Raw genomic sequence first — 72,089 nt, 5'->3', positions numbered from 1 at the left:
CATAGACCAGTTCATAGGGTGTGAATTCTGTGGTGGTCTTCCACGTTGTGTTGTAGGCCAAAGTGGCCTCAACTAATTTGTTCGCCTAGTGTTTTCTGCTACTGCTCACTACCTTGGTCAGGATCCCTTGTAATGCTTTATTAGTGACCTCCACCTGCCCATTGGCTTGTGGATGGTAAGGAGTGGAAGTCTGGTGCTTGATTCTATGATGTGTGAGTAGTTCTTCAATCAAATTGGAAGTGAACTGACTTCCTTGATCTTTGACCAACTCTCTTGGATACCAGAACTTGTAGAATATGTTTTCTCTCAAAAAATCAGCTACTTTTTCCTCTATCATTGCTTTGATTGCTTTTGTCTCTACCCACATTTTCAGGTAATCAGTGCACATAATGATGTATTGTTTCTTCTTTGAAGGAGTGCTGATAAGACCCACAAAGTCCATGCCCCACTTCTCATATGGCTCAAAGGTCACTTGAGGTTGCATGGGCATCTAATCCTTTGGAGTAAGTTTCCCCATCCTCTGACATCAATCACACTGGCTAGTATATCTCCTCACATCTTGATGAAGAGTGGACCAGTAGTAGCCTGCTTGCAATACCTTGAATGCAGTTCTTTTTGCTGCAAAATGACCTCCACAAGGCCTATCATGATAGGTCAGGAGGATGTCAAAGACTTCCTCCTCCCTGACACATCTTCTTAAGATCTGATCTGGGCCAAGTTTGAAGAGATTTCCCCCAATCTAGGTGAAAGGGGTGCTTTTCCTTACGATCTTGCTCTTCTCTTTTGAGGACAGGTGTGGTGGGAACTATGCTGAAACCAAGTAGTTTGGTATATCAACAAACCATGGAAATAGTACTGAGATAACAAATAGATGTTCATCTGGCATTTGGTCATCCACCATTCCTTCTTCACTTGTAGACAAATTTACTCTAGACAAAAAGTCGGCAACAATATTTTCTTCACCAAGCTTATCAATAATGGTCAAATCAAACTGTTGTGGTAAAAGAAACCATCTAATAATGTGAGAATTTACATCTGGTTTTTCATTAAATATCTAATTGCAGCATGATTAGTGTGCATAAAGGTTTGATAGCCTGTGATATAATGTCTTAATTTGTTTAAGGAATGCACGACAGCTAGGAGTTCCTTCTCGGTCACTGTATAGTTTAACTCTGCCTTTGACAAGTTTTTGCTTATAAAGTATATGGCATAAGGTAAATTTTCAGCAATAGATGGGATTGACCCAGCAGATTCCAATCTTGAGGCCTTTAGTCATAAAATATTTGAACCTCAATTACCATCTCAACTTGCTTTCCTCATCCAAGTGAAAGCCCTCAACAAAACTGTTCATTGAACAATTATTGACAAGGGGGCATCTACCTGCATTATGTCAATGAGTTGCTAGAAAAATTTAGAATCACTACCCTTGTCAAGATCATCAACGACATTAAAAGCATTCGATGGATGAAAATACACCCCGTATGGGATTTTAAGTAACTTACAAGTAGAACTAGGTGGCAAGACAATAGAAATTAGCATCGAAGTTATCGATGGAAACCTCGATTACAATGTCTTATTAGGAAGGCCCTGGATTGATGCCATGGTTGTTTTTGTATCAACTTACTTTAGAAAGATTTCATTTCCTTTCCAAGGAGGAATTACAATCGTTGATCAACAAACCTTTCTCCCCAACAATTCACAAGTTACAGGAAGCATTCCAATGATCCATGGAAGCTCTCAATTGCTTCAAAATATCGGAGTAGGTCTCCTAAAAGACCCTTCCTTAATGGGGACTTTTTCCCTTCTGCCTCCAAGTAATCTGGCAGAAGTGGCCATAGTGGAAACCTGTCACATAATATCTTCTACATCAACAAATATGAAGAAGAACTCTGAACATTTTGATAGTGTGAATCATCGTGAGGTATTGCCTCCAAACCCTACCATACCTACATCATCTGATGATCAATTCAGTGATGTTGTACATTATGTACTGGGGGAAATGGAACCAGATCTTTCCTTCATGACCCCTTATGAGTTGTGATCAAAGGTCACCAGAGGATACTTGGTTGACGGGTGTCAACCTCATTAAAAAATGAAACCAAAGATTTGAGTAGAATTCCTTGTCTTGTGCCAAGCTCGTTAAAAAATGAAACAAGGCTGAGAAAAGTTCCAAGTCAAGTCTTTCACTTGATCTCGTAAAGGAACCTTCATTCCATCCACCTAATTACCACGAGTAGTCTGGTGAATGTAATGAAGCCTAGGGGGCATGCACCCTTGTCTATTTTGCGGACAAACCCAGCTGTAGAGATAAGTTTCCCTATAAGTTATGTGATCGGTCTGGGTGACCATTTACCTTTGTCTATTAGGCGGACAAAGTGTAGGAAGTATTTTGTCTAAGTTTTAACAGAAAATCATCCTGCTTAACCACAGTAAGTTTCCATATGGTTACTGAAGACCTTTTTTTTATGTTGGGGGCATGCAAACCTTTTTTATACAAGAAAAAACGACCAATTTCATTGTTTAGATTTTTAGTGTTTTTAGCTTTTTAGCTTTATATTTTGGTCGTTCCTAGCTTGCATAAAAAGGAAACAAGCAGGTTTACATGAAGTTCAAGCTCATTAAAAAATAAACCTAGCAATGAGCATATGTTCCCCCAGAGTTCAAGCTCATTAAAAAATGAACCCACCTTCGGTAAATAACCTTTGTGATCGCATTGCTATCAACGTTTGAGCCTTGGTCGTGTTCTTATCATCACCTCCACCTTTTTAGCCAATCATACGCCTCCACTTTATTATTTACCCCTTTTGAGGAATAGCTGCGATGAGTGATTATATTAGCCACCTTCTTTACACTATCATGATTGAAAAAGTTGCAAACCTTGCCTGGAACCAATTGCTATCCAAAAACATCACTCGTTCCTCAAAAAACGAGTCTCCTTTAAGCTCTTTTCATCTGACTCATAAAATATCAAAATATTTCCGAGCAATTGGCCTCTCCAGCTCATTAAAGTGACTGGAAGTACCATCCCACCTCTAAATTTTAATCTTTTTGGACCTGAGGGATTATTACACAAACAGATCGAGTGCTTGTCTTGTTCGGCTCATTAAAACTATTGAAAATTCATCCATTTTGTATTATTTTATACTTTTTCAGACTTAAGGGATTACATTACGAAAAAGGACTACTGGAGTTGCCTTTCCTTCCCTTGTTAGACTCTCTAAAATTGAAAAGGACCGAGTTATCTTTGTCGTTAAACTCGTTAAAACAATAGTGACAAACTTGTCCATGCAGACAAGAGTGAGTTTCACTGTCGCTAGGCTCATTAAAACATAGCGACAGGTTTGCCTGAAGGGCAAATTATAGAACAAGCATATGTTATCCTCCTCAAGCTTGAAAGAAATAAAGAGGTACTGGTCAGCAATTACTGGGGAAAAAGGGAAGAAAACTTGAATAGCCTCATTGGTAGTAGGTCGCTCTTGAACATGACACTTTCAATCCGTCACCATGATTGAGTCGGGTTGGGTTATTCCGTTCACTAGTCATATCACCATTGGTTCACCGTACCATCCACTTTGGGGTTAATGCTACCAATCCATTTCAGTGTCGATGGTATGTTCAAGAGAAGTCGCTCAGAGAATTCACCAACCTAGCTAACGCCTCATCCACTACAATACCTTCACTCTCTATTTTTCATGACCACCACCCTGAACCTTATATCATCAGATTGTTTTCACCTCCACAAATCATTTGCCCCGTTCCATGTCATAGATGTGGGATTCATTAAGGCCCTCCTAAAATGGGTCACTTCTTGTTGGCATTAGCTCATTGTCCAAGAAGTTGACTTAGGAAAAGCCCTTTTAGTACTTTGAAGCTTGCATGCCTCAATGGCAAGTTTCTCACTTCCGGCGATAGGTTTATATCAATGGCCTTCGACTGAAAGATTTTACATGGTGTTCGACATCAACACATGTATTCACACCACATGAATTGTATTGTAGTACCTTGAGGGTCATTATCATTATCAGTGATTCCTCTCATGCCTGTTAATAGCTTACATCATTAGCTGGTAATTAGGCGATGTCTTTCCCTGTTCAACATCAAAACATATTTTCACATGGATCGACTTGTACTTTGGGCGAAGATTGAACGAGTTTGAAGGCCCCGGATCTAGTTTCATCCATCCGAGCTATGATATATTCAGGAAAATAAAGACATCAAATGTACATCACAACTGCATAGATAATCATCCAAACTAAAGGATGATGTCTCTACCCGAATCATCAGTCTGCGGCACAGGCGGTTGTCTGTCTTATGTACATAAATATGAATTTATAAAGCTGAGCATGGGAATGCATGCCTCAGATAGATCATGAAAATATTGTGAAGATAACGTATTGTATTGTATCTTATTACAGGTCACCTTCCAGTTTAAGAAACCTCAGATCCTCATTATAAAGCATTTCACCCTACATCAAAAGATTTACGACCTCATGCTTTAGGGGGAAACTATTATAGACATATTTAGGCACTACAACCCCAATCACATATGTCCATAAACCAAGGGCCTCTAAACCCCTAAAAGTGTTGTTTCATACCCGAAAGGAACAAGGTCAGCTGATTACGTCATCTCCCAGAAATTCTCCATGAAAAACTACTCATAATTGGTCAAAACAGGACCATACAGACTGCTCCATGCATACGATGTGATGCATCTCACCTATTACACATGGGGGCTGCGATGAGCAAGAGTAGAAAAATTACAGAAGCAGTTTGCTAGGTGGAAACCCAGAGAATCTTCCAGAAACTGCTCATATGACACTTGCCTCTTTGAATTCGACCAGGGATGAGTAAGAGATCTAAAATCTCCAAGTGGAACCAAGAACTGTCAATGAAATGACACTAATCAAAATCCCAGAAGCTGACTCAATCTTCTTTAAACATCTATATATGGATCCCTCATCCTAGAGATCCAGGAGGCTAGAATTTTGTGATTTGCAAGGAAGTGTTGTTGGTTTCTCTTTGAAGACATTGTTGGGTGATATTTCTTTGTATGAGTTGAAGAGGGCTTTCATGTTGGGAGGATGATGCTGGATCAGACAGCCTAGTTGTAATCCTCTCTTCTACTACTTCTATCAATAAAGCTATTTGATTTTTCCTCCATATTCTTATATATCTCTGAATATTGTATTTGTATATGCATTTATATGGTTAATTTACATCTGATCCTACATTATTTATGGTTATCGATCTCTATTCTTTGATGTTATTTTGCTACCTTGACTCTACAGGTGTTCTTTGAAGCAGGACAAGTGAGAAAGGAGTGGCAAAAGCGCTATCAAGGGAGAGAGGAAATGAGCAAGGGGACTAGCGAAAGACTGAGGCTGGTACTCTTTGTTTCTCTCTCATCTGTATCTCATAAAGGAAAACAGAAGTGACTTTAGTTTGTTTGTTTCGAAGATAGCAACCCGTCTTATTGGGACTAGCAGCTTTGAATGGACACTAGTTTTCCTGATAACATCTCAGGAGCTACAAAACCCCCAGGAGCTAAACAACCACACTAGGTGCCTAGACCCTGAGTTAGATTGCTTTTTCATTGAGTTAGGGTGTTATTCATAGGAATAACAATGCATCCATGTGACTATAAGCCTCTAGTCACATGCGTAATCATGCAAGCCAATGACTATAGTTGCAATTTCCTAGTTATGTGCCTACAACTGCGAAATTTGTGCCACCTTTTTAGTGCTAGACTACAGATCACTTCCCAGAACTTGATGAAAATTTCCAAAACAATAAATTACACAAAGAAAAATCCTCTAACAAAAAACTTGATCAAGGACTGATCTAATCGAGCCCAACCATGACAGACATTTCATCAAACATATGGTGAACATAGAATCTACAGGCTATGAATGCATATCTGAACATAAGGGTCTGAAACTTATCTGAGTCTCACCAAGAAGATATAATTCCCTCTTGTCTAATTCCCTCTCATAATAGATGTAATAATTTGTTTTAGTCCATGCATTCATTAACCATTCATGTATCCATCAAACATGTTAAGATCCATAGACATATACATCATATAACTAGTGTATAACCAATAAATAACCAACATAGAAACTAGAAAATAACCAACATATAAACCATGGAAACTGAGCCATAATATCACCATCATAATCAATGCATATGCTCAAATATCATAATAGAAAATACCTCTTATTAAAATATGAGAATTCCAACCAATTCAGGGACTTCCACATACCACTCAACCATATATTGAGATGAACCAAATATTTCTTTCAACGAATCACCCTCATGCCATATTCCAAGCATGAATATGGTATCTCATGGAATAACCAAAATAAAACCAAACCAAGGCTTCTAAAGGCTAACCCACCTTAACCCTCAAGCAATGATAACGCCTCATGGTCGGGCATCACTAGATTGGTCTCTACCCAAGTTGTCCAGGGCTCCATAGTGTTTGTTCCAACCTGACTCTAATACTAGTAACTCAACCCATAATTGTCGCAGGGATCCATAGCATTTGTCCAACCAAGGATCTAGGAATAATAGCTCAACCCACAAAGTACTCCAAATCATTTATCCAACCAAGGCTTCTAGGACTAGTAACTCAACCCAAGTTGTTCCAAGGATTCCAGAGCATTTGTCCAACCAAGACTCTGGGAATTACTAGATCAACCCATAGCCATAAGGAACATAAGCACCAATAAAAAAAAAATCAAGTGGGAAACCAACAACATCATGGTTATCTAGGAAATGGAAAAGCTAGGTGAAACCATTTTCAATCCAAGGAATCTCCATGCCAATGAAAGAACATAAACAAGAAACCACATGCATGGCAAAGATAGCAAGGAAATAATACATGCAATGTGATACCTGCAAAGTTATCCTGTTGTAATTGTTGATTCAACTATTCCCTTGTGTTTTCCTGCTTTCCTTTGCATTCTTTTCCAATCCATGTAAATGCTAGAGTGCTCCAAGCATGCTCTAAAAATACTCTAAGGGTGAAAGAGTATGAGAGAGACAAAATGAGAGTGTGCTCAATTCAAAACTGTTAAAAGCCTCACACATTGACCAAAATCCCTCACAGTCCTTTTTATCATTGAGGCCTTTGTTTTTTTCATTTTCCTCTATTTTTCCTTTAATTTTCCTCACATGCAATTCTTTGACCTTTGATCTTCCTTTTCTTCTATTTTCCATTATTTTATTAAATAAATGCCAATCAATGCTTCTTTTCCTTCGCCAAATTCCATATCCATTAATTAATCACAATGAACACACACTAAGATGGTTTTCCCATCATTTAGCTTAGAATACGTGTCCCATGACCTTTGTCCTATATTTTTTTACATGGAAATTCAACCAAGTTTGTTATACAAGTGATCCAAGTGGCTCCAGAAACACACACAGGACAAAGAGGGCTTATGAAATCTCAAAAATCAAAGTGACCAGAATGCTTTTGAGCTAGGACCAGAGTGTAAATCGCATCATCTTGATCGCAACAACATGAAAGGTTCATCAATCTGATCTCATATGAGGGAGAATGAGCCAATTAATGTTTCGGTCAAAGTTGCGTTGTGGGCCAGGTTTAAGTATCATACAATTTGACCGACCCCGAAGCATGAAACCTAGCTACCGAAAGCGGGTGAATTTATTGGATCATTAATTTGTCTAATATCCCCATATTAGACAAATTTTAAAAATATGGTTTATAAATAAAAATAAATAAAAAATTATAATTGAGGTGGCAGGGCACCACCCCTGCCACACCCAAAGCACATTAGAAAAAAATAAGCATTAAAAGGCCGACAGGCCATGACCCCCGCTAGCCCACCCACTCCATAACCAAAAAAATCAATTTTAATTTTGGCTCGGTGGCCATTACCCCATCGAGCCCTCCAACCACCCTGGCACATATAGTATATCGTTAACATTAAAGGGATGTGGGTAGGCCACCTCCAATTGACCTGGCCCACACCCCACCACACTTAACAATATTCCATCGCATTTAAGGGAGGTTAGCGGGTATTGGTCCCATGCCAACCACGTGGGCTGGGCTGCCACCATGTGGCGGCCCCATGTCACCACCCCATAATGGTACCATGTCAACCATTTAACACGCCATACAACGCCACCAAAAAAAATATCTATAGGGACTTATGAGGTGGGCAGCCCAATGTCGACCCGACCCTCCAACAAAAAAAATATATATGTATTATTTCAATTTTTAAACAAACAGTGTATTAAAATGGAGGGGTCAGGGTTTGACCACTCGACCTCCTCCTTACTACCTAGATTTTATGCTAATCTGCCAAACAACTTTTGTTTTCAAGTCCGCCCACAAAATTTATATAAACTTGTCCCTTTGTCAGTGCACCCAAGTAGCATGGAGGAACTAGGAGTAGGCACAGAAATCGAGGCATAGTTTTTTTTTAATTAATTTATTGCAGGTGGAACCATGAACCTGAGAAAAACACAGGCGGAGCCATGATTGAGCGAAATTCTCCAGTGGGTGAAAGTTTTGGAGTGCCCAAATTAGAAAAAATTTATGTCGATCTTACACCTCTCTGTGACACGAACCTGATTGCGCAGTCAATTTCCTCATCTGAGCAGCAGATTTGCAGAGGACCTAGAGGAGGGAATCTTTGAGGAATCTAGGGGGAATCTAAAAGATTCCTTGAGCCCCAAATTTCCATTTTCTTAGAATTCAACAAAAATTTGATAGTCGATTTTGTACTAATTGGTGAGCACCAGTATTGCAGCAATAATGCTGCAACTCCTGGGCTGCCTACTTTACTCTTATCAACCCAGTAGTTTGTAACAAACTTGGAAGCGTCGGTGCTATATGCACAAGTACTAGTTCTTACTGCGATTTGTCACTTGGTCAGTTGGCGCAAGATCACTAGGAGCTCAAGCCAACTTCTATGGATCCCAGAAGAAGATATATATGTAATGAAAGGAAAGAAATATACTCTACACATGCTATTCTAATTGCCGAAAGGAGAAAGATTGAAATGTAAAACAAACCTAGTAAATCCTAATTAACCAACTAATTCTACTTTTACAGAAAGCACTATGAAAACCATGAAAGGAATGCCATTATCGACTCAAGGAATTAAACAGCATCTAGCTAAGCTATTTCTGGAAGTAAATAAAAAGAAAGCATATTTTTGGATTTTTATGTATTTTTGTGTGAATTTGTCATGCATGTAAATTTTTTTGTGTGAGAGTGGCAGCGAATAGGTGGTGTTGAAGGGAGGTTTTGGGACTTGAGAGGATGTAGGATGGTGTGGATGGGTTCTAGGAGGTCTCAGGTGGCCTTCTAGAGGCTTTTCCCACACTCAACCTTCAAAAGGAAGCCTACATGAAAATCTACAGGAGTACACAGGAAATCTACAAGAGGAAAACAGGGAATCTACAGGAGGCCTACAAGAGGAGGCCAAGAGAAGTTTTCACTATTTTGAGGGTGTGAGGGTGGAAGAGGTGGATGAAGGTTAGAATGAGGTGTTAGGGTGCCTAGGGTCTACCAAGAATCACCAGGAGAGAGGAAGATGATTGGGTTTGCTCAAGGAGAGAGGAAGAAGTTCTATGGAAAATGCAAGAAACTAAGGCAGAATTGAGGTAAGGTTTGGGCGCCCTATAGGGCATGGATCAGATGGAGGATGTGATGGCTGATAGGCTAGCCTACTTCCAAAAGAGATCTTCTATAAAGGAATTGACAGTCAACCAATAAGATCAAACAAGAAATGAAATGAGTGCATCTAGAAAAATAGAGTTTTGCATCAAAATAGTGTAAACTATTATCTATGAAAGGAAATGCTAAGAAATGATGCAATCAAGGAAGGCATGAAAGAGGACTATTGAAAATCAAGCAGTGAGCATGACGAAGAATATTTGAAACAAAGCAGAACTGGACTACTATCCTCCCAAATCTGCAAACACTAGAAATCCTTTGAATGAGGAAAATTTATGTTTTTGGGGCAACAAGAGGGTCTTTGCCTCAAATCATGGTCCCAAAGGGAGGAAGAGAGGCCAAGAAACTATTGCTAGCCTTTTGAATCTTTTTTGATCACTGTTTAACCTGCTACAGAAAGCAAAAATGGAAGCAAACTGTTGAATAATCAAAAGCAACCTATTCTTAACCATAAAAGAAATACATCTAACAACAACCTAATCTAAAAATTGAAATAAAACATACAAATACAAGTAAAGAGGAGCTTGGCTGGTTGGATTGGGCCCTAACCCAAGAGATTTAGCCCTCTAATTTAACTCAGTGCTAGCTAAAAAAGGATTCCATGTTTATTATCAAAACAGTAGCAAGATTACATGAAATTGTCACAAAATAATAAGCTCGAAGTTTGAGCAAAGTTTACATAAGCAAAAATACAACAAAAATCCAACCCTAGTGAGGCCCTAGGCCTCTCTACTTACACAAATGAAGCTACCAACAACTTCCTTAAAATCAGGGAGTCTTGGCTCCCAAAAGTCGAGATAACCATTAGTCATCCTCCACTTGCTCAGCTGCCTTCTAGTGCATGATTCAGCTGCTTGTACTCCGAGCTGAACGAAGAGCAATTCGAAGTGAGGAGTAATAAATGAGTGGGATTCCCTCTTATAAGTCCTCTCCTTTGTCCACTGGATCCTTGAATTTGACCTCAAAATTCATCAATAATATCCATTAAACACATGTTAGACCACAGGGCATCATAACTAACTCAACTCACTCTACAAGCATAAATATAATTAGAAAATCATACAATAAGCTAAGAGAATGGTTGATTTGACTAGGTTAGGACGTAAAATGAGCCCATATAATTACCCATTTATGAGGCTCATCATCACCCCCACCTATTGAAGGTGTTGCTCATCCATGAGCAACTTAGTTAATCTCCTCATCTTTTATGGCCCTAGTGGCCTCCCTAGCATCCCAGGATTCTGATGTGGTCTACTCTTCTTTTTCATAGAATCATGCCTTCTTGTCTATCTCTTCCCACTGCTCCTCCTCTTCTTCTTCTCTTCTACCTTCCAACATGCCTAACAGTAGTGGGGGACTCAGTTTGAGGCCAATCCAATTGACCTTCAGCCTCTGCATGGAGCACTTTTCTATTGGCACTCTTTTTAATGCCTCCTTTAGCCTCATGGGGGAATGATATTCCCTGATCTGCAAACTGTGTGGTAAGATGTTCCATCCACTCATGCATGCATGCACACAGTCATCCCCAAGTAGCCTTTGCATATCCTGAAAGTGTGCAATGGCTTGTGCTTGATTATCTAGATATCTAGGGGCAATATGAGGGGCATTGGCAAGTAGGTTGTGTGTGCTGATGAGTGCCATGGGATCTGATGGCTCAACTCTTATCATTAATGGCTCATTCTGCTCTTTTATCATCAATCTTTTTATTTCTGCTACCCTCAACTCTTCATGGTTCATCCATGAGGCCATGGCCATTAGTTGCAGGTCCCCTAGCTTGGCATTGGTGTCCCACACATTCATGTCTATGAGGGCCCTGTTATGTAGGTAGAATTATGCCATCTTTTCCTTATCCTCTGATGTGCTTTGGTCACACAAATCCATAAACTACCTGTAATCTTGGATAGGCATTGTGCCTCTTTGTGCCAAAGTCTTTGTCTGGAATTGTAACCATTGGCCCTTGAGATAGAGGCCATAGGATTTTTTTTGGTGTTCTACATTGCAATGCCTCCATGGATAAGCTGGCCATGCATGCTAGCTGAGTCTCTTTCTCTTGCAGCTTCCTCCTTAACATTTCATTTTTAGTTTCAAGGTGGCTTCTTGTAATTGCTTCACTTTTTCTCAGAGCACTCAACTCTCTACCCATTTCTTTGAGTTTTTTTCCATATGGCCAACATCCTCAACTCCTTTGGATTTGGCTATTTGCATCCACCTATGTGTTCTTATTCTTTCCTTCTCTAATTCAAAGAATAGTGGAATTGCAAATTTTTGTCGGATTATCCTTCCTCCCTCAAGTAGATTGTAATAGGAGGTAAGACTAGGCTGGGGATTAGGTTCTTGTAGCTCTGTTGCTTCCTCCTTTACCTATGGCTGTCCTTCCATCCTTTCCTTAAGCTTTTGGGTCTCTTGTAGTTTTGACAGTGTCTCCTATAGAACTGTCCGAGCCTCCTATAGGATTGTTTTTGGGTCCCGTAGTAATACCGGTTCCTTCCATGTGGAAGATCTAGGAGTCCCCCTTTCATATGTGATAGGTGCCTTGGAAGGGGATTCTTTCCCCTTGGCAAAGGGTGAATCTTCAATTGTAATTGGCATTTTTGAAGCGTGCTGAGGTTTGCCTATTTTGATTCTTGTGCTCTTCCTATTCCTGAAATACATGGAGGCCTGTATTTTCCTCTTTCGCTTTGGCTTGATTGGTGTATTGAGGGTAGTGAGGGAAGTTGCTGCCTCCCTTTCTAGAGTCTCAGGGGACCTTTCTCCTTTTCCAGCCTTTACTGCCTCTTTTTCTCCACCTTTTGTCTCTTTCTTTGTCTATTTTTTCTATGTTTCTTCCTGCTCTGTTTCTTCAGCTCTCTCCTCCTCTATTTCAATTTCTTCTTCCTTCCTTTATTTTTCTACTAAGTCACCAGTGGCTTCACTTTTTTCCCCTTCTTGTTCTTCCTCCTCACTGGCAGTAGGACTGACATCATAGGTTAAGGCCTTTATATCATCCTCAACTGTCATGTTTCAGAAAACTTCCCATGCTATAGGGAGTGTAAATGTATGGAGGGCTTCCTCCACTAGGATTTTGATTAACCCATGGTGAGCTAGCTGCTCTGAATTTCCCACTTGAACCTTAGTGCTGGAGTCAATGAGGGACTATAGGAGGAAGTATGGGATACTGAGCTTTTGAGGTGCTGGAGTGTCCATGTCATACCTTAATTCATGGAGGATTCTAAAGTGATAACCATATAAAATGATGTACCTCCCCTCACAGGAAATGTATTTGATTATTTGATAGGTAACCTCATCCCAAGGATATGGTATGCTAGTCCTTCTAATTCCATTTTTATTCTCTACAGGGGTTTCATTGTTTTCGAAAAAGTTTTTCTTAGCAGCCTGGCCAATTGGTTTCTCATCCTTACTCCAAGGTAGCCCAAGAGGAAGGGTAGTGACCCTACTGATAAATTCAGGGGTTATCTCCATGGAAAGACCTCTAAAGGTGACAGTGGGATGAGTTCTTGTGTGGGGTGCCATAGAGAGAGAAAACTCTTGGGAAATTTCCTTATCAAACCCTTGGAATTTCTCAAAGAAATTCATCCAATTTGCCCTTGTGAAGATGTCCACCACTTGTGGATGTGCATGGAGCCTAGTGGAGCTGGTGGGCTCCTTTCTCATAAACCCTCCTATAATTTTGTTTATACTCTTTTGGGAAACCAAATGTGGAGATGGAGACACAATTTTTGAGAAAAACAGAGAAACAGAAGAGATTGTGTTTTTTTTAAATAAGCAGAATTTTTTTATGTATTTTCTCCTCTCCTAAAGACTTTATTTCCTCCTCAAATTGTAATCACTTCTTGCATATATTGATATTCAATAGGGGGCATGCTTAAATGTACCTCCTTAGACCAAAAATCATGCTAAAAATCATGTTTTCTCCCTTTAAAACAACTCACTACCCCTCCTGTAGAAGCCTGTTGTCCCTCCTGTAGAATTCCTGTAGGTGCTCTTGTAGAACCTGTAGGTGCTCCTGTAGAAAACACTGAGAGTAGGAATATGGGAGAGATCAATGGAGGACGATTGTTACGAGGCTGTGGGGGCACAAGGAGACTGTTGTAGCTGAGTTACGAGGAGAGAATGATGGAAAAGGTGGTGAGAATGCTCGGGGAGGAGTACTGATTACACTTTATGGATATTCCCGGTGATTGAGAGTGAGCTGGCAAGGTATACATTGGCCATATTCAGACCGTTGGTCCCCACCTACCTTGTCATCATTCCCCCTCCTCATAATCATCCCTCATTATTTCATCGGAGTTCACACTTCCTCCACCACCTGTCCTTGACATCTTTGTTGAGTTGATTGTGCGCACATGTGGGTGACATCTCGGATGAGTGGAGTCAACTAGATGAAGGTGGCCAAGTTAATTGGCCACCTTTTCTTCGCTCAACCTCAACCATCTCATTGCTTTTGCATGACTTCTAATTACACAAATTAAAACAGAGGAACGATTTAGTTACTTACCTGTGATCCGAATGTATTGATTATGAGGTGTTGTGGTTCTCTCTTTGTTGCAATCCTTTATTTCTTTTGATGCATGATGTCTGCTTGCTGATGTGTGGTTGTGTCTTCTGTAGGTTCTTCTTCTGCTTGGTCTGAGCTTTGGGTGCCTTCTCAACCTTCATGTGTGCATTCTCCTGCTGCTGGTGCTGGGTTTTGATGAGATCCGCTGCTACAGGAATTCCTACAGGAGCTCCTGTAGCTACTTCTCCCCTTTAAAATTCAACTTCTTCCTATGCTTGGAGCTTAAGGATGATGCCATAGGTATAGATAAATATGGATAGGTAGTAGGTAGGCTTCAGCTGAGGTGGATGGTGTTGCTTCCTTTCTTATTTTTGTTTTTTTTCTTTTACTGAAAAACTGTTTTTTTTTTTGCGTTTTTCTTGGACAAGAAGAAAAATGATGCTTGGGGTGTGATGCAGGCTTGAAAATGATGGCAAGGAGGTTTGAATACTATAGGAGGGTTTGTAGGCTCTTCATGAAGCTTCCCTATCCTAAAACTGCCTTTTATATCCATTTCTGGCTCTCTGTAATTCCTACAAGAGCCTCCTGTAGAAAACACAGTTTTTGAAAAAGAAGCACAGTGGGGTGAAAGAAATGCCAAATATGATGGAGAAAAGTGTGGAGAAGGTAGGATAGGTGCTGGTGTGGATGTCAGGGTTCCCTTGGCACCTCCTTTTGCTTCTTGTAGTCCTCCTGTAAACCTACAATAAAAATGAAAAATCATTTTTATTTTTTTTTTCTTTTTTTTTTAAACAACTAGGGCGCCTCAGGGATGTTTTCACCCTAATTGCCTGCCTTAGGTGCCTCCAAGGGAGTTTTTCACCCAGGGATATTATCCTTGTTTCTCTTTATTTTTGACATCAATGGGCCTCCTCAGAAAAGGTTTTCAACCCAATGATGAGACGCAAGAGCCTCATGGAGGTTTTCACTTGAGTCATTATTTTTTTGTTTCTCTTTTTCATTTTGTTTAGTGAGTGGGTGAAGTGGAGGCTAAGACATGCTCCACTACCATCACTATCTTATTCAAATCTTCAATGAACTCTCGCTTGGAGAGGGGTTTCTTGTAGACTTTCAATCGATGTCCATTGACAAGAATGGGGATGGCTTCATCATCAATGATTTTGATCTGAACTGAACCATTGTTATTGCATTTCTCCACAGTGTAGGGTCCCAGCCATCTTATCCTTAGCTTGCCTTTGAAATATTTGTATCTTGAATCATAGAGTAGTGCCCAATCTCCCTCTTGGAATTGCTTCTCCTTGATATTTTTTTCATGCCATATCTTTCTATGAAGCTGAACTACCTATGTATGGAGAAGGGCCTGCAATCTGTGTTCATCCAATCCATTGAGCTGAAGTAATCTTTCCTTCTGTGCATGGCTGAGGTCTAGGTCCAACTGAGCTGCCTTCCTTAGGGTATTGAATTCAAATTCTATTGACAGCAAAGCCTTCTTCCCATAGAGCAGTTCATAGGGTGTGAATTCTATGGTGGTCTTCCACGTTGTGTTGTAGGCCAAAGTGGCCTCAACTAATTTGTTCACCTAGTGTTTTCTGCTACTGCTCACTACCTTGGTCAGGATCCCTTGCAATGCTTTATTAGTGACCTCCACCTGCCCATTGGCTTGTGGATGGTAAGGAGTGGAAGTCTGATGCTTGATTCTATGATGTGTGAGTAGTTCTTCCATCAAATTGGAAGTGAACTGACTTCCTTGATCTGTGACCAACTCTCTTGGATACCAGAACTTGTAGAATATGTTTTCTCTCAAAAAATCAGCTACTTTTTCCTCTATCATTGCTTTGATTGCTTTTGTCTCTACCCACATTTTCAGGTAATCAGTGCACACAATGATGTATTGTTTCTTCTTTGAAGGAGTGCTGATAAGACCCACAAAGTCCATGCCCCACTTCTCATATGGCTCAAAGGTCACTTGAGGTTGCATGGGCATCTAATCCTTCAGAGTAGGTTTCCCCATCCTCTGACATCAATCGCACTGGCTAGTATATCTCCTCACATCTTGATGAAGAGTGGACCGGTAGTAGCCTGCTTGCAATATCTTGAATACAGTTCTTTTTGCTGCAAAATGACCTCCACAAGGCCCATCATGATAGGTCAGGAGGATGTCAAAGACTTCCTCCTCCCTGACACATCTTCTTAAGATTTGATCCGGGCCAAGTTTGAAGAGATTTCCCCCAATCTAGGTGAAAGGGGTGCTTTTCCTTACGATCTTGCTCTTCTCTTTTGAAGACAGGTGTGGTGGGAACTATGCTGAAACCAAGTAGTTTGCTATATCAGCAAACCATGGAAATAGTACTGAGATAACAAATAGATGTTCATCTGGCATTTGGTCATCCGCCATTCCTTCTTCACTTGTAGACAAATTTACTCTAGACAAAAAGTCAGCAACAATATTTTCTTCACCAAGCTTATCAATAATGGTCAAATCAAACTGTTGTGGTAAAAGAAACCATCTAATAATGTGAGAATTTACATCTGTTTTTTCATTAAATATCTAATTGCAGCATGATTAGTGTGCACAAAGGTTTGATAGCCTGTGATATAATGTCTGAATTTGTTTAAGGAATGCACGACAGCTAGGAGTTCCTTCTCAGTCACTGTATAGTTTAACTCTGCCTTTGACAAGTTTTTGCTTATAAAGTATATGGCATAAGGTAAATTTTCATCAATTTGTCCTAAGGCTACTCCTATTGCTTTGTTCGAGGCATCTGTGTGAATGTGGAAAGGTAGGGCCCAATTTGGGCCTCTGAGAATTGGGGCAGTCACTAACTTGCTCTTCAAGGTATCTAGGGCTTCTTGACAGTTTTCTGACCATATGAACTCAACATCTTTGCCTAAGAGGCCAAACAAAGGAGAGGCTAGCTTGCTGAAATCTTTAATGAATATCCTGTAATACCCAGCTAAGCCTAGGAAAATTCTGACATCTTTCACCTTATGAGGAGGTAGGACCCTTTGGATGATGGCAATTTTGTTGGGGTCCACCTACAGTCCTTGCTGAGATATTGCATGACCTAACACTGCCCCTTCAGTCATCAAAAATTCAAATTTTTCCAGACTGAGGGGTAGGTTCATCTCAATACACTTATCTAGAACTTTTCCTAGGTTAGATAAAGCTTCTTAAAAGTCGGAACAATAAGGAGTAAAGTCATCCATGTATCTCTACTACATCATGAACTAATGCAAAAAATATACTCAATACCGCTCTTTGGAAAGTGGCTGGAGCATTGCACAAACTAAAAGGAAGGACCCGGTATGAAAAAGTATCCAAAGGACAAATGAAAGTGGTCTTATCTTGGTCTTCTAGGCTGATTTGAAATTGATTGTACCCACTAAACCCATCTCGGAAGGAGAAAAACTTTTTCCCTACCAAATCGTCTAACACTTGATCTACGAAAGGTAAAGGAAAATGGTCCTTTTTAGTGGCTTTGTTCAATTCTCGATTGTCGACACAGATTCTCCACGGACCATTTTTCTTTGGCACTAGCACCAAATGAGAGACCCATTCACAGTCAAAGATGGGATAGATGAATCCTGCATCAAGTAATTTCTGCAGTTCTTCCGTAACAATATCTTTAAGTGTTGGATTCATCCTCATTTGAGGTTGCATGACTAGCTTGCAATCCTCCTTGATGTATATATGATGAGTACATACTGAAGGGTGCACTCCCTTCATCTCCTTATAACTCCAGGCGAAGGCATATAGGTATTTTCTCAGTAGGCTACACAGTTCCTTCTCCTGGGAAGTGGACAGGGATGGATTGATTTTCAAGGTTCTTTCTAGGCCGAACTCTATATTCTTAACATGGAGAGAAGTGGAGTTGGCCACACAGAGATCAGTTGAGGGGTTGTTTTGGGTTTCTCTTACTATGTCCTCTAATGGTGATACACTGGGAGGTGGATTCTGAATCAAATTTTCAATCACATCATCCTCATGTTGTTGTTTCCACCATGGCAATATCCAATGCACAAAGCGGTGTAGAATAGACTTCATACTAACCCTCCTCCTCCAACCAGAGAGGTAGATCATGTTCTAGCAAGGTTTGGGCAGGAGGATATAGGATTAACTGCGTGGACATGTGCTCGTTCTTTATGGTCATGTTCCTGGCTCGACAGCTGATATAGGCATCGGCGGTAGCCAACCAGGGTTTTCCCAAAATGAGAGGATACCCAGTGAACTTTTCTTTTGGTTGGAGAACTAAGAAATTGATAGGGTACTCCCAAGAATCAATGGATACCATCACATCTTCCACAATCCCTTCAAGGGTCATGGTGGAGCGGTCTACTAGCTATAGCATGGTCATGGTCTTCCTCAAGGAGCCCTGGAGGTTAAGTTTGAGCATTGTGTCCTTTGTCATCACATTAATGGAAGCTCCCAGATCAATATAGGTATGTGGGATCATGGTTCCATTGATGTGGATATCAACTACTGGGCTTCTAGGGTCCAGATATTTTGGACAAATTACCTGCCCTAACATCAAGTCAGACAATTATCCTATGACATTGATGGTTGGGGCATCTCTCTTGCACCTTCCTGGATGTCTAAATCACTTCTCTTTGACCAACCTATTATAGATAGACACATCTTTTATGGCTTGGAGAAGTGGCATCTTCACACATAAATGTTTCAATTCTCCCAGGAGTTCAGTATCTTCTGGGGTAGGCTGGACTGTCACGGATAGTCTCTTAGGAAAGGGTGGGATTGCTTTAGGTTCACTTTCCTCTTTATCTTCCTCAACCTCCCTGGGTGGAGGCTAGCTATCTGGGAGAACTTTGCCAGATCAAAAGTTAATTTCCTGAATCTCCATAACATAAGTTGGGCATGATGGTTCCCCACTATACACTTGTTGAGCCTGTCTGTTGTTCAAGTTCGGATTTGGCTGGGTAGGAATTTGGGGTTGCTTTGGTGGATCAAGAGGTTATGATTGTGGTTAGGCAGGTGGTGGAGGAAAAAGAGGGGGAAGAGAGTTGTGTTGGGACCTCCACCCCTGATGAGATGCATTCGAATGAGGTTGTGGCTAAGCATAGGATTGAAATGAATGGGTGGATAGTTGGGCATGATATTGAGATGTGAAGGACCAAGGAGGAGGTGTGGACCAGGAAGGATGAGTAGGGGGACCCCATGAAGGTATGGATGTGACTTGGTTGGGGTTGTAGTATGCCTGAGATGTCCCTTGCATCCCCCTACTGGTATGGTCTAGGTCCATGTGACCTCCTTTGGTTTATGTAATAGAGATGTTCAGTGACTCCCTCAACCCCTTGATATACAGCTTTAAGTCTGGGCAAGGAAGGGCATTTATCTGTAGAATGATTTTCTTCACAAACTAAACAAACTTCTATAGAGTTCAATGGGCATTCATTCCTAGGATGCCTCCTGGTGCATCTAGGGAAAAAAATGGCCAAAGCCCTTTCTGCTTCCTCTTGTTTCCTTTTGATATGTAAGGTATCCATTTGCATGGCAAGAGTATGCAGCATCTCACTCTTCAAATCTTCCAGAATATTTCCAATTTCTCCTTTGATGGATGAGTTAGAGGAAGAGGTATTGGCTATGGGTTGACTCCCCCTACCTTTCTTTCTTGCTTCTCTAGAATGGTTTCTAAAAATAGTATTTATGTCCTCATAGGATAGTCAATAGATGTCTCCCCTGGCTAGTAGATGGAGGGTGTCTAAAAGATCTTCCTAAATTCCCCTGAGCAGGACCAGCTTCAGAGACTCAAAGTCAAGTGTACACCCAACCCTTTTGTAACTGAGCTGGAACCTCCCTTCATAGTCTTCCAGGGACTCATCACTTCTTATGATCATTCGGAAAATTTCTTCTTTAGTATCTTCTGACCTACGATAGTCTCGATACTTTTTGTTAAAGGCTTGCTACATCTGAGCCCAAGTTGTGATGGTATTGCCAGGTAATCCCATAAACCAGCGCAGTGCTACATCATTGAGAGTGGAAGGGAATAGTTTCATCTTTTTCTCATCTTCTGCATAGTCATAGGTTCGATAGATGATAGCAAACTCAAACAAAAAGGTGTCAGGATCTTCTATAGTCAAACCATGGAAATGAGGTAGGGCGGAAGGGCTTATATTCTTCATTTTGGTGTCCCCATTTCTCTCCCGAACGGGAAAGGTACCCTCTATTCCCTCTCAATTCCCCCTAGCATTTCCGTTTTTGAACATTGGCTCCAAAGGAATGTTTTCTTCTTCTTCTTGCCCTATAGGTTTCTCAAATATGTCTTGCTATTCACCTAAGGGTTCTTCTTGATCGCAGTTGCCTAAGAAGAGAGAAGGCTAGCTGTGTGAAGATGTGGGGGTGTTGGGAAAATTTTTTCCTTAGTTATCTCCATTCCTATGAGGCATGAACGGAAAAAAAATTTGGTTGGTTTTTGTTTCTATTTCCCCACACTGACAGTACCTGCAGAAACTAAAATTGTGCTTTGAACAACACAAATTGCAACTAACTAAAATAAACTTGCTGAAATGAAATTTGGAAAATTGAAGAGGAAAACAAGGAAATGCAGAACTGAAGGAAAAGGAATGACTAGTCTACTCTTGCTAAAATGAAATTTGCAGAATTGAAAAGGAAAGAAATAACTAAAATAAACTTGCTAAAATGAAATTTGCAGAATTGAAGAGGAAAGAAAGGAAATTCAGAACTGAAGGAAAAGAAAGGACTAGTCTACTTTTGCTAAAATAAACTATTAGCAAAATGTTGTAATAGAAAATAGAAGAAAGCAGTAATCATAGAATACTATGATGCTTCCCTGGCAATGACACCAAAAAGTGGTGAGCACCAGTATTGCAGCAGTAATGCTGCAACTCCTGGGCTACCTACTTTACTCTTATCAACCCAATAGTTCATAACAAACTTGGAAGTGTCGGTGTTGTATGTACAAGTACTAGTTCTTACTATAGGTTGTCACTTGGCCAGCCAACGCAAGATCACTAGGATCTGAAGCCAACTTCTATGGATCCAAGAAGAAGCTCTATATGTGATGAAAGGAAAGAAAGATTACTCTATAGATGCTATTCTAATTGCAGAAAGAAGAAAGACTGAAATGTAAAGCAAACCTAGTAAACCCTAATTAATAAACTAATTCTACTTTTACATAAAGCACTATGAAAACAATGAAAGGAATGCCATTACCTACTCAAGGAATTAAAGAACATCTAGCTAAGCTATTTCTAGAAGTAAATAAGCAAAAAACATATTTTTGGATTTTTATGTATTTTTGTGTGAATTTGTCATGCATGTAATTTATTCTGTGTGATTGTGGCAGTGAATAGGTGGCATTAAATGGAGGTTTTGGGACTTGAGAGGATGTAGGATGGTTTGGATGGGTCTTAGGAGGTCTCAAGTGGTCTTCTGGAGGCTTTTCCCACACTCGAACTTCAAAAGGAATCCTACAAGAAAAACTACAAAGGAAACACGAAATCTACAGGAGGAAAACAAGGAATCTACAAGAGGCCTACAGGAGGAGGCTGAGAGAATTTTTCACTATTTTGAGGGTATGAGAGTGGGTGGAAAAGGTGGATGAAGGTTGGAATGAGGTGTTAGGGCACCTAGGGTCTACCAAGAATCACCGGGAGAGAGGAAGATGATTGGGTTTTCTTAAGGAGAGAGGAAGAAGTTCTATGGAAAATGTAGGAAACTAAGGCAGAATTGAGGTGAGGTTTGGGTGACCTGTAGGGAATGGATCAGATGGAGGATGTGATGGCTGATAAGCTGGCCTACTGCCAAAAGAGATTTTTTGCAAATTAACTGACAGTCAACCAATAAGATCAAACAAGCAATGAATTGAGTGCATCTAGAAAAATTGAGTTTTGCATCAAAATAGTCTAAACTATGATCTATGAAAGGGAATGCTTAGAAATATTGCAAGCAAGGAAAGCATGAAAGAATACTATTGCAAATCAGGAAGTAAGCATGATGAAGAATATCTGAAACAAAGCAAAACTGGATTATTTTCTTACCAAAAGCTGCAAACAATAGAAATCCTATGAAAGAGGAAAATCTATGTTTTTGGAGCAGCAAGAGGGTCTTTGCCTCAAATCATGGTCCCAAAGGGAGGAAGAGAGGCCAAGTCACTATTGCTAAACTTTTGAATCTTTTTTTATCATTTTTTAACCTGGTACAGAAAGCACAAGTGGAAGCAAACTAGGGAATCATAAAAAGCAACCTATTCTTAACCATAAAAGAAACACATCTAACAACAACATAATCTACAAACTGAAATAAAACATACAAATACAAATAAATAGGGGCTTGGCTACTTGGATTGGGCCCTAACCCAAGAGCTTCAGCCCTCTGAGGTAACTCAATGCTAGCTCAAAAAGGATTCCATCTTTATTATCAAAATAGTAGCAAGATTACATGAAATTGTCACAAAATAATAAGCTCAAAGTTTGAGCAGAGTTTACATAAGAAAAAATACAAAAAAAATCCAACCCTAGTGAGGCCCTAGGCCTTTCTACTTATAAAAATGAAGCTACCAACAACTTCCTTAAAATTAGGGATGCTTGGCTCCCAAAACTCGAGATAATCATCAATCATCCTCCACTTGCTCGGCTGCCTTCTAGTGTGTGATTTGGCTACTTGTACTCCAAGCTAAATGAAGGGAAATTTGAACTGAGGAGTAATAAGTGAGGGGGATTCCAACCTACAAGTCCTCTACTTTGTACACTTTGAGTTATTGCTGCCATTTGTCCACTGGATCCTTGACTTTGACCTCGAAATTCATCAATAATCTGCATTAAACACATGTTAGACCACATGACATCATAACTAACTCAACTCACTCTATAAGCATAAACATAATGAGAAAATCATACAATAAGCTAAGAAAATGGTTGATTTGACTAGGTTAGGAGGTAAAATGATCCATATAATTACCCATTTATGGGGCTCATCACTATTCGACGCCACAAATCTCATGTTGTATTCATATTTTCCATTTGCTCATTTCATTTTTCGGCCACGTTTCAAAGTGGAGTGTATGTGTCAGCATTCATGTGTAGGCAACCATTCCATGAGATTCAACACCACAAGATTGATGGTACGACCAACTTCAGCATTTTGACATCCTTTTCTTCAGATGGCCCTTAGATGCGAGGTATATGCAGTGTGTTCATGTACTTCCTTTTGCTATCCACTGTGCTACACAGATCCTTGTTTGATGTTTGATGTGGGATCATGTTTCTTTATGGTTTCATGATTCCTGCTTGAAGCGACGCAAAGTCATATGTGGAATGTACTTGTTTTCATGATTTGTCATATTTTGTTTGAGATCCCTTTGTCATTATGTTGATGGGATAGTTGTTGAAATGTGGCAACAAGAATATTCCAATTTAATTTGTCCTTGAATTAAATTGTGAATTAAAATCGAATTTAGTCTTACCAGCGACTTGGAAATAGATTAATTTATTTTGAATTAATTAGTAGGAGAAATTCAAGTTAAAAGTCTTTCTGAAGTCATGCAAGAGTTATCCCTTAAATTAGGGAGATTATCCCTTAATTAAGGAGATAAAAATGATTTATATTTGAGTTGTAATTAGTTAGCTCAGTTTACTGAGTTAAGTCCAATTAAATTAGTTCCAAACCATTTGAGGAACTAATTATGAGTTATCAATCAGTTGATGCATGCATGCATTCAACAAGTGTACTCCAAATAGCCAAAGATTCCCTCATCAGTAACTCATGCATGTCTATTCTGAGAAATACCTAGTTGAGATTAAAGTCAAGGACAATGTACTATCAGTTGCATGTTTTCTCCTATAAAGAAAACTCATGCATGTAGAAGGACAAAGTTTCCTTGAGGATTGCGTATTTCTAACAATATGTGAGATCAGTGTTACACTTGGTTGGAGGAGATCATCCACTTGGTAACAGGAGAATCATCTTAGAGGAACAACACAAATAAATAGGAGCTTGGAGGGTAGAGAGGAAGGCTTGTGAGAAGCCACGATTGCTTGTTAGCATCTGTGAGGATTGTACTGAGAGATGAATAGTTGTAAGAGCTAAGGCTTTGTATAATCTCTATGTATTTCCACCTTGTATGATAATATAGATAGTGGGGTTTTTAGTTGAGGATTTCCCGAAAGTATTCTCATGTGTATTGTGCGTTGATTCTTCTTCTTCTTGTTATATTGTTCAACTCGATCTTTAATATTCTGCAAATTGATAGTATAAGTAGGTTATAGTATTATACTTTGATTTATATTGCATTATTGGGTTAACCTACAACATATTTTCTACATGGTCTCAGAGGTAGATTTGTAGAGGAGAAATTTCTACATGGTATCGTAGCCTAGTTTATCGAAGCTATGAACAATATACTAAGAAGAGAATTTGAAGTTTGAAGTTCAAGGTTGCAGGTGCAAATTGAATTCATATCATACTTCAAGGTTTGCCAATGGCGTTCTATGGCTTGAGACTCGAGTATGCCTTGGAAGGTAGCTCGAATTACATAGCATGGAAAGATGGAATGGAGGCTATATTAGAAGACAATGGCTTGAAGTATTTCATTGATCAAGAAATCCCAAAGCCACCTTCAACTAATGCATAAGAGTTGGCTGAGTGGAAGAAGTGTGTGGCGAGGGTGAGACAGATCATCCTTGAGGGAGTTCGAGACCATATTGTCTTGAATCTCCATGGGAAGGATACTCCATTTTCAATGTAGAAGACATTGAAGGACCTCTACCAAAATAGTAGTGACCAGAGGAAACTAGCGCTCAAGGATAAGCTTCGAAGAATCAAGATGGAGATTGGCGATATTATTTCCACATATCTGAACAAGCTCACCACCTGTAAAGATGAGCTTAGCAGTGTGGGAATAACTACTGTCGATGATGATGTGGTGAGCCTCACTCTCCTTGGCCTTCCAAATAGTTAGAATGGTTACCAGGACTTTGCGAATGGAAGGGAGAAACTATCAGATTGGGAACGACTGTGGTCGGATCTGATGCAAGAGGAGATCAGGAGGAGCACATGAGATGGTTCTTCATCCAAGGATAAGGATGAAGAAAATATGGCCTTAAGATGTAAGGCAAGGAAAGGGAAGGGGAAGGCTTCCCATTCCAAATTGAATTCTTCTCATGGAGGGAAGAAGGGTGACAAGTCTAAAGTGAGATGCTTTAATTTTCACAAGATGGGACATTATGCAACTAATTTCCCATCGAAGAACTCCAAGAATGGATCCTCGGAAGGATCGAAAGGTGAGGCATTGGTCTCTTAATTCGAAATGGACTTTACCCTCATCGCATGCATGGTGTCATTGATGATGGGTTGTGATTGGTATCTTGACAGTGGAGCCTCATTCCACATGACCAGAAATAAAAGTTTATTCAGTACCTTGGAGGAGAAAGGCCTCAAGATGCGCATAGAGATGGGCAACGAAGAAAAGTATAGTGTTTCAGGAGTGGGCACAGTTGCTTTTCAGAGGGAGCATGGAGCTCCTATCACCTTGACAATGTGAAATATGTGCCTGGACTGAAGAAGAACTTGGTATCGGTTACGATGTTGGAGGACAAAGGCTACGATGTTGTCTTTGGTAAAGGAAAGGCATTCCTAAGACACATAGCCATGGGTCAAACCAAGAGGACAGGGATTCGGGTGAAGAATCTCTATAAACTAGAGGTAGATGATTGTGCAACATTGAGTACGAAAGCAGAATTGGTGCAAAGGCAAGACATTGGTGAGTTGTGGCACAAGTGGTTGGGCCATTTGCATCATGGGGCTTTGAAGATAATGCAATAGATATCTACATGACTTCCCAAAGGTAAACTTGAGCAATTTGACACATGCAAAGGTTGTACCTTGGGAAAGTACACCAAGTCTTCCTTTCATGATTGAGACAGTCGAGCAAAAACTATCTTAGAGTGAGTTCATACTAATGTGTGTGGACCATTTTCAACGACATCCGCAATGAAGCATAGGTATTTTGTGATTTTCATTGATGACTATTCTTGTAAATGCTACATTTGTTTCATGCAGAAGAAGGACCAAACTTTCACAAAGTTTTGTGAGTTCAAAGCTTTGGTTGAGAAAGAGTCAGGGAATAAGATCAAGGCCTTGAGAAGTGAAAACAATGGAGAATATGTCTCTCAAGAGTTTAAGGACTTCTGTGCAATGGAAGTAATTAAATGAGATTTGACGACACCTCATAACCCACAGCAGAATGGGGTGGCTGAGAGGAAGAACATAACTATTGTAGGGGCAGCACGGGAAATGTTGCATGACCAAGGCCTACCATTTCACTTGTGGGCTGAGACATGCAACACAATGATCTATTTCAAAATAGAAGTCTGCATCTTATGCTTGGGATGGAGACACCATAGAAAGCTTTCTCCAGTAAGAGACCAGATGTGGGTCACTTCAGGATCTTTGGCTTATCGACATATTTCCATGTGACAAAGGATGCACGGAAGAAGCTTGAGCTGACATCAGAGTTGGGGATACTTGTGGGGTACACTGATACACCTCACAACTATTAGGTGTACTTGCCTACCAGTCAGAGGACAGTGGTTCCCAGAGATCTCAAGTTTGATGAGAAGAAGGCCATGTGAGTTTCCCTTGAGAGGGAGCTCCAACTACATGCTATGGAGGAATTGTTGGTTCCTAAGGAGGAGGAGCCTCAAACTGATGTAGAGTAGCCACATATAGATGTTCTAGGAGTCGAGACATCCACTCAAGCAAAGTCTTCTAGAGATGGATGGAAGCACACAAGAGAAGCTGATAGATTGTTGCAGGATGTGAGAGAGAATGTGGGAGCACCACTTTCTCTGTGCAGATAGAGGAGGTCACCTGAGAGGTACACTAGATACATGGCCTTTGCTGGGGAATTTGTTGAGACCGAGCCATATTCCTTTGAGGAAGCAATGCAGCAATCAATTTAGGTTGATGCTATGGTGGAAGAGTATGACTCTATAGTTCGTAACACTGTTTGGGACGTGGTTCTGAGACTGGAGAACAAGTCAGTTGTGAGTTCCCGTTGGGTTTACAAGGTAAAGCAAGCCACTGATGATGGGAGGATCATGTTGCTGCAATATATTTCGAGCTGAAATTTTGACAAAGGCATTGTCAAAGTGTAAATTCGAGTTCCATAGAGATAGTATCAGGGTGGTAGATAATCCCTTTCTTGTTGAGAGGGAGTGTTGAAATGTTGAAACAAGAATATTCCAATTTAATTTGTCCTTAAATTAAATAGTGAATTAAAATCAAATTTAGTCTTACTAGCTACTTGGAAATAATTGATTATTTCATTTTGAATTAATTAGTTGGAGAAATTCAAGTTAGAAGTCTTTCCGAAGTCATGCAAGAGTTATCCCTTAAATTAAGGAGATTATCCCTTATTTAAGGAGATAATATTGAGTTATATTTGATTTGTAATTAGTTAACTCAGTTTATTGAGTTAAGTCTAGTTAAATTAGTTCCAAACTATTTGAGGAACTAATTGTTAGTTATCAATCAGTTGATGCAAGCATGTACTCAACAAGTATACTCCAAATAACGGAAGATTCCCTCATTAGTAACTCATGCATGTCTATTATGAGAAACACCCATTTGAGATTAAAGTCAAGGATAGTGTACTATCAGTTTCATGTTTTCTCCTATAAAGAAAACTCATGCATGCAGAAAGACAGAGGTTCCTTGAGGATTGCGCAGTTCTGACAGTGTGTGAGAGAAGTGTTACACTCGATTGGACGAGATCATCCACTTGGTAATAGGAGAATCATCCCATAGGAACACCGCAAGGAAATATGAGCTTGGAGGGCAGAGAGGAAGGCTTGTGAGAAGCCAAGATTTCCTGTGAACATCTATGAGGATTGTACTGAGAGCTGGCTAGGCGTGAGAGCTAAGGCTTTGTATAATCTCTATGTATTTCCACCTTGTATGATAATATAGATAGTGGGGTTTCTAGCTAAGGATTTCTCCAAAGTATTCTCATGTGTATTGTGCATTGATTCTTCTTCTTCTCGTTATATTGTTCAACTCGATCTTTAATATTCTACAAATTGATAGTAGAAGTAGGTTATACTATTCTGCTTTGATTTATATTTCATTATCGAATTAACCTACAACAGATTTTCTACATGATCTCAAAGGTATATTTGTAGAGGAGAAATTTCTACAATACTCATGTGTCGTCATGTATGTTTGCGTCGAAATCCCTTTTATGCCATGTTGGCGGGATGTTCATTATCATCATGCATGAGTTTGTGTCATATTGATAGGAGTCCTTTTGATTGAGAGTTCTTGTAGTGGAACATCTCTTGGAACCACTCTTGCGTGAGGGAATTTTCCTTGTATGACATGGAAAAGAGTATTTGTAGGAGGCATCATCTAACCACGTCATATGCCACGCTTACATATTCATGAATAAGTCACGTGTATTATGTTTTCCACAAGACAAGTACGAAAAATCACAATAACTGGTTAGAACACTCATATGATGATCATACTATAAATCATGGGAATTAAATATAGAAGCCCTCCCATATTTTTTTGGTGCTTAGATGATTACTATTATTATAAAAATTATGATCTCATGATAGAGCAGGAGAAGAGAATCAATTATCAAACTAAAGATGCATCGATGTTTCCCTGCAACTCTTATAAAATACAATCCTAAATGTGGAAGATATGTAGAAGACTAGCTAAATAGTTTTTGAGCTTTTAATTAACAAAAATTGAAGAGAAACAAAATGTGGAGAAGAGGACTTGCTCTTCTTAGTTTTACAAATCACTTAAATAAGATTACATTGGAAACATGAATCATAAATTGCTTGAGTCAAACTTAACTTAACTTAACTTAACTGAAACTAAACTAGGACACCTGGAGGGACAATTTTGACACCTAACAAGTGGTTGGGATTAGATTTTGCAACACTCCCCCTTAATTACAACCACATAAAAATCCAATTAAGATACCCATTGGTTTATGTCTTAGCTAAGCTTACAATGTAAAAATTGACTTCAACTTTTCTTCTTCTCTTTTTTGATTTCTCCATTCACTGGTGCAGGTCTTCCATTTTTCTAGGTTGTATAAGAATATCTTGGACTTCTTCAAAAAATGATTTGTATGTGGGCTGGAGCCACATATTATTTTTTGTAGTGTTATTTTCATCATCAATTTTTCGCAACATAAGATTATAATAAAATAATATTTCTTCAGGACTTCAATATATGAAAATTTCATTTATTTGATCATCATTGATGTTGTCTTCAACATTAATTTCTACATATTTTATGCAGACCTCATCTAAACATGGTGTTGCAAGCCATGTTTCAAGTAAATTTATCTCTTCTTCAAAGTCATTTTCTGTACTTGCACTCTTGAAATCAACATTAGAATTAAATATATTCGGGGAACCACATTGTTTTTGTTCCTTCTGCTTTGCAATGAGAGATTTTTCATGTTGCACTTATTTCTTAACTACTACTTCTGCATCTGTCTCTCTTTTCTCTTTTTGAGCTTCCTTCTTTGCATTTTTCTCTATCTATGTGTCTATCTTTTTTACTTTTGTACTAACCCGTGTTGTTGCAAATAGGTTGTCTTCCATTGTCTCACCAAATATCATCATGTCAATATGATGTTTTTGTTGCATCACCTGCAACCATTCATCATTAGCCAACAATTCTTCATCAAAAGTTACATCAGAAATATTAATTGATGTATTCACCATAGCATTGACTGCTACAATGGCAGTTTCATTGTCCTCAGCAAGCTCTGTCGCTAGGTTCACCAAACTTTCATTAGAAATCTCTGTTGTTGGAATCATCATATTGTCATCAACAAGCTCTGTTGCTGGAATCACCAAATTTTCGTCCACTTGTGGTTGTGCACAGTGGGGTTCGTGAGCATCTACGTGCTCCTTCTCTCTTGCTTTTGTGACTTCTTCACATACATCATCCAAGTGTGGCTAAGCATAGTGGGATTCAACAATCCTTTCATCTCGATGTAGATCTATTGATGTAGATCCACCTTCATCTTCAACTTCAGTGCTCCCCCTTGCACCAAAACATCTCTCAAGAGTATCCCAAGCCTCCTTGGTTATTTTGGCTTCTGAAATCAGGGGAAGAATGTTGTCATCGACAGATTATTTTATGCATTTCAATGCAAAGGCATCATTTTTCCTCTTCACTTCCAAATCTAAAAATATCTCAAACATATTGTGTTTTCGCTTTGACCTTCTTAGCCTCTTGGTTTTTCCCATTTGATCATTGACAGAATGCGACTCAACAAAGAAATCAAACTTCAAACATAGCGATAGACTTCTCTGGTACACAACTTCTGAAACAATGGATCTACAAATTTCTTACAAATGCAATACTTTCTCAAGAACTTTCACATTTTTTTTTTTAAATCCTTTTACAACCCATTTGTATGTCTATTTGTACCTTTTGAAAAAAAAATAAACCATAAACAAATCCCTTTAAAAAAATATGCACAATAAGAAGTCCTCTGCTCCACATTTTGTTCTTTTCAATTTTTGTCATGGTATCATAGCTCTGATACCATAACAAAAATTGAAGAGAAACAAAACGTGGAGAAGAGGACTTGCTCTTCTCAGTATTACAAATCACTTAAATAAGATTACATTGGAAACATAAGTCATAAATTACTAGAGTCAAACTCGACTTAACTAAAACTAAACTAAGACACTTGGAGAGATAGTTTTGACACCTAACAAGTGGTTGGGATTAGATTCTCTAACACTAATCGTATCAAAAATAATAAATTAGAGTCAAAACATAGGGAAAAAAAATTTAGAGTTAAATCACCATGCCGCACAATCAAATCACATGAAAAAACATGATACGGAGCTATATAAATGAAGAACGACTTACATAAAACAAGCGTGTGGAAATATTCTTTGGAGAGAAATTTGGCAGGAGGAAGTCCAGCTGAATTCAATAAAAATTAGTGTAAGAAATAGTTTATTAGAGAGAAATTTGGCAGAAAGAAGAACAGATAGATACAAGAAAAATCTTTGGTGCAAGTTGAGGGAAACAGCGAACTTGTACTCATCCTGAAAAGATCGCTACCCGCGACTTATTCGGTTTCGTTTTCACCGAATATTTTTTCTTGCAATGAATCTTTTGCAACTAACCAAGGGAATGGCTGTTTTTGGATGCTTTAATCATGTATCACATGGCGAATCTAGATTAACCAACGTCGTTTAGTAGCCGTTACCATGATAACTTGCCCCGAGAAACGTGGGAATGTCGGTTTTGATGCTTTCATGCATGAGAAAAACTTCTATCACATCGCGAAACTACATTAACTAACGTCGTTCCCATGAAAACTTGGGCGGAGAAACTTTCAATGTCATCTATATATTTGAAATCCGAAACAATAAACATGTGCAGCGTATAATGTTTCCGATCCAAAGACGAGAAACCTAAAGACCATTAGATGTCATTTATTTTGGAGTGAGCGCTGTTATTAGCGCACACCAGACGTCCATAGCATTTTATATTTAATACTCTGTAGTGGGGATTTATTATTGTGCAAATGTACCCCAGTTTGAAATTTGATATTCTATGCATTTACCTTTTTAATGTATCAAAAATAAAAAACGTAGATTTGACATTATAGTACTTAGTACATTAATTTTTTTACTTTGTTGTAAAAACCATTTCTGTAAGCATTTCGTAGTAGATTAGAGATAAACATTAGTTTAAGGGATGGACATTCTTTTAAAAAAATACCATTTTCAGAGTCTTGAATTTATTATTATAGGGTAAGAAATGTATGAAGTTTTCAACATTCTATATTATATAAATTACTTGGCTGATCTTCGTAGTATAAGAAAGACTATTGGAACAAAAATATTTTTATTTTCAAATTTGGAAGAAAAGTTGATTTTTTAAAGTAAAAAAAATAAACTTTAAATGTAGAAAAAATAATATATTTTTCAATGTTTAAAAAAACTTAGTTGTCTTTTTTTTCAAAAATATTACATTTTTAAAATTTAAGAAAATGTAATATTTATTTTTCAATTTAGATGTGTGACTTTGGGGAATTATAAATAATCAAGCACTAATTTATAAAATTCCAAATTATCGTGACTTTCTATAACTATTTCAGTATGCTTACCTTTTCTAAGGATGGCTATTTTCAATAGTCTGTTATAAATAAATGTTTATCATAATTTTTAACAAATATGTAAAAAACTTAAAATGACGGATATGGAAAAGAAATGTATTTTTTTTTAAATAATTATAAACTAGCAATTGTCCCAAAAGGTATAAAGAGAGGCTGATAAGATTATTAAATTAGGATTGTTGAATTTCTCTAGAAGAGATGTTGGTCCAAGTGAATTATTAGGCAGTATAAGAGGACCCCGAGTTTAAATATGGGCTACTAAAACGCTCTTATAAACTCGCACTCTTTTGAAATTGATTACCCATAAATTAACCACAACACTCAAAATAAACAGATCTAAACAACGAAGATACGGGCGTGGAACCGCCAAAATCATGGAATGTAATAATTATAAGAATTTACATCTCTTTTTAGCGTAAAATTACCGTAAGTTAAAAAAATGGATAAAGTCAACACGTTCACAACCTCTGGCTTTGTAGCATGAAGAGCATTTCAACAAATTTTAAGAATTAAATCAAGTGAGACTGAATAATCTGAACAATGCCATGAAATGGAATGGAAGAAACCGAAGACTCCGCCGAAATCCACTGACAATGAACGGGACTGCAATGCAATGTAATGAATAACAAGAATCGAGTGGGGAGCACTGCACTTCCCTACTGTTTTGTTTTGTTTTGTTCCCTCCTTTTCACCACTCATACAACAATGAAATTAAATTAGAAAAAATCAAGCTCTAATAATAATAGTTTGCATGCATGCAGCCCAGCCCATAAACGGAAACAATACCGAGTAATAATAGAAAGCTTCCCATGCTTAGAAATCAGTCATCCTTGTAATGTGTAACAACAAAATACGCCGCTTGCCACGTCCACATGTATCGCTGTGTTCCACCTGCAACCATCAGGCACAATCAACGGTCATGGCCACAATCACAATTTTCAGCCTGGTCAGTGCTATTCAATGAGCAGGTAAATCGAAGGAGATCTGATGGCTCACCCCATTTCTTGTTTTTCTGTAGGAGGAGATCGTTCAACAACTTGACATTTTCGAACTCGCCATTGTAAGTAGAACCCAAAATGGCTGCCACACAAATAGTGTTCTCGTCAACCATCTCAACAGCTTTGATGGGATTCATCACATAGTAGCCCTTTTTCAGTATAACTTCTTTTAGCTCTACTTCAAAATATCGACCAAATTTCTCCCATCAAACCTGCAACACAAATTTCTCCATTCTTAATCAGATTCCCTGCACAAAATCAAAATAAAAAAAAATAAAAAAAAAACGAGAAAAAACTAAATCAAGAAACTAGTAAATCAAGAAATCAAGAAGCCAAGCCTGTGTGAACTTCAGAGGAACCATCTCCAAAATAAAAACCAAGAAAGCACTAAATCAAGAAATTAAGAAGCCAGGTTAGATTACATTCTGTGAACTAAAGGGGAAGTTGGAACCTCACCAAAATAAAAATGAAGAAACCAAGAAAGCACTAAATCAAGAAACCAGCAATGCAAGAAATCAAAAAGCCAAGCTGGATTACATTCTTTGAACTTCGGGGGAACCATCTCCTTGATGGCCACTGCGTCCAGGACATGTCCACAAGCCGGATCTTCTTCGACGCTAGGGTTGTGAAGAATTACATCGACTAAATCAGAGGGAGCCCTAAATGCCCAAGCATAGGCATCCCAACCGTTGATACTGTAAACTGTCTGGATGGATATGTTTCCTGAGAATGGAGGAACGGAAACATTCAACCTCTCAGACTGTCCGCAGGTCCGCGCAGCACTAAATGTAAGGGAGTAATATGATCCCTGCCTGAGCTTGATCCCCTGGCTGATGGATGCCTCATTTCCCAGCCTCACAGCATGAGCCCCTTCGGGGACGGCCACTAACATATCACGCTGCTGGTGTCCAGAAGTTATGTATTCAACGAATCCTTTGCTGCGCCACTTTGGTATTGAGTCTCGTCCTAGGACGACTGTGCCTTTCATGTCTTTCGGGTTGGGAGAAAACTCAAAGTCTCCATGCATTCGAAACCTGAGAACACACACATTCAAACCAGACTAGACAGATGGCAAAGATCCTGAATGCACCCATTATTTGCTAGTGGAATTAAAACGATCCTTGGAAAAAGCAAAGTAGTAGAATGGGGGTGAAGGAAGGAAGGAAGATGTACCGAGGCAAGGATTCCTGAACATATCTTGAAGCAAAAGTTGAATGAACCAATCCATCTGTATTAGCCGCAGCACTGCTCAGAGCCATTTTTGGCTGAAATCTGAATATCTAAGGACGGATCTCCAAAAGGCTCTTATTACACAGCAGCTACCGCCAGTATGTCATCGAATTTGCCATTGTAAGTAGAACCCAAAATGGTTGCCACATAAATAGTGTTCTCGTCAACCATCTCAACAGCTTTGACAGGATCCATCACATAGTAGCCCTCTTTTAGTTTAACTTCTTTCAGCTCTACTTCGAAATATCGAGCAAATTTCTCCATTCTTAATCAGATTCCCTACACAAAATCAAAATTAAAAAAAAAACGAGAAAACACTAAATCAAGAAACCAGCAAATCAAGAAGCCAAGCCTGTGTGAACTTCGGAGGAACCATCTCCAAAATAAAAACCAAGAAAGCACTAAATCAAGAAACTAGCAAAGCAAGAAATCAAGAAGCCAAGCTAGATTACATTCTGTGAACTTAGGGGGAAGTTGGAACCATCACCAAAATAAAAATCAAGAAACCAAGAAAGCAGTAAATCAAGAAATCAAGAAGCCAAGCTAGATTACATTCTGTGAAATTCAGGGGAACCATCTCCCTGATGGCCACTGCATCTAGGACAGGTCCACAAGCCAGATCTTCTTCGACGCCAGGGTTGTGAAGAATGACATCGACTAAATCAGAGGGAGCCCTAAATTCCCAAGCATAGGCATCCCAACCATTAATACCGTAAACCTGGATGGATATGTTTCCCGAGAATGGAGGAACGGAAACATTCAATCTCTCAGACTATCCGCAGGTCTGCGCAGCACTAAATGTAAGGGAGTAATATGAGCCCTGCCTAAGCTTGATCCCCTGGCTGATGGACGCCTCTTTTCCCAACCTCACAGCATGCGCCCCTTCGGGTACGACCACTAACATATCATGCTGCTGGTGTCCAGAAGTTATGTATTCAACGAATCCTTTGCTGCGCCACTTTGGTATCGAGTCTCGTCCTAGGACGACTGTGCCTTTCATGTCTTTCGGGTTGGGAGAAAACTCAAAGTCTCCATGCATTCGAAATTTGAGAACACATTCAAACCAGACTAGACAAATGGAAAAGATCCTGAATGCACCCATTATTTATTAGTGGAATTAAAAAGATCCTTGGAAAAAGCAAAGCAGTAGAATGGGGGTGAAGGAAGGAAGGAAGAAAGACGTACCGAGGCAACGATCCCTGAACATATCTTAAAGAAAAATTTCAATTAACTGATCATCCGCATTAGCCGCAGCACTGCTCAGAGCCATTTTTGGCTGAAATCTGAATATCTAAGGGCGAATCTTCAAAAGGCTCTTATTACACAGCGCTACAGCCAGTATGTTGTCGATTGCAGGAAAACTGCGGAGCAGAATCGAATGTGGGAGTATGGTGTTTAAAGGATGCTTTGACAGAGGGCGAGCTTGTTCATGGTGCTACAGTTGCCTCTGTTCATAACATGTTCCTATAGTTCCATAATAGGAAATGATAGTGCTTCATAGCGGAAAGGCATGGGATTGATGATGTTTCCACAGGAAAAAGGGTGGGCTTTCTTGATTTTTTTGCATAGAATCCTTTCTCGTGAGCTTTTTTGCTTTCTTGACTTTCCATGCTTTCTTGATTTTCTGTTGTTTCTTTTTTTGGTTCAGATCAACGGTTGAAAGTGTTTCACTTGATCGAACGGAGCAGGGTAAAAGTGTTGAAGAAAAAGTTGATGCATAGGAAGGCCTATCGACCTAAAAATAAATAATTACTATTAAATTTTCATTGTTAAAATAAATTTCAAAAATTAGTATGCAAATTTATATCTCATCAGATAATAAAAGTGTAATGTAATTAATACAAGAAATGGTTTTTTTTTTTCATTTTTAATTAGATATTTGTTTTTGTCAATTTTACCTAATATATATGGGAGAGATTTTTAAAAACGTAGAATTTAAGTTACTCTTTTTATAGAATTCTAGTTGAGCGACTTTTTAGATTAATGAATTCATTTATTTTTTTTAATATTTTAAATATAAAAAGTCACAATTTACTGGAAATTGTATGGCCATACTTGGGAAAAAAGTATTTTATCTATTAATAGAATTCACCAACAATAAAAATATTTTTCTTACTTAATAAAGAAGAGGTGAGATAATATGTAAGTTCTAATCACATCAATTAGTTTTTTAATTTAATTTAAATTTGGTTAAATTTTAAATGTGAACCATTATTAGAGGAGTGGTTATGCATTGACCCTTTTGCACATTATTTAAAAAAATAAACAAAGTGTGCTCACTGGGCGCTGTGATCGGGTGTATTTTTAAGTCACTCGATGATGTAAACGTTATTGGTTAAAAGCTCTGTGGGCAAAAATCAAATCATGTTAAAGACTTGTGTGATCCATACAATCAACAGAATGTGAACAATTAAAATTTTCATAATGATATTTTATAAAGTTTTAAGTAAAATTAGTTCATTTCACATATAATTATTATGATTTATAAAATAGTGTTATTCAATTGCATTAGTGTTTCAATACATTTTTCTAGAGAATATTTTTTCACAATGAATATTTGACTTGTACTCACTTAAGTAGCCAGTCTTATTATGATCAAATTGTAATTTATTATTATAATTATTTGTTATACCTATTCCATTACTTATAAGATTTTATCAATGTCTTTGACCATGGATTGGATCTAATAAAATATTCTTTCAAAAGAGTTTGGATATTTTTTTATGTCTACGTTTTTCTATTTCAATATTAGCGCTTAAGGGTTGAGATATGAAGATGTAAGACTCGAAAGAGTTAGATAGTGAAAGAGAGTATAAAATCTGCAGAGACTGTCAAAATTGTTGGTTGAAGGTCCAGATATATAAGGAAAAGCTTGGATCTAATTGCTTAGACATCAATCATTTTTATTTTTTTTCTACTGAAATACCATTTTCTAGGCAAGGATCAAAATTATTCTTTGGTTTCCGATGAGGATATGTTGAAGGTGTAAGAACGGATCATGGAAAGTTTCTTAAAAAACATAAGGCCTTTTTCTTCTCATACAAATGATGGCTTCACTTCTCAACATGTTCCTTCATTTCTTTCATAGTTCTCTCTTTAGAAACTTCGCATAAAAGTTGGATATATAACCATTCAAATTATTATGTGGCAGATGCACCCTTCTCGCAGGAAAAAACAAGATTTTGTGGTGCTTTGTTAGGGTTTGAAGTTCTGCCATAAAGCCAACAATCAACGGAAAATGGAGAAAACCAAAGTATTTAAACAATTGTGTGTAATCAGATCTAATAAGTGAGAACCAAACCTATCAACGTCTTCACAATCTTCATGAATCGATTTGACTTAACCAGATCTATACATTGTTGAGATATGGGTTTTAAGTAAAATTAGTTTATATCAAATATATCAATTATGATGGTTGGAAATATATTGTTCTTAACATATTAGTATATAAATATTTTTTTTTAAGTAATGTCGTTTTCCAATATAAAATAATGTTTCAATATTTTTTTTTTTTTTAAATATTGTTTTTCAATATATGTGTGAATTGTACCTAGTTAAATATTATTATTATCAAGTTGTAATTAAGTTAACCGTCATTATCATCAAGTTGTAATTAATTGTTATAGTTATTTGTTACACTTATTCCATTACTATAAATATGAGATTCTATCATATTTTGGACAATGAATTAGATCTAATAAAATATTCTTTAAAAAAATTTAAATATTTTTTTTTTATCTTTATTTTTTTATTATAATATGAAAACTTAAAACCTGACTTGAAATATGAAAATGTAAAACTAAAAGAATTGAAAAGTGAAGAAAATACAAAATCGACACAATATATCAATTATGTGTAATCAGATTTGATAAGTGACTGAGAACCAACCTATGAGATTCTTCAGACTCTTCTTGAATTGATTTTCCTTCACCATATTTATACGTCCAACACTTAGGGTGGTTAGATTTCAATTCGTGTTTAGAAGTAGACGTAGCAATCCGTGGGAGTTTTAGATTTTTAAATACAAAAGCATTGGGGACAATTGATCGAGAAACTCAAGGTAGGGTAAAGATGAAGTTGTTCGTGCCCTTTGTGGGAATGGACCACCATATTCAATGGTGCAGTTTTGTAAATTTTGATGCTCCAATTTATCTTCGGAAAACTTTGTATTAAACTAAAGCTTGACACTTGTTAAAGCTCGACACTTGTTCAAGTTTGTGAAGAAGTACTTAGAGAAAATATTTTTGGTGAATATATTCGTCACCAATATTATTTGGAAAATGGTTTTCTTAAAATATTAAAAAAATATATATTTAAAATTAAATTATATTCTTCAACTATTTAGATTAGGAAAGGGCTATTTGTTGTGCAAATAGGATTAAAGAAAGTTTATAGTGATGGGTGTTCGTTGTTTATGAAAATATTTTAAAGAAGATATGTTGTTGATGGTTTTAATTAGTCTATTTGTGAGATAAATAGTTGTGGAGATATGAACTAAATGGAATTGGCACTCTACAAGATCTTGATTTCAAAGATGGGAAAAAGGGAAAAAAATAAAAAAATAAATTTCAATTATGAAATCGAACTATTGCAAAACAAAATTTGATGATACTTTGCAAGAAATAGGTAGATTATAGAAGCAAAATGATTCCATAATGGGAAAAGGTGCATAACAGAGATTATGACATAATAAAATCTTTCATGAATTTGTTCATCGCATTACACAACACATCAACACATTTGAAGAAAGGTTGGTCTTGTAGTGCCCCACTCTAATTCACTGGATTTTATAATATCTTAACCTTTATTGATCCATATTTATACAATAACGAAATGAAATACATATTTGAACATAAAACAGTTAAAATTCAACTTCAGCTCATGATAACAAAAGGTTGAAAGCTATTTACATGCAAAACAGAAATACCTCATTTGGAGCACAGATTTCAAGGCAAGCAAGGACCACTAGTGTGATGCCCCAATAGTGAAGGAAATGCAAGAACCGCCTACAAATTTCATCTTCATACCGCATTTGGAGTGCAAGAAGAAATTCAAAAAGCCCCCTGAGCAAGTGATCAAAAATAGAGATGAGTTCACTTATGGGTGTTACACACCAACACACCTGATGATGCCAAAATCAATATCTTTATACTAGCTTTACCGACACATCAAGTTTGATGCCAGAATCAATATCTTTATACTATAGAGCTTTACTCACACATTAAGTTTCTCCCTGGAAAAGATTGTGAGGAGCAAAATGAAGCCAAAATGGATATTTTTCTAGAGTTGGATGACTTTCAAGATGAGCACCTTCATATGACACTTTGTGTGCTACATATTAAAACAACTCTAAATTGAGGAAAAGATCTTTCTAGATGAATCATAGATTTCTAAACCTCTTCTTACCTGGTTTTATATGCACTTAGGTTTCTCAATGCATGGCTAAGAAGCTTCTATGAAAAACTCTTTTAGCTTTTTTTTTGGGTTCATATTTACAACATTCTAGCAATTTTGTTGAGTAAAACAACTCTAAATTGAGGAAAAGATCTTTCTAGATGATTCATAGATTTCTAAACCTCTTCTTACTTGGTTTTATATGCACTTAGGTTTCTCAATGCATGGCTAAGAAGCTCATGGCTAAGAAGCTTCTATGGAAAACTTTTTTAGCCTTTTTTTGGTTCATATTTACAACATTGTAATTTTGTTCAGTAAAATTATAGGCTAGAAACAATTTTTATTTACACGTTGTTGTGTCACTTACTATCCAAGTGTTATTTACTTTTAGACTAAAACTCCTCTATTTAGTCAATAATCTGATTTCCTCGTGACAAATCCTAGCAACAAAAAGTATGGCGTAAATATAAATGGTAAATATAAATGGTTAATTATATTAATATAAGGTAAGTGAATTCTAAAAATGTATAAATGGTAAATATAAATGGTTAATTATATTAATATAAGGTAAGTGAATTCTAAAAAAACATTTTATGAATACCAACATATAATATTTTAACCAATATACTATAATTTTTATATATATAAAATTGAAATCATATATTTCAAAATTCAAAACCTTTTTTTAAAATTCCTTTCCAGACTTGGTAAATTCAAATTTTAGATATATATTTAAAGTGTATATATACCAGTTCTTAAAACTTAAAACGGTTTTATAGCACATTGACTATGCGAACATTTCTCGCCTTTGCCACACATCCACCTACACGGAAAATGATTGGAATTACATGTTTTTCATTCCTTGCCACTGCTGCAGTGGCCATAACCCAATAAATTAGAGTAAAGGCATCATGCCGCCCAATCAAATTACATGAAGAAACATGATATGGAGCGATATATATGAAGAACGACTTACATAAAACAAACGTGTGGAAATAAATTTGAAAGAAAGAAGTCCAGCCGAATTCAAGAAAAATTAGTGTAAGAAATAGTTTATTAGACAAAGAAAATTGGCAGAAAGAAGTACAGATAGATACAAGGAAAAACTTTGGTGCAAGTTGAGGGAAACAGCGAACTTGTACTCATCCCGACAAGATCACTACCCGGGACTTATTCGCTTTTGTTTTTACCGAATATTTTTTCGTTCAATGAATATTTTCCAACTAACCAAGGGAATGGCTGTTTTTGGATGCTTTCATGTATGTAAACGGTGAGCTTAAGTAGATTTCAGATTTCAGGAATATTTGGGATGCCAAAGACATGGGCGTGGTCAATTTTTTTGACCGTATCCATGTCCGTCAATTGAGCACGCTCCATAACCACGCTCCATGTCGGTCAATTGACCACGCTCATGTCCGTCAAATTCTCGAATATTTCTAAAATCTGCAATTCACTTAGGAATGACCGTGTGTAAAAGGCTTCTATCACATGGCGAATCTAGATTAACCAACGTCGTGTAGTAGCGTAGTAGCCGTGACCATGAGAACTTGTCGGAAGAAACGTGGGAATGGCAGTTTTGATGCTTTCATGTATTAGAAAGTCTTCTATCACATGGCGAAACTACATTAACTAACGTCGTGAAGAAGTCGTTCCAATGAAAACTTGGGTGGAGAAACGGATTAAACGTTCAATCTCTTCTATATATTTGAAATCCGAAACATTAAACATGTGCAGGGTATAATGTTTCCTATCCAAAGACGAGAAAACTAAAGACCATTAGATGCCATTTATTTTGGAGTGAGCGCTGTTATTAGTGCATACCACAGGATCCATAGCTTTTATATTTAATACTCTGTACACCAGTTTGCACTTTGATATTCTATGCATTTACCTATTTAATGTATTTGACGGTGAATAAAAGTTATGAAACCTTGACTCTGATAGGGAAGGGAAAAAATAAAAAATGTAGATTTGACATAATAGTATTTAACTTCTTTAGTTTTAGTACATTCTGTTCTGTTACTTTGTTGTAACACCCATTCCTGTAAGCATTTCCCAGTAGATTAGAGATAAAAATTCGTTTAAGATGTGGACATTCTTAAAAAGGACTATTTTCAGTCTTGAATCTATCATTATAGGGTAAGAATTGTGTGTAGATTATGTAAATTACTTGGCTGAACCTCGTGGTATAAGAAAGACTATATTTCTTAAAGTTAGAAAAAAATAAATTTTATTTTGAAATTTGGAAGGAAGACTGCACTTTTTAATTTTAAATTGAGAAGAAATACCACATTCTTTAACGTTCAGGGAAAACTGTTTTTTGTTTTTGTTTTTAAATTTGGAAAACATACTAATTTTTGGAAGTTTAGGAAAATGTGATATTTATTTTTCAATTTGGCTGTGTGACTTCGCGAAACAAAGAATTATAAGTAATCCAGCACCAATTTATAAAAATTCCATCAGTGGCTTTCTGGAATTACTTGAGTATGGTTACTTGTTCTTAGGATGGCTACTTCCAGTAGCCTTCAATAGTTATAAATGAATGTTTCTCATAATACAATTTTTTAACAAATTTGTATACAACTTAAAATGACGAATATGTTAAAGAAATTTCATCTCATTTTTAAACTAATTATAAAAAACAAATAATTTGTATTAAATTTTTATTTGTAAAATAAATTTTAAATATTAATATGCATATTTATATTTTACGAGATAATAAAAGTGAAATGTAATAAATATATTTTTTTTTTAATTGTTTTTTTCAATTTTAATTAATATATGGGAGTGCATTTTTTTATTTTTTTTTAACATAAATGGTTGAATTTTATTTATAAGAAGAGGTTGGGCATGCCAAACAATCTCGATTACAGTTAATTGAGAGAAATATGATTCTATAAAGTCCTATAGAGTCCTCATATTTTGGCTCTTGTATCAGAAATTAGCTGCTGCTTTTACGCATTTAGCATGGCTGAGAGATCCTTGCTTTGCTTTCAGCGTCTTAGAGCCATGTCTTACATTTCCTCTTTTCTTTGTTGCTTTGGTACTTTCCTGGGTTAAGCTAACTCCCAAATAAAATCCACAGTCCAAACTATACCAAACCCGTGTATTTTACACTGTATTCAAATATAACCTATCCCTACCTCCGATATACCAAGGCTCTCATCCGTACCCGACACCACTTCAAGGTTGAAACCCAACCATGTTTAGCTCGCGATTACCGTTAAATCTTCCTTCGTCTAGATCTAATGCTTATCGCGTCCCTCTTTGTCCGACCCTTAGCACCTCAGGAGCAAGCGAAATGGGAGGTTTGTTGCCACACATCAGCCACTAAGTGGCATCGTGTTTGTTTTGTAGAAAACTACCCAGCAGCCAAGAGCAGTGCGATGAAAACCGCTTACCACTCCCAGCGCAGTTAATGCCCCTCCTTTTGCAATGCGCGATGACCATCAGATCAACCTCAACTAGATCTGACGCTTTTCACGTTCCTCGCTAACCGATCCTTACCTGATCCCACCTCCATACCTGACCCCACAACATGTTAGAATTAATGGAGAATAGGCTCTTCTTGTTACGTAGTTGTGAGTTTACTTTTCATAGTTAGTCTATTCTTATTCTTCAAGGATATGATTTGTTGTCCCTAACAAATTGTATCTATTTATTATTGGATATTAACGTGAAGCCTGTGTGGCATTTTTCATGAAGGAGCTACTGATGATCCACACCTATGAGCTCCTCTTGTGTTGGTTTGTCATTTCATGTCTTCCTTGTGCAACTCTTGACATGGTATCAGAGCTTAGGACTGTTAATCCTATAAGCTGAGTGAAGGGAGCGACTGAAGAAAATTCTTCGTGAGATTTGGGTGGAAAAGTGCGACAAGCATATTGTAACACTTCTCACACTTTTCGTTTTGGAAACCTGGAGCTAACTTTGGGTGGAGCATCATGACTCCGACGTCTATAGCTGCGACGAGCTTCGCGATACCCTGGTGGATAAGGGCGTCGATCGTGGTCAGTTGTGTATTGAAGATTGGGGTGTATGCGTGCCGCGTGGAGGAGCCGCTGGTACGATGGCTGTTGGATGTTGAGGTGAGGTGTGGATGTCAGAGTAGCGTGATCCGCATCCAAGAGGCTGCGTGGAGTCGCTCGCCAAGAGGAGTTCTTAATCGTAAACGCTATTTGGCTGGGGGAGTAGCATAGACGTGAGGATTAAAACATGTGCGAGAGGCTGGACCTGCGTTGAAAAGGAGGTTGAATCGACAAGCAGAGCTGCAAGGAGGAGGTTGTTATTTTGTTGTGCGTGGTGGCTGCGCGACCCTGTAGCTGCCTATCGCTGCGGTGATTCCAGCAGGCAGCGGAATTCTACAGTGCTTTTATGATCTTCATTCACTCACTGTTGTAGGACTCAACCTTATCTGCCCTCACACGCTCTTTTCTTCTTCGGTCGTCAATTGGAGTGGTGCCTCAGGATTTAGCTGACGATTTCAGTCGATCTATAACCTGCTAAAACTTTGGAGGATTCTACTTCTGGCTTGGAGAGGTCGCAAGGCACAACTCCTCAGGCAGCAGTTTGAAGCAAAAAGAGTATATTCAAGATGAACGACTAAAAGGATCTGAGGAAAGTAAAAACCTCTTTCAATGGCATCGACAAATTTGATCTTACAATCTGTGGATATGATGATATGGAATATGGCTTGGTAACACATAGAACATATTTTTTTTGTTCATGTGCCATTATCTCTTGAGGTGGCCCCTTACATAATTAAAGTTTTCTAAATCTTTAATTAAAAAAAAAAATTGGAGTTTCTTTAAATTGAAGAACTTTGCATTATTTGGAGGAATTAATTATTTGTGGGAAGGGGGGAATTTTTTTTAAAAAGGAAATTCGCAGTGATCAGGACGTTTTTTAAGATCTAAAGTTTGTTTAAATTATTGAAGGTTTTATTCATTCAAGATGAATAATCAAATTGTTGAATGTTATCTCAATGACAGTAATAAGCTTGATGGTTCCAATTACAGCAATTGGATGTTTAAACTCCAAACCCTGCTTGAGGGACATAATACCTATGGCATTGCCACCAGTGATGAGGTTAAGCTGACTGATGCAACTGGTGGATCTAATACAACAATTCAAGACTAGGAGAAAAGGGAGATGAAGGCAAAGGTTCTCCTCAAGTTATCAGTCAAAGATTGCATCATCCCTCACATTCGGGAGTGCAAGATAGCGAATGATATATGGACGACGCTCAAAGAAATGTACGAGATCAAGAACACCAGTCGAACCTTGTACTCAGGAAGAAGATTCTCTTCATCAAGATGGAGGAGAATGAGTCTATTTCTTCATTCATATCTTAGATAAAGGAGGTTAAAGATAAACTAACCAATATTGGTCAAACAGTGGCGAATGATGATCTGGTGGTGATTACCATGAACGACATGACAGACGATTATCAGATGTTTATAATGGGATTGTATTCAAGAGAAAAGCCTCCGGGCTTTGAAGAGCTTACTAGGATCTTGCTACTAGAAGAGGAAAGGAGGTTGTCTCTCAAACCTCAAAATCCAGATCTTTCATTGATGACCAAGTTCAAGCCAAAGGGGAAAGCCGTGGTTAATCACAGGAAGGGCAGCGTATCACAAAAAAGATCACCACAAGGTATGACCTTGCATAAACATGACTCTTCTCCTAAATGTTTTTATTGTGGAAAGATAGGCCATATTGCTAAATTTTTCCATAAGAAAAAGGAAAATGGGGAGAGGTACAAGCAGAGAAGATATGCAAGTCATGTGGCTGGTGCAGATCAGAACCAGGATGTAAAATTATTTATCGCTGAGACTACACTAGCCACTGAGGAGGATGAATAAGATATTTGGTTCGTAGATTCTGGAGCCTCCTCACATATGACAGGTAAAAAGCAATGGTTCAAAAATTTTAGAGAATCCAACATTGGAGTAAAAGTATATCTTGGAGATAATAGAGGGTATGAGATCAAGAGACATGGAGATGTACTTGTCACTCTGCCTGATGGAAAGATCAGGAATATATCTGGTGTGTGGTATGTTCCTAGTATTAAGCAGAACCTGTTTTCTGTATCAAAGATTACAAATTAAGATCTCAAGGTAAAATTCTTTAAATCTTATTGTATTATTAAAGACTTGTTAGACCAGATAAAGCCTATTGCTACAGGGATTCATATAGGAGGACTCTACAAACTGGATGTGAAGAGTACACCACAACAAACATTGATGTAATTGGATAAGTTTGCTGAAAATTTGTGGCATCAGCGACTTGGGCACATCAATTTCAGTGACCTTCTTCTATTATAGAACGAAGGTATGGTAGATGGTCTTCCTGTTTTGAAAAAAAATCATATTGATTGTGAAGCATGTGCATTCGGTAAACAACATAGAGGTGAATTTCCTGTTGTTAAAGATAGGATACAGAGGGATACACTCGAACTTGTACACATTGACTTATGTGGCCTTGTGCTAGCAGGATCGTTAGGTGGGGCCTATTATTTTCTAATCTTTGTTGATGATTGTATAGGATTCACATGGGTATATTATCTCAGATAGAAGATTCATGCCTTTGAGTATTCAAAGTAGTTTAGGAACATGATCAAGAAGCAGACAGGAAGGTTCATCAGGATTCTTCGATCAGATCAAGGTGGAGAATTCAAGAAAGGGGATTTCAACAAATACTGCAAAGAGCATGGCATACAACATCAATTTAAAACACCTTACACTCCTTAGCATAATGCAGTAGTTGAGAGGAAAAACATAACACTGATGGAGTGTGCTCGCAGTATGTTGAAAGGTAAGAATCTAACTAATGGTTTTTGGGTAGAAGCTGTCAATGTTACAGTGTATTTGAAGAATAGGAGTCCCACTAAAAGTTTTGATTATAAAACTCCTTTTGAAGCGTTGCTTGGCTTCAAGCTTGCAGTAAGTCACCTTAGAGTATTTGGTTGTAAAGCTTTTACGCATGTTTCCAAAGAAAATAGGAAGAAGTTAGATTCAAAGGCCATTAAATGTATTTTCATTGGATACTGCAGTGAGTATAAGGCTTATAAATTGTTTAATCCTTCTACTCACAAGGTGTTTTTAGTAGAGACGTAGTATTCCATGAATAGGTTGATGATGGAAATCTTGTTCGAGATAATGAAGAATGGCATGTACCCGTACTTTTAGATGAGGATGTTCAAACAAGGATCAGTCAAGAACAGCAACAATAGTAGCAACGACAGGATAAAGAGGAGGAAATTGAGTTCAGTCCACAAAGAGAAGAACAGAGCAAAATAATTGACACCTGACCACTGAGGAGATCTAGTAGGCCAAAATAGTTACCAACTCAGTGTAGGGATTGTGCGCTCATGACTGGTATGTTAAACATTGGAAAACCTTCTAATTTTCATGAAGCTAGTAAGGGTTGTGAATGGAAGGAAGCAAAGAAGGAGAAATATGAATCTATTATTAAGAACAATACTTGGGATCTAGTAAAGCTTCCTCATGGTAAACTACCCATAGGTTGCAGATGGTTATTTAAGTTGAAATTTAAAGTAGATGGGTCTATTGATAAGCATAAAGAAAAGTTGGTTGTGAAGGGGTATTCCTAGAAAGAAGGTATTGATTTTGAGGAAACATTTGTCCATGTTGCAAAATTAAATACTAGTAAATTGATTATTTCTTTAGCCAGTAAGCATCATTGGAAAATACATCAATTAGACGTTAAATCTGCTTTCTTAAATGGTGATTTAAAAGAAGAGGTATACTTAGTGTAGCTTGAGGGGTTTGTTAAGAACAGAGAAGAGCATTTAGTATGTAGATTAAAGAAAACTTGATATGGTTTAAAACAGGCTCCTAGATCCTTGTATGACAAAATCAATTCATTCTTCCTCATGCATGGTTATAAACGAAGCAAAAATGATCCTAATTTGTATACTGTGTTTAATGATGAAGGGCAGATAGTATTGATTTCTTTATATGTAGATGATTTGATCATGACAGGGAGTTCAGACAATCTCATTGAAGAAATCAAGCAACAATTATCACAGAAATTTGAGGTGAAGGACCTTGGATAAATGCATTACTGTTTGAGTCTAGAAGTTTGGAGAGATTCAAACCAAACTTTCTTGTCCCAAGGTAAGTATGCTAAGAGATTTTTGACTAAATTGAAAATGGATGAGTGCAAGGCTGCATTTGTGCCTTTACATTAGAACATCAAACTTCAGGTGAATGATGGTTTGAAATATGCAGATGTAACATTGTACAAATAGTTCGTGGTAGTCTTATTTATTTGACTACAACGAGACCAGATCTAGCATATGCAGTGAGTGTTTTGAGTCAATTCATGACTTAACCTCATGAGAAGCATTGGCTTGCAGTGAAAGGAGTGTTAAGGTATCTGCAAGGAACTTCAGACTTTGGTATTTTGTATTCTGACTCATTTGATATTAGCTTGACAGGTTATAAAGACTCTAACTGGGCGGGAAATTTAGATGATAGAAGATAAATTATAGGTTAAGCCTTTAACATTAGATCTGGGGTCATCTCTTGGTGCAGCAAGAAGTAGCATACTGTATCCTTATGCTCAGCAGAGGCAAAATATCAAGCTATGTGTGCAACAACATGTGAGGCAGTTTGGTTGAGTAGACTTAGCCAAGATGTAGGAGAAGAAAAGATAGAAACTACGGTTATCAATTGCGATAATCAAAGTTCCATAAAACTAGCTTACAATCCTGTGTTTCATAAAAACACTAAACACATAGAAAATCAATCTCATTTTGTTAGGGAAAATGTGCAGTCCAATAGATTTGTGTTGAATACTGTAATTCTTGTGATAATATGGCTGATATATTTACTAAGCCTCTTGGAATACTGAAGTTTGAGTTGTTTAAGGACATATTAGGTGTGTTTAAGATCCCTTCTCCATTAAGGGGGAGTGTTAGAATTAATGGATAATAGGCTCTTCTTATTATGTAGTTGTGAGTTTACTTTTCATAGTTAGCCTATTCCTATTCTTCAAGAATATGATTTGTTGTCCCTAAAAAATTGTATCTATTTATTATTGGAGATTAATGTGAAGCTTGTGTGGCGTTTTGTTTGAAGGAGCTCCTGGTGATCTGCCCCTATGAGCTCCTTTTGTGTTGGTTTGTCATTTCATGTCTTCCCTGTGCAACTCTTGACACAACAAGGATAATACCCCACCATGTACAATGCGTGATAACCGTCAGATCTTCTCCCGCCTAGATCCCATGCTTATCGTGTCCCTCGCTGTCCAACCCTTAACACCATAGGAGCGCGCGATATGGGCAGTTTTGATCAGCCACGCGTTGGGCCCTAAGGTAGATCGTGTCCGTATGGAAGAAATTTTTAAAAACATAGAATTTAAGTTATTTAATTTATAAAATTTAAAGTTGAAAGTTTTTCTAGTCCGTTGAATTTATTTATGTTTCTCAAAATATATTTAAATAATAAAAAACAAATTCTATTAGAAATTGTATGGTGATACTTAAAAAAAGATATTTTTTCTATTAATAAACTAATAGACTTCACCAATAATAAAATATTTTTCTTATTTAATAAAGAATGTTGGAGAATGTAGATGTCAAAACCGTTCATCCAAATGTCCTAGTTACCACACATTAGTTCAGTTTCACTACAGTGATTTATTGTTGATGTTTTCTATATAATCTCATTTAACTAATTTAGTGTTGATGTTTTCTATATAATCTCATTTAACTAATTTGTAATATTGAAAAAAACCATTCTCAATTTTTTGGTTATAATAGGAGAGGTTAGAACGAAAAGACCAGCTACCGCCAAGCCTGTTGTTGAAACCGTAATTTCAACGGACTGCATTTATTCCAGCAAAACCGCCAATTTATATCGCACCACCTTCCGCACAAAGCAATTTTTGTCAGAGAGCTTCCGAACACCTCGACCAAGTGACACGCGTCGAAAACGACGAAACTCGCGGGCGGTAAACATTGTTTGGTTTGTGTGAGTTAAGCATGCGATATGCGTCCGATTAAGTCAACGGACCAGGGTCTACTTGCAAGCTGCTGAATCTTTTTGGTTTTAGCGGCGGTTTTAACGCAATTAATGAATGTGTCATAGTCGTAGGTAAAGACTTTAAAGTTTTCATACGGCATGTAATATTATATTTTTTTTTGTTAACACATTAAAAAAAATGTATGCGACATAGTTTTGTTGTGTGTTGACCTTTTGAATAGCACACGGGATGAAGGAGAGGGTTTGCAGCAGCGAATAAAAATCAGGGAGATGCACAGCAGTGCATAAGATATGCATTTTGTATTTGTAATGTTTTGTGTGTGGAGTTGACCATTGTATGAAATGAAGTTGTAGAATGCAAAGCAGTGGGCGGGCAAAAACGAAGATGAAGACCAAGTGAAAAGGGCATGTAATGTATTAAGTGCTGGAGGTTTTGAAATATGCAGGGAGCGCATAATGAAATTATTTTTGGTAGTACAGCAGCATATGTAAAAATTGTTTTTACAGTAGTAAATTTATGTAAATTTTTTTTTATTTTACAGCAGTGAATGTAAAAACTTTTCACATAGCAGTAAATGAAAATTTTACATAACAGTGTAAAATTATTTGTAAAAGAGGCAGAGTAATTTTGTTTTTGGTGGAAGTTCTTGGTGAATCCCTCTGAGAGAAAGGAAGAAAATTGTATCAAGCAGTTTATGAATTAATACAAGTTTATTTTGGTTGAGAAACTCTGCTTTGCTCAGAAATTTTATTTGCTTCCCTGTATTAAAGATCCTGTGGCAGAAAAACAAAACATTGTCTCTGTGTTCAGTTAATTTGTATTTGAAATTATTAGAAATTTCCAGCTCCTTGATAGCCAAGAAGCTAAAACAAGACAGATCCTCAACGGAGAGAGAAAGCCATTTAAAAAAAATTACGCATAATCAACAGTGCAAATTTTCATCTCAAGAGAAGTTCGTATAATTTTTTATTTAAAATGTGCAGCAGCCCATTGAAGGACATTGTGCGTTGATCTTCACAATCTTTAATAAATATTTCTGCAAAAATCATGCAAAATCAACAGTCCAACTTTTCATCTCAAGAGAAGTTCGTATAATTTTTTATTTAAAATGTGCAGCAGCCCATTGAAGGACATTGTGCGTTGATCTTCACAAACTTAAATAAAGATTTCTGCAAAAATCATGCAGAATCAATAGTCCAACTTTTCATCTCAAGAGACGTTAGTATAATTTTTTTATCTAAAATGTGCAGCAGCCCATTGAAGGACATTGTACGTTGATCTTCACAAACTTAAATAAAGACTTCTGCATTGCAGCGATGCCATACGCCATCGAAAAATGCGCTGACGGGAACAGCATAAGTCAAAGCCGAGTTTTCAAATCACGCAGCCTCCTAACGACGACAACGACAGCAGAGTTACAGCAATTCAAAAAACGGCAAAACGGCACTGCAAAGAGGTGAGCCGAAGTCATAAGCATGCTGCACGAAAAGTCGGCCTAAAGGTATTCAACGTATCTTCGTGAGAGAGTCAAAGAGGCTTGAGACATTTTTGAGATGAGCTTTGGTGTAAGGGGATTATCGAAGTTAAAGATGAAGGTAGATCTATAGCAGTATATTTATAGCAAGATAAAAAGTGAGTTGAATTTTATTGTGCTCAACTACAAGTGGACAATGTCTGTGAATAATTTGAAATAGAAGCAGCCAAGGAACGCATAGATGTTTGTGAATTCTACCATGCACAAGTGCAAGTGGATGAAAATTTCGAATTTGGTGAATCCAATAATAAAGTTTGCTCAATACAATGACTTTTCAATTAGAGAAGTCAATACTATGGTAAATCTAGCAATTAATATTGCTGATGTAAACTTTGATGAAGATTTGTTGACTAAAGATGAGTGGTTGTAGACGATTCAACAAAAACATCATGTTAACAAGGCGCTATTTGGTGAGATAATCTCACTTGAATTTGAAAACCAAGTGGAAGACAACAACCTATTTGCAGCAACACAGGTTAATATAGAAGTGGAAAAGTCAGAGACAAAAACAAAGATACAGATAGAGGCAAAGGCAAAGAAGGAAGCCCACAAAGAGAAAACAAATATAGAGGAAGAAGCAGAGCTGGAAGTGCAACGGAGGGAAAATCTCATTATAGAGAAGAAAGAATAGAGACATTGTGGTTCTACAAATATTTTTAATTCTAACATTGATTTCCGTTGTGCAGGTACACAGAACGATTATGAAGAATAGTTAAATTTCCTTGAATCATGTCTTGCAACAACATGCCTTGATAAATTATGCACAAAAGCTGTAGAAATGAATGTTGAACACAACTTCGATGATGAAAACATCAATTGAAATTTCAGTTATTGTAGTCTTGAAGAACTATTTTTTTATTATAAACTTTTGTTGCAGAAAATTCATGAGGAATATCACAAAACAAAAGATGACATGTGGTAGCAGTGCACATACAAGTGGTTTTTTGAGGAAGTCCTGGACATGCTTAGACAAAAATGAAAAAACTAAGGTTTGAAGGATACAACAAGGAGAAAATGCGGAAACAATTTAATGGCTACTAGATTTGGGAGAAGACAAGAATAAATGCAAATTTAGTTGAAGTGAATTTTTTAAATTGTAAGTCTAGGTGAGACATAGGCTAGCATACATCTTAATTAATTTTTTATCTGGTTGTAATTAAGGTCGAGTGTTGGAGAATCTAATTCTGACCACCTGCTACATGTCAAAATCGTTCATCCAAGTGTGAGTTCACTTTTAGCTAGTCCAGTTTAGTTCAGTCTCACTACAGTCATTTATTGTTGATGTCTCCAATGTAATCTTTATTAAATGATTTGCAATATTGAGAATAACAATCCTCTATTGAGAATAACAATGCTCTACTCCAGGTTTTCTCTTCAATTTTTTCCAAATAAATAAATAAATATATATATATATATATATATATATATATATATATATATATATATAAACTCAAATCCTACAACTTATTTCTTTTAATTAAAATTTGGTTAAGTTTTAAATGTGACATGTGGTAGTAGTGCACATATCATTTTTTGAAGAATTCTAGGACATGTCTAGACAACCTAAAACAATAGAAGACATGCACCAACAAATGAAGAAACTAAGGTTTGGATACAACAAGAAGAAAATGTGGAAACAATTTAAAGGCCAAATGAAGAAACTAATGTTTGGATACAACAAGAAGAAAATGTGGAAACAATTTAAAGGCTACAGATCTGGAAGAAGAGAAGAATAAAAGTAAATTTAGTTGAAGTGAATTTTTTAAATTGTAAATCTAGGTGAGAGAAAAACCAGTGTACATCTTAATTAAATTTGAGTTCACTTTCAGCTAGTCCAGTTTAGTTCAGTCTCACTACACTGATTTATTGTTGATGTCTCCAATGTAACCTTATTTAACTGATTTACAATATTGAGAATAACAATCGTCTACTCCACGTTTTCTCCTCAATTTTTGTCAAAAAAAATAAAAAAATGAAATAAAATGTAAACTTAAATCCTATCACTTAATTTTTTTGATTGAGCCTTCGGCCAACCTTAAGCCCCCCACCTTCAGCCCTCCTTCAGACCTCCTTCTGCCCTCCATCCCACCTTCGCCCCACCTTCGGCCCTCCTTCATCCCGCCTTCGCCCCTCCTTCGGACCTCCTTCCGCCCCTCCTTATTTCTACTTTTTTTCCTTTTCAAATTCTATAAATCTTTTGGCATGATATGACCATGAGACCGGAAGTTATTTTTGGATTAGAAGGGTGTTATTTTTGGATTAGAGGGGTATTACTTATAGTGAACCATTATTAGAGAGGAAAGGCTATGCATAGGCTCTTTTGCACACTAATTTAAAAAATAAACGAAGTGTTAAGAATAAAATTTTTCACTTTCATGGCGTTTTGAGTAAAATTGATTCATTTACATATAATTATTATGATTTCGAAAATTGTGTTGTTCCATTGCATTAGTGTTTCAATACACTTTTCCAGAGAATGTTAATTTTCAATATAAGCGAGTGTCTCAATGCATTTATTGAGTGTGTGTTTTTTCAATGTATACGTGAGTTGTGCCCTCTTACCTGTCGTTATCATTATCATTAAGTTGTAATTTATTATTATAGTTATTTGTTGTACTTATTCCAAGTATAAGATTCTGTCATCTTTTTAATCTAATAAAATATTCTTTCAAGAGAATTTGGACATTTTGTTCGGTCTATATTTTCCAATTTTATTATTGGTCATTATCAGTAAGTTGTAACTTATTATTATATTATTATAGTAATTTGTTGTACTTATTCTAAATATAAGATTCTGTCATGTCTTTTGGATCTAATAAAATATTCTTTCAAGAGAATTTGGATATTTTGTTCGGTCTATATTTTTCTATTTTAGTATCGGTCTGTAAGAGCTGAAGGAGTTATATAGTGAAAGACAGCATAAAATCTGCAGTGTCTATCAAAATTGCTGGTTGAAGGCCCAGATATATAAAGAAAAGCTTGGACCTGATTTCTTAGACGCCAATAATTTTTTCTTTCTACTGAAATACCATTTGCCTCGTAAGATCAAAATTCTTCTTTGGTTTCTGGTGAGGATATGCTGAAGGTGTAAGAACGGATCATGGAAAGTTTCTGTTTCTTCAAAAAAGTTAGTGCCTCTTTCTTCTCGCTGCAACTGATTGCTTCAAAATGTAACAATCTCCTAACTATATGGTCGGGTGAGTCGGAGTGGGATTCACGAATGTAGCTTTTCTAATTAAACCTCCACATATATTACATCCTCATATTGGAAAGCTTCTTCGAGGTGGGAGTGAAATTTCCTTAAATTTTCAATTTTCCTTATGGTAATAATCCTTGAAAGCCTACTTCCTATGCTCTCAAAAGTGGAGTTATGTTAATTTTCTCATTCTTTTAAAAGAAATATTGAAATAAATTGGAATTCTAAAAATATTAAAACTTAATGATTATAACTTAGGATAAAAAATAATAATAATTCATTCCATATATAAACCTGCTAATGATATTTACTATAAAAGCTCACTGCAGATTTATTTTATTGAGCAAAGAAGCAAAGCGATGAGAGCAAATTGCCCATTCTTCTTGGATATGGTTGTCCGCATGATAACAATAACATGAACTCACAGCATGTCAGCGTAGGAATATCAGCATAGACTCCCAGCACTCATGAACAAGATGAATCTATGAACAACACGAATATTCCTCTTCGATATGATTAGCATAATAATATCAGCATAAACTCCCAGCATTTATGAACAAGATGAATCCATGAACAACGCGAATATTCCTCTTCGATATGATTTATGCATACTGCTGCCAGGATAATAACAAGATCGCATGGACTCACATTATGTCAGCATAATAATACTAGCAGATAAACTCTCAGCATCCATGAACAAGAAGAACCCCTGAACAACATGAAGAGAATTAGCACAATCAATCCTTCTTCAAGGGGATTTCTCAAGAACATGCGCATATTAATAATGAGTCCCTTCCTCAATGGGGTTTCCTAAGAATAAAAGCATATTAACAACAGCCGAAGGACAACCTGTTCCAAGTATGAATGACAGAGGGTGAGAAAGATTAGTTTATCGAGGGAAAGCTCCCGACGCTTATGGAGGGAGCAAGTATACATATTCCTTTTTGCTTTTGCAGATATGTGCAGAGGCTTCGTTATTTGTTATGCAAATATATATGCTGAGGCTTTAACAGCTGGTGAAACCGTGCGACGCTGAAGAATGAGGTTTAAGATCTATGCATGGGACTCTGAAGAATGCGATTTAAGATCTATGCACTGGACTCGCACTGCAACGCTGGATATGTGAGCATGAGGTTTAAGATCTATATATGAGACTCGGACTCCGTAGCTGGAAATGTAACGATAGAAGGTGTTAAAACTCGACATGGATGGAAATGGCCATGATATGTGAATTAATTTCTAATTATGATGAGATGTTTCAGGAAAGGCGATTACCTCTGAAGAGGAGGGAATCCAATATGAGATCCATTTGCAGCATGACGCTCTTCTCCCAAATATTCGCAGATTGAGATGGAGGAGATCAAAAAGCACGTGCAGGAACCATTCAACCAAGGGGTCATTACACCGAGCACTTCTCCATGTGGCTCAACGATTGTCTTAATGCTGAAGAAAGATGGAACATGGAAGATGTGCGTGCATTATCAAGCACTAAATAAAATTACGGTGAAAAATCGTTACCCTCTTCCCAGCATTCATGACTTATTAGATCAGTTAAAAAAGCTATCTATTTCACCAAATTGGATTTGCGTAGTGGTTATCACTAAGTCCGAATTGTAGAGCAAGATGTGTGGAAAACCGCCTTCAAGACCAAATAGGGGTTGTTCGAATGGATGGTGATGCCATTTAGACATTGCGACACTCCATCCAGTTTCATGAGGGTCATGAATTCCTTTCATTGATGAATTTGTTCTTGTTTATCTAGATGATATTCTTATCTTTTGTAAAAGTTGGAATGAACATGTATGTCATGTGAAGAAAGTGTTTGATGTATTGAAAAATGAAAAACTCTATGTAAAATTGTCAAAGTGTGAGTTTGGGAAAACCTCTTTGGTTTACCTAGGTCATATTGTTGGTCATGGTCAGCTAAAAATTGATCCTTCTAAAGTTGAAGCAATTGTAAATTGGCCTAAGCCTACTAGTATAACCGAGGTTCGCAGCTTTTTGGGTGCAGTACAGTATTGGAGGAGATTTATTACCAATTTCTCTACTATTGCAGCACTTTTACACACATTGACAAGTGTAAAGCAAGTCTTTCAATGGGGAGGAAAGCAAAAGAAGTTGTTCGAAACATTGAAAGAAAAGATCAGCACTGCACCGGTCTTGGCCTTACCAGATCTCCAACAATGATTCGAGATTGAGACAGACACCAACAGAGATGCCATAGGAGTTGCACTGATGTAGCAAAAGAAGTCGATATGTTACCATTCAAAGAAGTTCTCTCAGGTTGTGATAAACTATCCCACTTATGACAAGGAACTATATGCCTTGGTCCAGAGTGTGAAAAAGTGGAAATACTAGATGATCGACAAGGAGACCATCATCCATACAGATCATCAGCCCTTGCAGTAATTTCAGTCACAAACCAAGTTGCAACAATCTCGTCATTTTAGGTGGATGGGTTTTCTTCAGCAGTTTCATCTGGTAATAAAGTATAAGAAGGGCACTAGCAACAAAGTGGCCAATATGCTATCTCGCCCTTCTATTTCTGCGTCTGTTATTTTGCATAATGCTTCGTTATCTTTTGAAAGTTATGCTGAACAATATGCCAACGATGATGACTTTAAGGAGATTTATGCAAAACTAACCCATGGTTCACAGGTGGAAAACTATCACTTGCAAGGGAAACTGTTGTATCACCTTGGAAAATTGTGCATACCCACAGGATAAAGGGTACGTGTAATCCGGGAGGCCCACACGTCCCTTGTGTCTAGTCATTTTGGTATTGAAAAACTTTGTGTCATATACAAAGATTTTGTTTTTGGCCTCATATGAGGAACATTGTGACTGGCTGTGTAAAGGGTTGTGTGATGTGTTCTATTTCAAAGCCCTCTAATAGAAAAATCGGGCTCTACACACCACTCCCTATTCCAATTCATCCATGGGAAAGTGTGTTGATGGATTTTGTAGGAGGTTTTCCGTTGTCTAGAAAAAGTCACGACTATTTGTATGTCGTTGTTGACCGTTTTAGTAAGATGTGTATTTTAATGCAATGTAAAAAGAAAATCATTACAGAGCAGATTTTTGATCTTTTCTTTCAACATGTTTGGGTCCATTTTGGGTTGCCCACATCGATTGTGTCATATCGGGACTCTCGCTTTCTCGAAGAGTTTTGGACCAGCTTGTGGAAGATGATGGACACCAAGTTGAAAAGAAGCACGACATTTCATCCACAGACTGATGGACAAATAGAGGTTGTTAACTGCATCATGGTACACTTGTTGCAAGGCTATTGTGGGAAACATTCTAAGTTGTGGGATGAGCATCTTCCATATTTTAAACATTCCTACAATCGAGCAGTACACTCATCTATGCATCGTTTACCATTTGAGACATGTTTTGTCAACTTGCCAAAAGACCCTTTTGATATGGTCTTTGGAAGGAAAGATGACTCCAGTGGACATGATAACAGGGACAAAGTGCAGCGGTTCATTCAGCAGATCTAGTTGATTCACCAAGCAATACAGGAGCAGTTGGAGAAAAGTTAAGCCCAGTACAAGGCTCGACATGACAAACACCGAATTGACCATCAATTTCAGGTGGGTGACAAAGTGTGGTTCCACATCAGCAAGGACAGGATGAAGGGAGAAAGGAAGAAGTTGCGACCAATCCAGTATGGTCCATTCACCATCTTCGAGAAGATTGGAAACAATTCCTTTCATCTCGATTTGCCAATATATATGCAAATGTACTCTATAGTGAATGTGGAGAACTTAAAGTTATATGAGCCACTATTGATTATGGACACCGAAGAGGTGGGCGCAGTTCCTACAGTTGATGACTTTGCACCAGAGTATCTTGATGAGTTACTTGAAGACATCATCCTTGACAAAAGAACCACGACTTAATGACGGGAAAATGTGGAATACCTTCGAGTTATTTTCAAGGGGATGCACCCCAGCAAGGCAAAATGACTGGAAAAAGAAAGAGTGATGGAACAATTCTCTCACTTGCCAATTGATTGATAAATCTTTTGGTGCTCCAAAAGCTCCTCAATGGGGAGAATTGATCCAGGTGGATCTCCAGACACAGTGGCATGGAAAAACCTCAAAATTCAAAGTACTGGAAAGGTGATGAACTTGACATCATATCGAAGTGCTTGTCGCCTTGATTCCAGCGGTACAAACAACACTCCAATCCAAGTCCAGATGAAGGAGATAGAAGCAATCAAAGTTGGGTTGACTTCTGATGACTAGGAAGGCTTAACAAACACACAATTTGGCCTTTTCTAGCATATGGAATTTGACCAACTCCAACAAGATTCCGAGCAAAATTATTGCCCCGCTAAAATGACCCCTTTGGTCAAAAACCAAATTTTCAAAAACGTGCAAGTTGTTTTATTAAACCAAAAACAATATTAAAAAAAAGGGTGGCTGGCCACCAATCCCTCCACCCTAACCATTCAACATATAATTACGGAGGGGTGTGCCATGACCCCTAGCTCCTCCCCACATCCCTCGGCACTGTTATAAACAATAACCAATCGGGGTGGGCGGTTATGACCCCACCACCCCACACCATGGCTTAATTAAAACTATTCAACGAAGTTGGGTGGGCTGGCCCTTGGGCCACAGACCCAACCCCAAGACACGCAGCCACCAGCCACTAATGTATGGAGCCAGTGGAGGTACAGTGAGCGGGCCTGAACCAACAGATTTTTTATTTATAAATAAATTTGTTATGTAAAAAGGAGGAGGCGGGGTTTGACCACCCGACCTCCTCCCTATTAACCAGGATCCTTAACTAACTCAACCAACCATCCACGTTGAAAAATACACTAGCCAATTTTTATTTAAACATAGTTTGCCAGTGTGCCCAGGGAGAGGATGTAGTGCACGCAGTTCGAGGAAGAATTTTACAGGAGGGCCGAATTTTCACTTTGTCAAAATTTGACAAATTTTATATGGTTTCAGCACTTCTCGATGCCACGGATGCAATGGTGTTGTCCATTTCTCCATCAGAGTTCCGTATTTTCAGCCATTTTTCAATATGGAGGTCCAAAACTCCTTTTTTTGTAACTGATGCTTGCACTCTTCTTTCTCATGCCACTTAATGAATGAAGACGTCGCCATTGATCAAGCAGGGCCTGGAGACGTAGTTGAAGTCGGATGAACTCTATTATCAACTCTTGTCATCTTCTTTCATGCTTTATGTGTTTCTCCTCTTCTCTCATGTGCACATTAAGTTTTCTATGTTACACTACAATTTATGCATGTAATTCTTTAACACATCTATAAGAAAAAGATTTTGGATCAGGAGGTCAATTATTTGATTTCCCCATATAGGCTGCAGAATATTCCAAAAATCCACAATTCAATGGACATAAAAACGCCTGACTTCGTGTAATAAAAGTTAGCATGAGAACATGGCCAGAGAAACAAACTAAGCTTTCACTCATATATATATATATATATATATATATCTGTGTGCGTGTGTGTGTGTGAAATCTGAAACATTAAACATGTGCAGTGTACAATGTTTCCTATTCAAAAATGAAAAACATAGAGACCTTTAGATGTTATTTATCTTGGAGTTGGCGCTATTATTACTGCACACCCTAGGGTCCATAGAATTTAATATTTACTACTCTGTCTTGGGATTTATTATTTATCTTGGAGCGAGTTTTGTTATTGGCACACACCATAGGATCCATAACATTTAATATTTAATACTATGTAACTGTATCGAGGTTTGGAATTTGATATTTTATTAAGTAATTGTTTTTTTGGGCATAGGCTGCAAAATTGTTTTGATGCTTAAAAGGGATAGAACGAGTAATTTTTTCTTTTGAAATTTGGTAGTAGGAGTGTTTAATTTGTGTTTTTAATGGTTGAAATAGATTTAGCATCATAAAAAATCTCTGTTGCATCCAAAATCTTAAATTTTTATAGTTATAACTTGAATTTACGAAACTTTCCGTCAGATTTTATTAAAATCTTCCCTGAATTTCCATAACTTTCTTTTAGATTCTAATATTTATTAAAATTATAAATTTGATGTCATATTATTTAAGTTACTCGTAAATTTAGAACATTTTGTCTTTTACTTTCTTGCAAGTAACCATTCCTTGGTAGATTCGAGATAATTAAAGGAAAATATCAAAATTGTAAATTTCAGGTCATGGTATCTAAGTTACTCATAAATTTAGTACATTTTGTCTTTTAATTTATTGCAAGTAACCATCCCTGGGTAGATTATATATAAAAATTATTATAGCATGGGAAAATATGTGAACTAAATTTAAGTAGTAATTAAAAAACAATTTAGATGTTTGAATCCATTATTATTTATTAAAAAATGGATTATTGTTCTCAAATTTGTAAATTATATAAATTAATGATTTTTTTTGTAAGTTTAGGAGTTCTTTTCATTCATCCATATATAAACAGGAAGGTTACAAATATATAATTCGTTCAGTGACCTCAACCTTCACAGTGGGAAATCAGGTATGTTCGCCACCAAATCGCATTATAAGCGATCCAAAACATAAATAGTTTGAGTCTATTTAACCAAGCCTTATAAGGCTAATAGTCTGGAAACGAACTAGTAAGCATAACATTGAAAACATAAATGCTACACGGCATATACAATGAAACTTAAGCCAAAATTAATAGGCATAACTTCAACCAATTAATCATGTGGCGATTCCACCAAAGCAGGATCTTTAGCTCTTGAGCTTGGCAATTCAAATTGTGGCAGACATGGGATGTGTCGCTCAATGCAGCTGAGGCGAGCATTTTGATTCTACAACTGAAGTTGAATAAGCTGGAGCTCTTTTTGAATGTCTTGGAGGCTTGACTCAAACTCACTTTGCGTTGTTTTGTTGGTGGCCATCGCCATATCTTTGGCCACTATGCATTTCATTAATGAGTAGAGTTGGACGTATTTTCTAAATAGGGTGAGACAGCTGTGAGTGTACCCGGGGTCCATGATTAGCTCCACCCAATCTTCGGCTGGCGGTTCAAGCTCAACTTTCAAATTCAACTCTGCATCCCAAGTTGTGATCAATTGATTCACCTACGCCAGGGTCCCTTCGCATTATGCCTAAACCGTGGTCTAAAGAATCTCAGAGTTCATTTTCTGACCCCTCTATCGTGTAGTCTGACTGAAAGATGAACCAACTTCTTCACCTTTGCCTTCCTAGTGTCTACAACCCCTTCCACCTCGGCCTGAGGCTCCACCTCGAGGCTGAGACTTCACCATGTCTGCCAAGTCCAAACCTCCTTTCTTCACCCTTCTCCCACCTTCCCGTGCTCGTAAACCAGCCCACTATACATAGTTTGGAAGTGGATACAGTGTAGGCGGACCTGGAATATGATTTATACAGAGAGACGCCCAAAAGACAAGAATTAATCTAATGTATGACCATAAAAACAAATTAAGCATCAGACAACACTGTGTCCCTTCAAAACTCTACCACCCGAGCCAGCAAGTATATATAAGTAGTAACTCTCCGGGAGTGAGAGATACCACCAAAATAAAAATGGTGTCCACCATGCACCCTTGAGCCCTGAGTCCATAGACTCGGCCCTGATCATTTACTAGAACTCTTACTCTCCACAGGGTATAACAACCCTGGTTAAAAACTCACGTAAAAATATATATAAGGTGATGGTGATGGGAGGTGTATTCGAAGATGAATGGTGGGGGAACATGCTAATGGGTTTTGATTCAGTTTATTATGACTAAAGGAAATTGGAAAAGGAAATCGCTAAGGCTTTGGAAAGACATGAGGCATTAATTGGAATTTATTTATGAAAATAATGGAAATTAGGAGAAAAGGAAAGTGAAAGATCACAAGTTGAAGGTGAGGAGGAAAATGAAGAAAATAGAGGCCTCATTAATTAAAAGGCTTCTGAGAATTAGTGGGCAAGACTTGGTCAGTTTAGGTTTGGAGCTCTCTCATTGTTCTCTCTCTCTCATACTCTTGGATACTTAGAGTTTTCTTGGAGCACTCTTGGAGGGTGTGGCATACTTGGAGTTTTGGAGCAAGAAGGAAAAGTAAGAGCAAAAAAGTGCAAGAGGGCATCAATATCAATAGCTACAACAATTTTTTCTTGCAGGTATCGAGTTGCATTTATGTTTTCCTCACTAGTTTTTTTTGTGCATGGCACATGCACGTGTTTTCTTGGTCATGATTTGTCATTGGCATGGACAATTGCCTGGATTGACAGTGGATTATTATAGCCTTTCCATTTTCTGGATAACCATAGCTTTATGGATTTATTTTCTTTCTTTCTGGTTGGTTCTCATGTTTCCTTAACTTGGGCTGAGTTATTAGTTCCTGGAAGCCTTGGTTGGACAAACGCTCTCGAGCCCTATAATGACCTGGGTTGAGGTACTAATCTTGTAGCCTTGGTTGGACGAACGCTCTTGAGCCCTAGAACAACTTGGGTTGAGTTACTAGTCCCGTAGCCTGGGTTGGAAAAGCGCTCTCGAGCCCTTGGTTGGTTGAGTTACTAGTCCCATAGCCTTGGTTAGACAAACTCTCTGGAGCCCTTGGTTGGTTGAGTTACTAGTCCCGCAGCCTTGGTTGGAAAAACTTTTTGGAGACTAGTAAAAGTTGTGGGTTGAGTTACTAGTCCCATAATCTTGGATGGAAAAACACTTTGGAGCCCAATAAAAGTTGTGGGTTAAGTTACTAGTCGTGGGAGCCAGGTTGGAACAAACACTTTGGAGCCCTTGAAGGCTGGGATAGAGATCGTTTTGATGTTGGTTTTCTGATGTCTGACCGTGAGGTGGAATCATTGTTTGATGGGTTGAGGTGGATGGCCTCTCGATGCCCTTCTTGAGTTTTTATTGATGTGTTCTATGAGATCCCACATTCATGCTTGGAATATGGCATAGGGGTGAATGGTTGAAGAGAGATTTGGCTCAACCATTCTACGGTCGAGTGGAATGTGTAAGTCCCATCCCAGGTTTGGATTTTTCATCATTAATAAAATGTTATTTCTCCTTGTATCTCTATGAGCATTATGGTGGATTATATGTGGTTTATAAGGTTGTGATTTCATTGGTATTTCTATCCCTATTATGCTGGTTATTTACACGTTTTAGGACAACAAATATGTATGGATCTTAGCATGTTTTTACTTCTATGTGAATGTATAATGTGTTTATGACATAATAGACGAATATTCAATGAATGGCATGATAAATTAATGGTTCATAGCGATTCTCATATAAGTATGATATCCCTACACTTAATTTTGTTGTTTACACTTGTAGGTTACATGTTCATGATATGTTTGATGAAATGCATATAATGGCTAGTAGGGGTATAGCTAAGGTCTTAATCATCTCATTGCTTTTGCATCATTGTTTCCATGTAATTTTCCTGATTCTAAGCATTCATTCCATTCTAGGCAGTGCCCTTGGCTCTGGGCCTGAAAAATTGGCTTAAATCCTATGGTCACTGGCATGAATGCCTATGAGAGTGACTATGGCCTAAGAGGTCCACAATAGTATTAGGACTTAGGGACAAGTTGTCTGAGTGGCTTAATTGTTTTCTGAGGGTTCTATTGATGATGTTGGATGATTGTCTATGATGTTGCATCGATTCCATTTCCTTAAGGTTACCTAGGAGGTCGAATTATATCATAGTGACCTCGCATCGCATGTTTACCCCGACTGGCTGATTGATTGAGTAGATGTGGGAGGAGGGTGTTACAGAGTGGTATCAGAGCATGGTTGCACTCTCCTTGGGCTCTTTGTTGATCATTCTTTCATGTTGGTTGCATATGTGTTCCTTATGCATGTAGTCCATGTACTTCTTTCATTTGCATAGTGTTGATCATTGTTGTAGCGATGTCGCCATACTAAGGTTGAATGTGTTTTCATGGAGTATGTCTTCATGTGTGTATGGTTGATTATGCATTTTTATGCACATTAGTGTTCAAATGTTATCAAATGCACGTGAGGTGGTTTATTTTGTCATACATGAGGTCATGGTTTGTGTAGCTGATATGGTCATTCATTGATGATTGGACTGTAGCTAGAATGGTGTGTAAATCGTTCTGCAATAATGTGTTATATGTCTTGGTGATTGTTATGCATGCATTGTTTTGGTGATTGTTATGCATGAATATTAGGTCAAATATGCCTTGTGAAATCTTTATATGCAATTTAGGTCATCATGATGCTATTGGTTGTTATGATGCTAATGTGTTGGCTGAGAAAGAGCAGGAGATGCAGATCATCATAACGAGGTTGTAGCATTAGACTTTGGGATAAGAGAAGATCGCCATACAGGCTTTCACATTGGGAATGAAGGTATCATAAGTTAAGGAACATTATATGCACTAGGTTTATATACATTAGGTTTATGTACATGTATTTTTATGTTATGGTTACATTCATGATTGATGTTAGTTGATCAATGTAGTTATATGCACATGTATTGGATAGTCAAGGATGGTAGTAAACTATGGTTGTATGCATTGCTACTTTTGTTTTATGTTAGATAACCTGATGATCATGTTATATGTTGTTGATGAGTATGCTATAGGTTAACTTGTTGTTCTTATATTATAGTTAGCTTGATAATTAAGTAATATGTTGTTGATGAGCGTGTTATATGTTAATTGATTGTTATTATATGTTAGTTAACTTGATAATTAGGGTTATTTCATTAATATATTTATGTTATGTGTATCATGATAAATTGGATTGGACTATGCAGATGGTTATGATTATGATATTCAGGTATGAGCCGACATATTTGTGATGACTTTGCACACATGGTTACTATGCATGAACAACAAATGCTTATGAGTTTATGATGTGGACATGTTATTTACTTAGTGTTATGGATATCGTGATCTTATTTATGTTTTAGTTGACATGTTATAATGTTATATCTTGCTAAATAGATTGATTGTGCAAACAAGATAGCGTTCCCTGAGGTACACTATGGAATAAGTTTGCTTATGTAGTATACTTGGTGCTTCATTATTGATTATGTCATCTATTTGGTTTTTGAGTGTTTGGTGTCTATTATGTCGTCTAGTTGATTTCTTTAACATGGTATGTTTACAAGTTGGTTGAATGTTTGATGAATTTCATAATATGAGTATGTGTTTATAAGGTTTCTAGCAAAAATGATCTTGTTTTAAGAGGATTGTACTAACACATATGAGTTGAGGCAGTTGATATGTACTTGAGTATAGTAGGTGATGGTTGTAGCATTGTGTATAAACAACTATGAGTTGAATATGAATTATGACATGATTGTTAGTATTGGTGAAGGTTGATTTCAAATTGATAGATATGATTTTCTTGATATTTGAAACATGTGGTTGAGATGTGTGAGCAGTTTCAGGAAACATGCTTGGTATTAACATGATGAGGTAATAATTGATGTGTTTATACAACTAACAGTTGGGTGACGTGAAATTATATAGTAAGACTCAGTTGCAACAGGGTAAAGGTAAAAGAAATGAATCAGGTAAGAATTCTTTTGGCTATGTTTTGAAACCATAATTCCAAACGAATGAGTTCTTTTCATACAGGGGATCTGTTTAACCTTGCTTTTGTTTGAAATTATGTGTATACATGTTATATTCATGAACATGTACTTGATAGGCATATTAGCCAGTCTCTAGTTATAGGTGGATCTATCAAGGTAATTAGAGTCCCTTGAGAGATGGTGTGGATGAGTTTAGTTACAATAAATGTGCTTGGAACAATCAGGTAAGGTAAGCAATTTATTGTTATATTTATTTATGCACTAATAGTTATGTGTAGATGGTAGTATGATGCAGGGGATTGCATGGAGAAGAGATTGCCACGAAATCTTGAAGAAGGCTCGAGTTGAGATTTCCTTGGGAATCATGGGGATTGAGTCATGGTGTCTATTGCTAGTCTTGTGATTTTGGTATTTTATGAATTGTTGGGCTTTATTGTGGTTTTGTTTATGGCTGGTGCAATGCCTTGCCACTTTATTGTGGTTTCATATTGTTGTTGACTTTCAAGGTTTTCTTCTTAGTTGTTTCTTGTCTTGCCATTTTTGTTATGAGTCTTGGGAATTGTTTTGGGAAAGAGGAAATTTGTTGTAGCTCAGGAGAGGTATGTGGTTCCAAAAAGGTAATGTAAGATTCAAATAAAGCTTTGTGCATGAGTAAGTGCAACATAGGGTAAGACTGTGACAACCAGTTGGACTAGTTGTGTCATTGGTGAAAATGGTTGATGGCCGGACAGGCAGGAGAATGGTAACCATAAAAGGTAAAGTAAATGAACCTGAGATTCTGAATGGCTTAACTAAGTTGGGAACAGTGGTTCTCAATATTATGCATGAATAAAGGAAGTTCTATTAACCTTGACCTTGATATTTAGTATTCACGTTGCAATCATGATTATGCTGATTTTTATATGTATACATGTATGTATGTATGTATGTATGTATATCATGGTTTGATAGTACCTTGATTGTTTTATGCTAATGTTTATGTATATGTATGTATGTGTCTATGTATCTATGTCATTATTCGACAGGGTCATCAGGAATCATTCTTGTGGAGGAATGATTTCTTACGTAGGCAAATGACATGAAGAGGTTCCTATAAAAAATAGAATGAGAAAATGGAAAATCTGAACACACCATCAGATTTTTGGCATTGAATAGTGAAAAATAGGCTGTGAAATTTCTCAATTATGAGAAAGTGAAAATCTGAGGCTCAAGGAACCTTTTATATTCCCTCTAGATTCCTCAAAGATTCCCTCCTCCGAGGATCTCTACAAATCGGCTACCCAGGTCAAGAAACTAACTATGACATTGGGTTCGTGTCGCTGAGAGGTGTAATATTGACATAAAGTTTGTCCCATTTGGATACTACAAAAATTTCACCCTCTTGGAAATATTGCTCCTTCATTGTTCCACCTGCATTAAAAAAAAATTGCCTGAGTTTCCATGCGCGCTCCTCTAATCCTCCATGCTTTTTCGCACTGAAAAATGATGGGTTTTTATATAAATTAATGGGCGGACTTTACCACATGATTTGGTTGGCGCAATGGTTAATTTAGAAATTTCGTTGAGGAGGGGTCGGGTGGTCAAACCCTGCCCCTCCCATAATACATTTTAGATTTTTTATGTTTTAATTATGGGGTGGTGGGTCCACTATTTTGGTGGCTCATGCTGCTTTTCCTGTTGACGATCGGTTCATGTGTGGAGAGGTTCCGGGGCGGTGGGGTTGACATCCCGTGACACCACTATGTTTAATATTGTCGTTGGGTGGAGCTTCGAGGGTGGCGGGGTCATGGCCGCCCACCCCTTGTTTTGGCTTTAGTAGTTTAAGGGAGGGCCGGTGGGGGTCATGGCCCATCAACCCACAATTAATATTATTTTATTATTGGATATGGGGGGTGGCAGGGTTGGTGGCCCGTCACCCCAAAACTATATATTTTTTTGTTTTTATTTACAACAATTAGCCATTTAAAAAAAATCAAAAAATGATCGAAGGAGACAAATTAATCAGGCCACAAATTTTCTCGGAATTTGGCCTAGGTTGGCCGGAATCCAGTGGTCAGATTTTGTCCAAATTGCAGCCTCCTTAAGCCTACCCAGTCAATGAAAGTCAACCAAACTTTGACTAGCTCGTTCTCACTAGCTCAGATTGGTGAACCGTTCGCACTACCGTAATCAGGACAATGAGATCTACACTCTAGTCCTAGTTCGAAATCATTCTAATCACTTAGATTTTTTAGCTTCCATAAGCCCTCTTTGTCCTGTGTGTGTCCCTAGAGCCACGTGGATCAATCCTCCCCACTGAGGAGCTTTTGGTCCTCGAAAAACATGAGAAATAATATGCAACATCTCTGTACATTATCTGCATCACAAGCCTCTTGAAAGGTCTCTCTTCCATCTCCTTCACCTTTGTTCTTCGGAGCCTTAAGCGATGAGCCAACACCTGCAACCTTTGCAACTTGTAGTACATTGTTTTTCAAATTACATGCTTGACTTTCATGACCAACTAATGACCCAAGCGTCCCACACTTTCCATGAGTTTATAACACATACTCGGTGGTCAAGTTTACATCAAGATGGACACTATATCCCAGCTATGAAAACAAGGCCAACATAGCATTTTTGCTCCAACAAGTGATGGCAAACACATCATCACTGCAACACATGATTTACAAAGATAAGGCCAAACACTATTTGCTTTGACAAGTGATGGAAACACGACATCACTTTCACAATTTATCATGCAACTCAAAATAAGACCAGACTCCATTGTTGCTGAACAAGTGATGGAAAACACATCATCACTTTTACATTTTAAAATGCAACAAATGATTTACAAAAGCACGACCATGACAAGCTAACATATCAAGAAACCATTTTTCACTTTTCGTTGTGAATGGGTCATCAACCTGTGGTGTTTTTGCTTGTCAAACAATTGTTTCACCTGGTTCATGCACTGACACTTTGTCTTTAAGGTGCTGCTCTGGATGGAGCCTCCAACGAGTAACTCTTTGATGGCCACTTCTGTCACAATGACTGCAATACATTTTCTTCCTCCATATATGATTAGCATGTTTCTTTACCTGCTGTTGAGAGGGTCTTTCACTCCTCATCCTTTTTTGCGCTGCCATTCTTTTCCAACACTTTGAAAATGTATGGTTATGCAATCCACAAAAGGTACATGTTTTTCAATGCCATGTTTTACACTCATAATTAACAACATGATTATAATCAGAATGAACATTTGAATATCAAAACTGGTGATACCTTTCCTTGCCACGTCTAGTGTAAGTACGACAATGAGAGTTTTCCTTAGCTCTCTCCTTACAATGGAAACTGCCATGGGATGATGAGGATGTGTTCCCATCATTCTCTTTCCTTGACGATTTCGACGATGTCTCAGAAGAATTTGACACCTTCGAGCATTCTCCCTTGGTGTATCTCAAGCATGCATATTGATGTTTATGCACAACCTCCAAAGGTTGAGTTATGCCTTGGTTATTAACACCAAGTTCTTTCTCCTCATCGTGCCTCGTCCTTATAAGGAGCCTCATGTTTGTCCCTGTAATTGGGATCTCCAAATCTCCAACGGAAAGCATACTATGTGAAGACGAAACCTAAAGGAAATCAACATCTTTTACCTCCACTGTCAATTTGGAAAGAACTGATGAGGGTTGATCATCATCTATTGTTGGTGGTTTGTTGGCTATCTCGGCGCATTCCCCAACTTCCTTTCTGACATACCCAAGTCCTGCCTGACGGGGTAATTCTTCTACATTCATGGGGTTGACAATGCCTTGGCCATTAATGCCCAAGCATTTTCCTTCATAACCCATTTTCTTCAAAAGTTTGGAGCCAATTCATGTGGTATAATTTTCAAAAACAGGGAAATCATCATCAGGACACATACATAAATTTGAAGAATTACATTTTACCTCACATGGGTCATGCTGCAGGTTTTCCAAGTCCTCATCCTTTGCTTGCCACTGTCATAGCAGACTTTGTTTCTCCTCTTTCTCTTCATGTAGAAGCATCTTTAATTCAATGTTCTCTATTTGAATATTCTGTTTGTTGCGCTTCAGTTCTTCCAGGGCCTCTTTTGTGGCTTGCAACTGAAGCTTCAATTGCTCCTTTTCCTTTGTCTCTTTTTGTAGAGCTCCATACGTTATTTCCACCCTTTTGGAAATTTTAAGCATGGTCTCGCATGTCGCTCTTTCATCCTCTGTCACTACACGTTCCATTCTTCATGTTGCAATTCACACCCACACAAAGATCGCTCCAATACCACTTGATCCAGGTCTGAGTGTGATAAAGGACCCTTCCAAGACCCTTTACTTTCGTGATGTGTTAAGTTGTATTTTTAAGAGAACATAAATGAAGATATTTGCATGTTGTTAAGAAGAGGAACATGACAATCATCAACAACATAAAATAAGAAGACATCGAGTTAATCCAGGATGGACTACGTCTCCGAGCCTTAGTTTAAAGATGATGTAGGCCATTGCATTAAGTGTGGTCAATAGTGATGATGTACATAAGAGGTGATGCCGCTATCATAGAAGGAAAATTCCCTCACGCAGGAGTGGCTCCAGGAGATGTTCCACTACAGGAACTTTTAGTCAAAATGTCTCCTATCAGTATTACATAAAACTCATGCATGATGATCATCCCGCCAACATGGCATAAAAGGGATCTTAATGAAAACATACATGGTGACAACATGAGTTTCCTGTCAACATAATGACAAAGGGATGTCAAACAAAACATGACAAGTCATGACAACAAGTACATCACACAGATGATTCCGCATCACATCAAGCTAGAATCACAAAAGCAAGTAAGAAACAAGTTCCCACATCAAACATCAAATAGGGACCTGTGCAGCACAATGCATAGCAAACGAAGTACATGAACACACTGCATATACCTCACATCCAAGGGCCATCTGAAGAAAAGGGTGCCAAGCTACTGAAGTTGTTCGTATCGTCGATCTCATGGCGTTGAATCTCATGGAAATCGTTGTTCGCACATGAATACTGACACTTGCACTCCACTTAGAAAAGTGGCCGAAAAATAGAATGATAAAATGGAAAATATGAACACACCATCAGATTTTTGGCGTCGGATAGTGCAAAATCGACTGTCAAATTTCTGAATTCTGAGAAAGTGAAAATCTTGGGCTCAAGGAATCTTTTAGATTCCCCTGGATTCCTCAAAGATTCCCTCCTCCGTGTCCTCTGCAAATCAACTGCTTATATCAGGAAACTGGCTGCGCCATTAGGTTCGTGTCGGTGAGAGGTGTAAGATCGACATAAAGTTTTTCCAATTTGGATATTGCAAAACTTTCACCCTCGTAGAAATTTTACTCCATGGTTCCACCTGCATTAAAAAAAAAATTGCCTCGGTTTTTGTGCACGCTCCTTTGATCCTCCATTCTTTTTTTCACCGACAAATGATGGGTTTTTATATAAATTAATGGGCAGAATTTACCATGTGGTTTGGTTGGCGTAGTGGTTAATTTATAGATTTCATTGAGGAGGGGTCGGGTGGTTAAACCCCACCCCTCCCATAATACATTTAATTGTGAGGAGGTAGGTCCACAATTTTGATAGCCTGTGCCCCTTTTCCCATCGACGAGCTTTGTATGTGTGGATAGGTTCTAGGAGCGGCAGCGTTGAAAATCTGTGCCCCCACTATGTTTAACGGTGTCGTTGGTTGGAGCTCTAGGGGTGGCGGGGTCATGGCCACCCACCCCTTGTTTGGCTATGGTAGTTTAAGGGAGGGTCGACGGGGGTCATGGCCCGTTGGCCCACAATTAATTATTTTTTTGTTATTTTATATTG

The 72,089-nt window shown here is 37.7% G+C and overlaps 1 protein-coding gene across 1 annotated transcript; it reads right to left on the bottom strand.

Annotated features, from left to right (window-relative positions):
* Positions 1-33,182: 33,182 nt before the first annotated feature.
* LOC149214932 (protein DUF642 L-GALACTONO-1,4-LACTONE-RESPONSIVE GENE 2-like) lies at positions 33,183-34,619 on the bottom strand. Its single transcript, XM_089389549.1, has 5 exons — positions 34,534-34,619; positions 33,898-34,394; positions 33,573-33,608; positions 33,359-33,442; positions 33,183-33,253 (listed from the first exon to the last, which is right to left on the bottom strand). Exons 1-5 carry the CDS (start codon positions 34,617-34,619, stop codon positions 33,183-33,185), a joined length of 774 nt encoding a protein of 257 aa, XP_089245675.1.
* Between the last annotated feature and the right edge of the window lie 37,470 nt (positions 34,620-72,089).

This window comes from Pinus tabuliformis, chromosome 1_1, assembly GCF_031772625.1.
Source record: "Pinus tabuliformis cultivar Carrire ecotype Pingquan chromosome 1_1, CPIR1, whole genome shotgun sequence".
Classification (NCBI taxonomy): Eukaryota; Viridiplantae; Streptophyta; class Pinopsida; order Pinales; family Pinaceae; genus Pinus; species Pinus tabuliformis.
This window is presented reverse-complemented; position numbering and strand designations above follow the sequence as displayed.

Excerpts from the sequence above, each read along its gene's own strand:
- LOC149214932 (XM_089389549.1), bottom strand. The coding sequence starts at position 34,619 with ATGGCTCTGAGCAGTGCTGCGGCTAATACAGATGGATTGGTTCATTCA. Across the intron at positions 34,395-34,533 it reads GTTCAGGAATCCTTGCCTCG|GTTTCGAATGCATGGAGACT; the intron begins GTACATCTTCCT and ends GTGTGTTCTCAG. Across the intron at positions 33,254-33,358 it reads ACAGAAAAACAAGAAATGGG|GTGGAACACAGCGATACATG; the intron begins GTGAGCCATCAG and ends TGATGGTTGCAG.